This window comes from Talpa occidentalis, unplaced genomic scaffold (genome assembly GCF_014898055.3).
Source record: "Talpa occidentalis isolate TD23 unplaced genomic scaffold, MPIMG_talOcc4v2.1 talOcc4.6, whole genome shotgun sequence".
Classification (NCBI taxonomy): Eukaryota; Metazoa; Chordata; class Mammalia; order Eulipotyphla; family Talpidae; genus Talpa; species Talpa occidentalis.
The window spans coordinates 72,433,546-72,505,634 of record NW_023604972.1 but is presented as its reverse complement, the minus strand read 5'-3'; the positions used below and the strand labels follow the sequence as shown (position 1 = coordinate 72,505,634).

General features: G+C 35.0%; 1 long non-coding RNA gene and 1 pseudogene across 2 annotated transcripts; both read right to left on the bottom strand.

Annotated features, from left to right (window-relative positions):
* LOC129144683 (heterogeneous nuclear ribonucleoprotein A1-like) overlaps positions 1-6,461 on the bottom strand; it is an 8,816-nt pseudogene extending 2,355 nt beyond the window's left edge.
* A 26,875-nt stretch (positions 6,462-33,336) lies between these two features.
* Positions 33,337-63,317, bottom strand: LOC129144706 (uncharacterized). Of its 2 annotated transcripts, none has more exons than XR_008549150.1 (3): positions 63,178-63,317; positions 47,798-47,930; positions 33,337-33,548 (listed from the first exon to the last, which is right to left on the bottom strand). It is a non-coding gene; the product is annotated as an uncharacterized LOC129144706 (long non-coding RNA). The 2 variants fall into 2 exon arrangements; XR_008549149.1 differs by lacking the exon at positions 33,337-33,548 and adding an exon at positions 33,738-33,791.
* Positions 63,318-72,089: the final 8,772 nt, after the last annotated feature.

Sequence of the window (72,089 nt, the reverse complement as noted above, 5' to 3'; positions counted from 1 at the left end):
TCTTTATAGGAAGCTATTAATATTACAAAGGTAGGCAAGAATGTCTTGAAGTTTTTCCAGACAGTGGATGTATTGAAATAACAAAGCAGTTGCCCTAATATAACATAAAAGTGCTCCTAGCATAGTGCCCAACCAGTGGTAGGCATTCAACATATATTTGTTGAATAAATAACTGATGACAGTCTAACATGTGCATTGATGACACTAGGATAGAACACTAAAAGACAGAGGTAAATGATACAATTTCCACTGATGTAGGGAAGAAACACTGTATTTTTCTGCTGAAAAATAATTATCATGCGAGGACAAGGAACGTACTTCAAATTGGAGGAATAAATTTCCATGCCTTTTGGGAAACTTTTCCAGTGAGCTTTTGGATTAAAATTCCATCTGTTTCTTCTGAAAACCTTGCTTGATTTCTTTCTAAGGAGGCCTTATAGCCGTAAGCTGCTGTGGAGACCCAGTCTATAGGCCTACCTGCTCCTCAAATGCAAGTGGCAGGTAACTATCATGCACCCCTGACCACTCACTCAATAAATGATTGCAAAAAATGTTCTTCAATTTACCATCTTCTATTTTAATGAGTCTCGACTTCAGGTTTTCTTGAGGTTTATTCCTGCAGTATGAGTTTCAAAGGTGAAGTTTTAGCAAAGCTCCAGTATATGCTACTTCCTTTAAATACCCAAAGAAGTGAACAAATAAAAAAAATAAGTAGAAATAACTAAATATATGTGAAGAAGAACCTTCATGATGAAATTAAAATGGTAAAAGCATATTTTACCTGGCTTTATGATGTACATGATAATATGTATATTAAAACTTTTTTACTTTTTATACATTTCTTTCAAATTCTCTAAGAATTTACATTCATACATAAATGGGACATACATAAAGCTTTTTAAGTAAATCTTATTTCTTTTTTTTTAAAGATTTATTTATACAAGCACTGGGTACAGTCAGAAGCTCGGGAGGGTGAGAGAATTCACCAGAGCCAGAGCAGAGAAGGGAACAGGCAGAGCGACTAAGTACACTGCTGAGGGAGCAGCAGGCGCGACAGGAGAGGTCTGCTGCGCCATGTGGGTCCCTCGCTGGCCTGCTGGGATCGAACCGGTGCTGCAGAGGCTGCAGACAGCTTCACAGTGCTGTGCTCAACTCCTGTGCCACCAGGGGAGGCCCAGTAAATCTTATTTTTTGAGCTAATGTTGATGTATAACACTACATACATACATAAGGGTACATTAAGATACCTGTGAATTTTTTTAAATTAATTTTTATTGACATAAAATTTACACCTGTTTAAACCTCACACCTCTACAACAGCTTGCCTACCACCAGATTGCCCATAATATTCTGCTATAGTCTATCGAGTCCCTTTCTCTATTTAGTACCATTTCCCTCCCCTTACCCCTTCTTGTTGCCTCAGTTCCACAGCCAGATTTCAATGATATCTTTTGGGTTTTCTTGTCTGTTCCTTTATTTTGTTTTTTTCTATTTTACATATGAAAAAAGTCTGATATTTGTCTTTCTTCTGATGTATTTTGCTTAGCATAATCCCTTTGAGCTCCATTCATGTTGTCATAAATAGAAAGATTTCATCTTTTGTTATAGCTGAGTAGGATTCCGCTAGGTATATATTTCACAACTTCTTAATCTACTCAACTGATCAACTGTTGTTGGGCATGGAGTTTGCAAGTTATGCATATGCATAGCATAACTTGGCTATTATAAATTGTGTTACAATGGACATAAGAGTGCAACCTTGTTTGATTGGTGTTTAACACTCTTTTAGTAAAAAACTAGCAGTGGCATTGCTGAATCCTATGGTAAATTCCTTTCTAATATTTTGAAAAACTTCCATATTGATTTCCATAGAGGCTGGCCCAGTCTACATTCCTATCAACGGTGTATCAGTGTTTCTTTCCTTTAGATCCTTGCCAAAATTTGTTGTTTGGGCCTTTTTGATATGGGCCATTCTCACAGGTTTGAGGTATTATCTCATTATGGTTTTGATTTGCATTTCCTTGATGATAAGTGATGAAGAGTATTTATTCATGACTCTGTGGACCATATGTATGTCTTCTTTGGAGAAGTGTCTTGTGTCTTTTTAGATCTCATGCCCATTTATTGATTGGGTTATTTGATTTATTTTTGATTTCTTTTTTTTTTTTTATAGCTTAGTTATTTTCTTTCTTTCTTTTTTTTTTTTTTAAGATTTATTTATTTATTTATACAGGCACTGGGTACAGTCTGAAGCATGGGAGGGTGAGAGAATTCACCAGAGCCAGAGCCAGAGCCAGAGCGGGGAGCAGAGCAGTCAGAAGGACCTAAGCACACTGCTGAGGGGAGCAGCGGGTGGCAGGAGAGGTCTGCGTGCCATGTGGGACCCTCCTCCAGTGGCCGGGGAGCAGCCAGGGATCGAACCGGCGCTGCCGAGGCTGAGGGCAGCTTCGCAACCCAACGCTCAACCGCTGCGCCACCGGGGAGGCCCTATTTTTGTTGATTTCTATGAGAGCTTTGTAGATCTTGTTTTTAGCCCCTTCTCAGATGAATGATGTCCCAATATTTTCTTCCAATCAGGAGACTGTCTTTCATTTTAATGGTTGCTTCTTTTGTTTCCAGAAGCTATTTAGTTTGATGTAGTCCCTTTTGTTTGTTTTTACTTTTGTTTCCATCACCTTTGGAGTCAAGTCTCCAAAGACATCTCTCAATTAAATATCATGGAGTGTCTTGCCTATATTTTCTTCTGTGTGTTCTATGGCTTAAATTCTTACATCCACGTTTTTAATCTACTTTGAGTTAATTTTTGTGCATGATGTGAGATAATTATAGAATTTCAATCTTGTGTGTGTTGTTGTCCAATTTCTCAACAGCATTTAATGAAGAGATGTTCCTTTCTCCATTGCATACTCTTGGCTCTTTTTCTTATTATTAACTGATGAGATAAGTATGGATTTACATCTGGGCTCTCAATATTTTTCCATTGGTATATGTGTTCATTTTTATTCCAATATCATACTTTTTTAAAAAGATTTATTTATTTATACAAGAACTGGGGTACAGGCCAGAGGCGCGGGAGGGTGAGAGGATTCACCAGAAACAGAGCAGGGAACAGAACAGGTAGACTGACTGAAACACACTCCTGAGGGGAGCAGCGGGTGCAACAGGAGAGGTCTGCCAAGCCATGAGGGATGCTCGCTGGCCAGCCGGGATCAAACCGGCACTGCAGAGGCTGCGGACAGCTTCGCAGCACTGCACTCAACTTCCTGCGCCACCAGGGGAGGTCCAGCAATATCATACTGTTTCGATTAAAAGTTTTATAGCATAGTTTGAAGCCTAGTAGTGTGATACCTCCATTCTTATTTTTTGTTAGGATTCCATGGGCTATTAGGAATCACTTATGGTTCCATATAGATTTTAATAATATTGGCCCTATGTCTTTGAAGAATGTCATTGAAACATTGATAGAGGCTGCATTGATTCTCCACAGTATTTTGGATAAGATGGCCGTTTTTGCAGGGTATAATTCCAATCTATGAGCCCCAAATATCTTTACAATTCTATGTGTCTTCTATTTTTGTTTAACAATATATTATATTTTTCATTGTGTAGTTATTTTTTCTCCTTTTTAAGCTTTTTTAAAGAAGATATTAAATTGTTTATTGATTTCACATGATACGATATTCAATGATATACAAGTTTCATTCCCATCTGTGATTTTATCTGGGATCATAATTCAATTTAGATATATCACATAGGATGTGCCAACAAACATTAATAACCAAATAAACTTCGTGACTCTGCTTGGGTGACTCTTTTAATGGTCAACTCCAACTCACACACAGTAACTATCAGTTCAATTGCACTGAGATTTCTTAAAACAATGGCTCCTTGCCCAATCAGGTTATAAATAAATTTCAAATGGAACTTGGCACCACTCTGAAAGAATTCTAATATCACACTGTCAGCATAGTTTACCAAGATGGCTTCAGAGTAGACTAACTTCAAACAGCACATTAACACACACACACACACACACACACACACATTTATTCAGCCTCCTGATCAGACTATTACATTTAGCAATCAAGAGCATGGGTGCAAAAAAAAAAAATAACAAAAAAGAAAAGAAAATTACATGAAAACACTTTGTTGGACTTCTCTATACTTTCCAACACTTACAGGACAAAAACTAAAGTAACCTGTTATATAGTTAGTCAAAATACCATCCTTAATTTCTTTGCACATACACATGAGAATTATATAAAACATGTTGTCTTTTTAGCAGTGAGCCCTGCCACTCCTGTGTTTGGCTGAGTTCACAAATTTGTTGTAAACTTTAGCTTCCCTGTCTCTTCTCTGGCTTTCCTCTCTTGCTAAACTTTGCTCGCTGGAAGTTAATTAAAACCTTCTGCCATGGAAAAATGTGTGGTGTTTTCTTGACCTACTAAAGATAGAGCTTCCATATGATCCAGCATTTCCATTCCTAGGTATATACCCAAAGGACACAGAAACATCAATTCAAAAGGGCACCTGCACCCCTATGTTTATGGCAGCACTATTTATAATAGGTAAGCTTTGGAACCCAAATGCCCAAAAATAGATGATGGAATCAAGAAGTTGTGGTATATATGCATAATGGAATATTACTCAGTGTTCAAAAAAGATAAACTCATGCAATTTGCAGCAACATGGATGGAGTTGGAAGGGATCATGCTCAGTGAAATAAGCCAGCAAGGAAAAGAAAAATACTGGATGGTCTCACTCATAGCAGGAATTTAGAAAACCTAAATAAGAGACCATAGGGTCAGTAAAGGGGGTGGGAATTGTACGGGGAATATAACCAAAATGAAAATGCATACATTATGCAAAAATGAAAAATGATGTAAGAATTACATAAAATAAAATAATTCATAAAAAATAAAAGCAAGCCAAACTGAAAAAAAAAAAATACACACAGTTGTCATTGTAGAAATATAGTTTCCATTGGGTGGTTTGAATGAAATCCAAATCTTTATAAACTTCACAATACGTTACTACAAATAAAGGTTTTATGAGTCAAAAAAAAATTAAATAAAAAATAAAACCTTCTGCCAGTGCCACAGGTACTCTGCTGCTGATGCTGAAACCACCATAGCCACCTTGTTTTCATGATTTGGAGAAGTACTGACCAGAGCTTCTGCCTCCGAAGTCTCCTTCTTTCATAGGTCCAAAGTTTAAAGATAGGTTGTTGTAATTGTCAAAATCCTCAGAGCTTCCAGGACATTCAAAACTGCTTCCATCATTACCAAATCCATCAAAGTCATCGCCACTGCCCCCATATCCACCAACAACAATTTAGTTGCCATCAAGCCACCCCAACCATTGATGTTTCCTCCAAGACTAAAGTTGTCATTCCCACCAAAATCACTTCCAGGACTATCAACAAAGTTTCCAGAACAATTTTGATCACTTTGGCTGGATGAAGCACCGTCAATCTCTTGCTTAGCTAGAGCTTTCCTTACTTCACAGTTGTGGCCATTCACAGTGAGGTATTTCTAATTGGCAATCTTGTTTATAGAATCATGGTTATGAAAGGTTACAAATGCAAAGCCTCTCTGCCAGCCACTGCCTCAATCAGTCATGATTTTAATCACTTCAATTTTACTATACTGCTCAAAATAAACTCTGGTGATTTTCTTCAGTGTCTTCTTTAATATCACCAAGAAAAAACTTTTTCACCATTAGATTGGCACTGAGTCTTTGAGAATCTTTTCTTGACCAAGTCCTCTGTTGTTCCACAACTCTTCCAACTACCTGTGTGCACTTGCAATCATGATTGCATCTACCTATTCCACCATGGTATAATTGGCAACCCCAAAGCCACTGGATCAACTGGTGTTTGGCTCTCTCATCAACACACAGACTGTGAGCATTCCACGTTGCTCACATTTTTAAACAATATTTGTTTCCCCTTCCCCCACTCCTCAAGTGTAGTTCCCATAGAGTTTCTTTCACCAATGCACCGGTGCATATCACCTCAGTCCTCTGTGCTCCTCCCTCCCTCCCTCTAATCCCTCTCCCTCCTCCTCCCCTGCAGGATGTCTCTGATTTATAATTGTCCATTTTTTGCTTTGTTGTGTTTTGTACTGTTATTATTTTTTTACACTGATGTCTTATTTGGTTTCCCTGTATTCCTGCTATAAGTGAAATCATGTGATTTTTTTTTTTCCTCCCGGCTTATTTCACTGAGCATAATTCCTTCTAGTTCATCCATGTTGCTGTGAATGGCATGAGTTTATCTTTTTTTGATTGCTGAATAATATTTCATTGTGTGTATATGCCACAGCTTCTTGATCCAGTCATCTATTTTGGGGGCATTTTGGTTGTTTCCAGGTTTTACCTATTGTAGTTTCAAAGCATAAACTTCCAATGAAGGGCTTCTGCAGCTGTTCTGGTTCCTTGGGAGACTCTGACTTAGACATAATTGTAGTGGAAAGGGAGACTTTAGTGATGCTTTTAGGTGGCATCCACAAGCAGAAATACCATTGTTTTGGGCAACAAGTGGCTAATTTTCATATGCCCCCTGTTATTTTTAATTTTTCCTTTGATTTCCTCATTAAGCCAAGAGGTTTATTCTGCTTTCTTTTTGTAGTTGATTTCTAGTTGATATCATTGTGATCACAGAAGTTACTTGATATAATTTCATTCTTTGTGAATACAGTGTCATTGCTTTGTGACCACTTGGTCTTCTAAGGAATGTTCTATGTACACATGGAAGAAATGTGCATTCAGCTTTTTTTGTTGTGCAGCACCCTATAAATGTCTACTAACCCCTGTTGTCTAATCCCTCATTTAAAGTTATTGTTTTCTTGATTTTCTGTCTGGGTGATCTGCACATTGATGTAAATCAGTTTTTGAAGTCAATTGCCATAATTGTATTGTGACCCATGTCTTTTTATATTTGTATTTGTCTTATATATTTTGATCCTCTTTTGTTTATTGTATATATATAGATGAGTGATATGTTTTCTTGATGTATTGATAGATCCCTTCTTCATTTCATAGTGTTCATCCCTATCTCTTGTTGCCTTTTCTAGCTAGAAGATTATTTTACCTGATATAATTATGACCTTCCTGAGTCTTTAAGTGCAATATTTGCCTCTAGGATTGTATTCCAACCATTTAAATTGAGCCCATATTTATTTTGGGAGCATAGATATGTCTCCAGTAGAGAAAGAAAGTTGAATTTTGTCCTCTGATCTATTAATCGGTGCCTTTTGTTTGGCGTGTTCAGTCCATTTACATCAGAATAACCAACAATGTAAGATTTAATATTGCCATTTTGACTAGTTTTCTTGTTCATTTTTTTTGTGTATTTTCTTCTTCTAAATTTAGATAAGAGAGAAACTTCCAACACTTCCTGTAAAGGAGCTCTGGTATTTGCATAATTTTTACATTTTTGTTTGTCTGAAAAGGCCTTTATTTCCTCCTTATATCTGAAGTAGAGTCTTGCAGATATAGTATTCTTGGCTGACAGGTTTTGCGTTATAGCCATTCTTTCTCTATTTATATTTCAGTCCAACAAATTCTACCTTATCTGATAATACTATCATTTCTATATTTTCTTTTGTACATTTGCATGATTTTTAAATCTATCTTTTTATTTTCCACTTTTCTTTTAGTACTTTAAACATTTTTCAGAGCTTTGCATTTTAACCTAATAGTAGAATCAGTTTCTAATAGAATGTTTAATCCATTAATATTTGATGAAATAAGGAATGTACTTGATTTTATTCCTTTTATTTTAGTTTATGTATATATTTATGTTGTTTCTTATTTTCTCTTGATCAAATTAATGTTGATCTTTTCTCTTAGTTTGTTAGAAAGTTCCCTTTCAATACTTTGTCTTATATCCTTTCTAGTTACTTATGTTACGGTACATTTTGGTATAAGCATATTACAAATGGAGATATGAATTAACTTCCCTGTCCAGGCACTGTATGTCTACATACAAACACACCCAAAACACAAGAGGATGAAACATAAAATGCATTCATTCTTGCATAAATATAAATATTTGTCGTTGATTCTAAAAAGGGCTATTTTGGCCAGGTGTAATATTTTAGGGTTACAGTTTTTTGCTCTCAGTTTCAGGCATTTTTCTAGTTTTTAGTGATGCATATGAGAAGTGTGTTGTGTTTAGTGTTTTTATTTTTTTCCAGATCTTTTGGGGGAAAACTTAGAAATTTTTTTTTTTTTAATTTTTTTTTTTTTTTTTTTATAGAGGCATGCTTTTTATTTATGTATTTATTTGTTTGTTTGTTTGTTGCGTTTATACATGCACTGGGTACAGTCAGAAGCGCAGGAGGGTGAGAGAATTCACCAGAGCCAGAGCGGGGAGCAGAGCAGGCAGAAGGACCGAGGTACACTGCTGAGGGGAGCAGCGGGCGGCAGGAGAGGTCTGCGCGCCATGTGGGACCCTCCGCCGGTGGCCGGGGAGCAGCCAGGGATCGAACCGGCGCTGCAGAGGCTGCAGGCAGCTTCGCAACCCAGCGCTCAACCGCTGCGCCACTGGGGAGGCCCAGAAATTTTTTTTTTATTGTTGGATTTTGAAATTTTATCAGGATTCATACATTTATGTTTTTTTTCTTATTACATATGTCTGGAATCCAATGTGCCCTTTCAGTATGCAATCTCTCCTGTCCTTCCTTAGCCTCAGGGTATGTTTCATGTTATTTATTTATTATTGTCTCTCCATCTGTTGTATGAGTCCTATTTAAATTTCTAATATTATAGTGTTAAATATTTAACACTATCTTCCAAATCTATTTTTTGTGATTTTTTTATGATTTTAATTTATTTATAGTTCCGTGCTTTAAAACATTTCTTCAACTTATCATCTAGGTGATTAATACGGGTTTGCGCAGTGACTAAACATATCGTCAATTAATCTATAAACTTTCTGTTTTGAAAATGAGGGCTTTTATTTCCAGAAAGTATTTTTGTAGTCTATATAAGTCTTTATAAGTATTCTCAATTTTTGTAATGCAATATTTTCTGCCAGGTACTGGTTTTGCCTATCATCTCTGTGGCTTTGGGGAAAACTTTCATGACTCGCTGTGACTCAAATCTGACTATTATAGAGTCTTAAGTCATCAGAGAGATGGGAGGAAAGCATCTCTTCCACATAAGCAAGAAGGGTAACAGTAGATATGCTGTCATTCCCTCTTTAAGGCATTGGGATAAAGCCTCCATCATATCCAATCTTCTCACATATCCCTTACCTCAAGTATAGGTTGACAACAGACTAACTACTCAGCCACTCCTTAAGATTCTCATCGACCAACAAGACCAGGTCAACTCATATGGGTCTACTAACAATAACATATATGTCTTACAGATGCTAAAAGCCAACCATTAGCCAGAATGTACTATAAACCAATTTTTAAGTTTATTTTATTTTTTAAGGATTTATTTTTATTTACACAAGAACTTGGGTACACGCCAGAGGCATGGGAGGGTAAGAGGATTCACGAGAGACAGAGTGGGGAGCAGAACAGGCAGACAGACTGAAGACACTGCTGAGGGAGCAGTGGGCAAGAGAGGATAGGTCTGCCACGCCATGTGGGCATCTCCCTGGCTGGCCAGGAAGCAAACCTGTGCTGCAGAGGACAGAGGCTGTGGACAACTCCACAGCACTGCACTCAACCCACTGCACCACCAGGGAGGACCATATGGATACCAATTTTTGACTCAAGATTTTCTGACTGTAGTCTCAAGGCTATTGCCTCACCCATGATTTACCGCTTCTCCCAACTAAGTCTCCTTTGGGCAACATACTCACTTATCTTCAATCCCAGAATCCACATGTCCACACTGATTAAAGTTGGCTAATAAAATAGGCAAGAAATATTCTCGTAGCTATATTCTCATAATCCTTCTCAGTTTTCAAAGTAGTAAATAAGCCTACATTATTATCATTTCATCATGTAATATTAGAACCAAATCACTGGAAATGTTGTAATGTCTCTAATCTTTGTACTTTCTACATAATAAAATTATTTCAAATTCATCTGCTTCCCTCTCTCATTTCCCCTGGAATTCCTCATTTCTCAATTTTAAGCATACCTATGGCATCTGGTGACTGCCTCAAGTTTTATAGTATGTATCATGTATTATTATAATAAATAATGTACATGTCTGTCTATGAAGGAGAAAAAAGTATCATTTATCCCTAAACCCAAAGTAGTCACTGCATTATCTGCAGTAGAGATACAATAAAAGTTATTAACTAATAATTTAGTTAATTGCTATTTAATTAGCAGATTAGTTATTAAAGACTAATTCCTTAAAAATTTAGTTTCAAAAAATGTTTTAAATTTGAAATATCAACTTTTAAAAACTCTCTCTGCAGCATTAGCAAGTCATTTTTTGGTGGGAAGGCAGCATTTTCCAAAAGGAAAGAAGTTGGTATTAATACAAGATAATAATATTAACAATTCTAGTAGCAATATGTTATAGAGTACGTTACTTGAATTAGTTTTACTTCAATTCATTTATTTAAAATATTTATTCATTCATCCATTCATTCATTCATTCATTTATTTATTTTTATGCAAGAACCAGGGTAAGTTCAGAGGTGTGGGAGGGTGAGGATTCACGAGAGACAGAGCGGGAACTGAACAGGCAGACTGACGAAATACACTGCTGAGGGGAGCAGCAGGCGAGACAGGAGAGGCCTGGTTCGCCATGTGGGATTCTCGCCGGCTGGCCACTATCGAACCCAAGTTCCAGAGGCTACGAACAGCTTCACAGTGCAACACTCAACCACCTGCACCACCAGGGAGGCCCTGTTTTACTTCAATTTAAAGCAGTGACCTGGGGCGTCCCCGGTGGTGCAGTGGGTTGAGCACCGCGCTGTGATGCTATCCACAGCCTCTGCAGGTTCAATTCCTAGCCAGTCAGGGAGAAACCCACATGGCTCAGCAGACCTCTACTGTCTGGCCCACTGCTCCCCTTAGCAGTGTATTTCTGTCAGTCTGCCTGTTCTGCTCCCCGCTCTGTCTCTGGTGAATCCTCTCACCCTCCAGCGCCTCTGGCCTGTACCCCTGTGACCTGGATTAAACTATTAAAGAGATAGTAGATATACTAAATCATCATCTCAAATGTGTGATTGAAACTGTTTTCCCATAAACAGTGATCTTATATGCTCAACTTTATCAGAATCAGTATGAAAACATAAAACAAATGGATAATGTCAAAGTCTGCTCTGTAACCATGGGAAAGAGTTTCTCTCTGGTGAACTTTGCAGTCATGCAGAATAGAGTTCACCTTGTTAATCAAATGGGAGAAGCTTCTAGGGTGAATCTTTTCACTAATTTGGTCAAAAAAAAATGCTGACTGGTGGAAACAAAATTGTTACTTATGTATGTAGCTTCTGAATGGAAGAAAACAGTTCTGCGTTCTCATAGAAAGCCTTCCCTCTCAACCAGGGGGCTTGAAGAAAGAACTACAGTCCACAAGTGGGTGCTCCAGGAAAATTATTTCTGTAAGAGATTTGACACATCTTGCAATGGATTCACACTGCCTTGGCAAGCAAATGGATTAGCTTTGATGGTGTTGCCAATAAAGCCACAGTCTTTTGTTGCTGTGCAAACACATTTCTCTCTTTTTATATGGCCTCCAGCAAACTACACATGTTACTTTTGTTTGGGTAATTTACTGTCTTGGAAAAGGAAGTATGAAACTACTTTTCAGAGTAAACTATTGAAACTCTGGCTGGCAACATCAGAATCACCAACTTCAGAAATATCACCACAAAGCTTTCTCTGATCAAATGGAAATACTCAGAGGAGGGGGAAAAAATCTTCTTAAATCCAACCAACAAAATTCCAGCAAACCTTTGTTCATAAATCTTGATTTTTACAAGCCATCTGTTTTCCAAATAGACCATATTCTTGACTTTAAACATCCCTCTCCATGCTCCTTCCAACAATGTTCTCTATTATTTATCTACAAGATAAAGAAATAACTCTGAAATGAGAATACCAACTCATCTCACCATCTTCTTAAATTGCTATTGTGCTTTAAAGATGTCATAAAAAATTAAATTTAAACATTTTCACTTGGGCCTCCCCAGTGGCACAATGGAATGAGCGCAGCTCTGTGGAGCTGTCCACAGCCTCTGCAGCTCGGGTTCTATTCGGGCCGGCCCGGGAGATACCCACATGGTGCAGCAGACCTCTCCTGTCTCACCAGTTGCTCCCCTCAGCAGTGTATTTCAGTCAATCTGCCTGTTCTGTTCCCCGCTCTGTCTCTTATGACTCCTCTCACCCTCCAGTGCCTCTGGCCTGTACCCCAGCTTTTGTATAAATAAATTTAAAAAGCTTTAAAAAATTGTTTAAAAATAAATAAATTAAAAAAAATTAAATTAAAATTTTTCACTTCTTTGGCATTTCTTCTCAATCTTATTGCTGCTTTAGTCAATATCATAGTTTGCTTGTTTGATAGCTAGTCTATTTCTTTTGGTGTTCACATTTTTCTTTGTATTTTAGAATGCTTTTTTACCTAGTAAGAATATACTAGTCACATAAACTGGAAATGAGATAGTAAAGTAGCAATTTACAGGGTGCAGAAAATATTTTTTCATTGTTTTGGCCAAAGAGTATTTGGTGTTCTCTTATCTATAAAGTGAATTTAATTAAAATTTAAATTTAATATGCAGGGATTTTTAGGTTTTCATTAAACAAAAACATAATATTAGATTAACCCAGAAGATTTAAAAATAAATTTCCACTTTCTGATTCTAGAGTTGATTAGAATTAAATCAAACCTCAAAATTATTTTATTTTCTGATGTTCAACATCACCAATCATTAGGAAGTAAAACTCAAAATCCATAATGAAATATCTCTTCACAGTCAGTTAGATGGCTATTACCAAAAATACAAGATTGGCAAGGTGTGGAGAAATTGGAAAATTTCTGCTTGTTGGTGGTGTTATAAAATACTGCAAACTCTGTGGAAAATTTATGGTGGTTCTTCAGAAAATTAAACATAGAATTACTATATGATTCAGCAACTTCTCTTCTAAGTATATACACAAAAATATATTCCTAAAAACAGGAACTCAAACTGACACTTCTACCAATAATCAGAATTATTCACAGTAGTCAAAAGATAGAAACAACCTAAATATTTATTAATGAATGAATGGATAAACAAAATATGATACATATGATTCAATTTTAAAAGTCAGTAAAATTCTGACATATACTACAATACAGATGAACTTTGAACATATTATTCTAAGAGAAATAAACCAGACACAAAAATGGGCCTCCCCTGGTGGCGCAGGGGTCGAACGCTGGTTGCAAGGCTGCCTGCAACCTCTGCGGCACCATTTCGATCCCCGGCCACCAGCGTGGGTCCCACAAAATAAATAAATAAATAAATAAATAAATAAATAAATAAATAAACAAACCAGACACAAATGGACACCTATTGTATGATACTATTTATGTTAGATAACTAGAGCAATCAAATTCAGAGAAACAGAAAACAGAATGGTAGTTTCTAGAATCTGGAAGGAGTGGGGAAGTTTTTTTAAATAGCCATGTAATTTCAATTTGGGAAGATGAAATTGCCTGGAGATGGGTGGTGACAATGCTTGCATAGTAATGCACCACTGAACTGTCTGTAGAAAGATGGTCAATTTTTATATCATATATATTTTACCACAACAAAAATTATTTCTCTTAAAAACTAAATGGAAATGTTTTTAAAGGAGATTAAGTTAAATAAAATCAAATATTCCCATTATTCTAAAATCATTTTCATTTAGCCCAGAAAATAATTAATTTCATGCTCTAAAATATTAAAATTTCAATGCTTGGCTTCAAAGCAACAATGTATATTTGGACACTATTAAATTTAAATTTAACCTGATATCTGTGCCAAGGAAGCCATCTTAAAAAGTCTTTTAAAGTTACTCCAGGGGTAAATTCAGGAATCCTGATACTAAGTCCCTATTAGGACCTAGTGGAATTACCCCATCAAGGATAGAAATAATATGCTTGTTTTTGTATTAAGGAAAAAAACTAGGGATTATTCTTAATGTCCTGAAAGTCACTCATAGGAGCTCAAGACAAGAACTAACCTTCTATTGTACAATGAGATAAACAATCCGAAAACATTATTGTAGAAGCTCCTCCTGTATGTATACATTGCCTAATTTTGAATGCAGGTGTGTTATTGGTATGGATCACATGACTTTGATACCAGAATATTATTTCTAGTTTGCAATTGTCTCTAACCTACTTTTGATTCTTCTTTCATTTCTTTTTTATGCCCATTTTTTGGTGTTGATTTTGTTTTGGTTTGGTTAAGGAAGATATTAGGGAAACACAATGTTAAGTTGGTCTTAAACATAGTTCACAATAAAATTCTGCCACTTCAAACAATGTTTAAAATGAGCTTAAGTGTTCAGAAGTTTCAGTTATTTATAGTGAATTGATAGTCAAACCACAAAAATAAACAGTATCTAAGTCATTTTAAAATGATCAAATGTCCTGAGGTGTTTTTTGAGTGTGTTGGTTGTGGTTGTAAGTTGTTAGTGTTATTGTAGGAAAGAAAATCATTTTTACTTCCATTAAATATCCTTTACAATCACAATGTAAGAAAATGAAAGGGAACTATTACTTTTTCTCAATTCATATTCTTACAATAAAAATCAACTTTAAAACTGATCATTTATACTGTGTACATTCTTTCCAGAGAAAAAGTACAATAAAAAGGAGATGGCTAATAATGAAGTGACAAAGCATACATGTGGACACATTCTGTTGCTTTTCTGCCTCACAGACTTGCTTTGAGCAGCTTGGGTGTGTATGAGGTGAGCATTTATCTTATCCTTACTTTGAGCACTATGCATTTCTATTAATAAATTCACTCTTGACTTCTGAAGGTGTTGTTTTAGTGAGTCTAGAAAGTCGTTTTCCCAGTATTTTTTCTTCATACAATCATAGATGCTCACATGAACAGTTGAGAAAAATCCTTTTTTATAGTTCAGATAAATCAAATAAAGCATTTTCAAAATGAATTCTTTATCTCATACTTTTATAATTATGTGAATTTAGGTTTCTTTGTAACTAGGAACAAGTTATAATTTTATGTTATCTGAGTATTTTCAAGGACTGCCTATTTTATAACTCAGGCTATAAGGGACAACTTCATCAGTCATTCTAGGCAGATGTTGCCTTATTCTTTTTCAATCCATGTAATGATCCTTGTTCTCTGCTCTGCTTTATCCCTGTCTTGTAGATATAAAATACACTCTTCAGCAAGGTGTATTCACAACTTTTCCTTGAGTAACGCCTCCCAATGATAAGACTGCTTCAAACGCTTTACCCTATCAATAACCAGGCCAACCCCACTGATCACTATTACAACTAACATCTCTCTCTCTCTCTCTCTCTCTCTCTCTCTCTCTCTCTCTCTCTCTCTCTCAAGTATGTGGTATTCTAGATTTTTGTTCAGTGGGAGAGGTGAAAGTAAATTGTTTTGAGAGCCGCCTGTACAGGAAGGTGTGATTCTCAGATCACCTGATTTTCACTGTCAATGTGGAACTTAATGTGTTTTCTGCTGCTGCTGTTACTCCCATTGCATATCCGGGCTTTCTACAGATTCCTTATATTTGCATTATGGCTTCTATCAATTTCACAGTATTTAGGGAAAGAAGAAAGAAGGTACTTAATGATTTTAAATGTGTCTATATCATGTAGGGTCCCAGCAAGAAAGATCACCACCAAGCAGGCTTACTGAGGAAATTTACTGACAAATATGTGAGCCTGCCCACAAGGGATGACTAACATGTTTAGGCAAGTGAGAGTAGGAACTGTCACCTGCTAAATCTCAGGGGACAAGAGAGGGTGCAGCTGAATTGAGAGAGCCATCAAAAGAGCTTTTGCTTGCAAGAGGAACAAAGCCAACCAAAAATATTCCAACAGTGAGAAGCAGGGAAATAACTTGACCTCATTTTCATTACTTTTTCCAGTCTCCAGTGGGTGAATTCCTATAGATAAATCTTACTGGAAGCCAAAGAGTTCATGAGCCACTTTGTGTCATTTGTAGAGGTAAGTCACCTGGGACACAGAAAAGGCAGAAAATAATGAAGGGATTTGAGAGTTCTTGGGGACAAGTATAAACTACTCAGTCTTTGGAGCTTCTCTATTATCCTCCAAGTCCATTTTGAATAATTTTATTAATGAGTATGTTTGTTAGTATATATGTGTACGTGTGCTGTATATATATAGATGTATGTATATGTATATGTATATACATATATATATATAGATATAGATAGATGGGGGAAGATTTGGGAAGGAGATAGAGGGACAGAACAAATATGCCTAACAATATTTTGGTCATAAAATATAACAGCACTTGAGGTACTTGTTGATGGAGGAGAAACTGTAGCCTCCATCAAGTTATATTTAGCAAATAAGGTATCTAGGGGGAAACAAAACGTATGAGGCTCATTTGTCCATCCTTCCATCATATCAGGGTGTCTCTGGTCTCATATTTACATTCTTTCAAAGGACAGGCAAGTAAGGTAAATAATACTTAATACTTAATGCAAATAATAATAATTGCTATGTAAAAAAAAAAAAACTTCCATAGCTAATGATATGTGCCAAATACTGTTCAAAACAGTTAAGATGTATCAGCTTATTTGTTCCTCACAGCTATTCCATATGCAGGTACTGTTCTAACTCCCATTTTCCAACTGAGAACACGAAAACACGGAGAGTTTGAGGACTTTTTTTTTCCGTCAAATAGCAAATAAATGCAAGAAGTGAGACTTGTCACTTAATGTGGCCAATTGGTAGAGTCAGAAAGTTATTGTAGATTTCCTCTATTTTTTCATTAGAAATTCAGCACCAATTCCAAACAATCATTCCTTACCTTCCCTGCTTCACATATTTACATTACTTGCCTATCCTCTAAGGGAAGGCAAATCTGAGACCAGAGGTCAGACATTAGGATCAACAAGCAAGAGTCATATGTTTTGTTTCTCCCTAGACACTTTTTTGCTAGATAAAATTTCATGGAAGCCACAGGTTCTCCTCCATCAGCAAGTACCTCAGGCGCAGTTATTCTTTGTGACCAATTTTGAAGAAAGTTCCCATATTTGATAGCTAAGCTTATTCTTGAGCTTGCTAAAATCAAACCTTATTTTTTCACCCAAGTCAAGGGCAACTCAAGACAACCTGACAACTGAGTCTAGTTGAGGAGTTTTATCCACCTGTAGAAATTCTTCTTCCAAGGAAGCCAACTGTGCCTATAAAGCAGGCGCATTTTTTGCATAGAGTAAACAAACTCTCTAAACTGGTCCCACAGTGTAGTAAGTATTGAGATTTCCTTCAATGGTTTCTAAAAACAATAATGGTATCTCTCTTTCAAATATATTCATATATTGGAAATGATTTTAGACAAAATAAAAAAGATTTAGAAAATGTTTTAACCAAATTTCCTTTTCTATCAATTCCTGGAGGATTTGTAATTTAACCTATTATCTTCAAGTTTCTGTAAGCTATAAGGATGGCTTTATATTCCAATGATATTCAGAGTCAATGCAATAAAATATGTCCAATCATTTGGTCCATTCCTTCACTTAACTTTGTGTGGTATGTTTGGTTTTGTCTTTAATATGGACTCTGGGGAGCTAAATTCTGTATTATTGGGAATCATTATTTTTTTATTATTTTCACATGGAATAGTAAGCAATCCTTTAAAATTAAACAAAATGAATGGCATAATTGAAATAATAAATATTTCAATTTTTCATGGGAAATTCCATTTGAAAAATAAATTATGCAAAAGTTTAAAAAAAGTCCAAAGTGAAAAAAAATAAATAAATTATGTCTGCATTGTAATTTGTCTCAGCCATTTTATAAAGCAACCACTGTGCAATTAGGTTAGTTACATGCTAAAAAATTATTGAGCTAATTGCTGAGGAAGGTAAGACAATGACATTAGAATCATAGCTCTTTATGATTAATACTGCAACACTTTCTGCTTCATACTGTTGTTTTTCCATATGTGACTATTAGAAAATTGTAGATGTAGTCTTAAACTTATCAAAAAGAAAACTTTGCCAACATACAATCAAATTTTAAATATTCATCTATTCTCGTTGAAAGTATGTATTCTCTCCTATTACAGCCTATCATTACAGAGACTTAAAGAAAGCAATTGACAGCACAATCATAAGAAAACTATCTCCCATAGGGCTTCTACAAATGCACATAGGAAATCAATTTCTTTATTCACAGGAGAGGAAAACACAGAAGTCCCAACTGGGACACTTTCCTGCTGTGGTTTTCCCTAAACTTCTCAAGAACCATGTAAATATTAAAAGGATAAATTCATTTTATAAACATCATCCCAATGACATATATCCACTTCAAGGTAATAAGGAAATTGATTTCAATCCCTTTGGGGGGAAATTAAGAACAGTTAAGTAATAAGGAACAAGATTTTGTATTTGAAAAAATATATATAGGATTAAATTTGGAAGTTGCAATGACAGTGTTTGATTGGGGGAGATTAGAAGTAAATGTGGTAAGAGTTAAAGAGTTCATTCCTTTTTTTAATGCCAAGGACTATGGTTTTTAACCCATGATTTTTTTGTTTCTGCACCACTCTGTACAACATTGGGCCTCAAGGGTAATTGCGTAGGCACAGATATTGATTTTCTACCTTTAAAAGAAAGGATGATGTTTTTTCTAGCATTCAGTCAAAAAGAGAAGGGAGATTATTGTAAATGTATTCTGTTCTACTCTAACATTTTTTAATTAAGCTACTTTTCCTTTTTGGTTACAGTACTTAGATTAATCAAGACCAAAACAGCTGCAGCAAAGAATCTATGGGTTCCTTATTCTAGCATAGAAAAATAAGACTCCAAAAATAGGAGACTATGTAACACATTCTTTTACAAAAAAGCTTCAGTAATTACTCCCAATAGTTAAACATTTCTTTCAACCTTTTACTCTGTTAATCAGGATGTCATAGTTCTACCTTTAATAATAATTTCAGTTACTCATTTGCAAGTGTATCTCCTCAGATTCAGATAATTCTTCATCCTTATTTGACTTATTACCGCCTGCTCCTTCTACTAAAGATAGACCATGTTTAATGACAATATTATGTAAAATACTACCCTTCAGGAATTTTTTTGCCTGCTTTATGAGGGCAGAGGGCTAATGTTTCACCAGATATGCCTAAACATCAAAACCTCAATTTCAGTATAATCTCCAGTTACCTCAACAACCACTCTGATAAAAAAATTGATGTTTTGTATTATTTTTTCGGTGGCATAGATATGCACAGTAGAAACAGAAAGAGCAGCTATCCTCAAAACAAACAAGCTGAAGTCTGTAATTGTGTTTCAAGAAAAAAATTAAAGTTATAAAGAGCATTTTATAGAATTACTCAAAAGTCAAAGTCTCCCGATTTATAAAAAGCCATGCATTTCTGAAGCAGATTGTCTTAAGATGAATGAATCATGACATGATCCTGGGTACTTAACTATGACATCTGTTAGTTGGTAAATTGCATTGCACGCCACATGCATAATGAAGAAGAGAACAGTTTTTAGTTCCTAGAGTGTTCCTCATGTGAAGATGTGCAAATAGAGGCAGCAAAATTCAAGCCAGATGGAAGAGCTACGATGCTGGAGACTGCCGATAACTTATTGATAGTGTTATGTATCTCTTAAAAAAAATGCATAACCTGATGAGATCACCAAAAAAAGTACCTTTATAAACTGTTCAATATTCCAGGTGATGGCAGACCTAGGCCTTTTGTGACATCTGCTGTTACGCTGAAGAATCAGTGTGAAAAGTTAGACTATCCATTGTTAATACATTAAATTTTCTTTTATTTTTCATAATGATACTGTAGAAAACACATCAACAATTAGTGTAAGAATAACTATGTTCCTGCATTTCAGAATAAATTAATTAACACAGCAAACTACTCTAAGGATTAAAGACTGACTTCAGATTTTCTAAATGAGCAAATACTGGGTTTCCTAATTACTTTAATTAGATAACAATTGAGAGATTTGACATATTGGGGCTGAAAATAACCTACCACATTCCACAATCTAGCAATGTAAGTAAAATCTTTAAACTTAGTAGAAGTAGTGCATAGCCTGTCTTAACATATGAGCACAAATATGTGTTTTATGGCAATTTACATATATATGCACATGCAAACTTAGTTTATTGATGAATCTCTGTACCTATTCATGATTCAGGACTAATATAGTCTATTAAAAAATACTACAACTTTAATCTTTAGGGAGCTTGGTGGAGGTAAGGGATATTGGAAATTCCTCATCTTTATAATGCACAAAGACTCCTACCCTCAGGTGCCTTCAAAGGAAACTTCGCTGTTAGTCACGCTGTCATTCACATTCCTGTTTTAATTCCGCTAACTCAGTGGTTATAAGACAGAACAATTTTAAACATTTCAATGTATCCCAGTAATTTGAAAAAAATTTTTAAAGTGTGAGATCACGGTGGGTGGAAATTTTTAAATAGTAATTTCTTTTCAACTACTCTGGTGAGCAACTTATTTAACCCTTCAATTTTCTCTGCTCCCTTCACAAGAGTACAGTATTGGGTTTGCTTGGCTAGCCCGGGTGATAATATTCTGAAAATTTTAAGCAATGAAAACAATTTACACTCCTGAAAAATTTTAGATGGGTGCACATGCACAGGTTCAGGTGGAGGAGGGAGTGTCACTGCCCAATCCTAAAATTGGCATCTACAAAAAAAAAAAAGTGTACACAATACAGAATTTGTCTTTCTCAAATAGGATGAAGGGGTATGCTTCAAAGAGTGGAAAGCACTGAAAAGTCTTTAGCAAGATATAATTAGGACACAAAGATTGCTTCTTTCAGAAATTTAATTCTTTGCATAAATCTTGTTTTCCTATTACATGGAATTTAATGAAAAGTCTCAGAATCCATAAATTGAAATTTAATATTTTTAAGCTGAAAAGGAAGTGTCAGAGACTGAATTTTTATCAGAACAAAGCAAAAATGGGTCATTTTATGAAATTATACTTTTAAAACTTTTGTTTCACCATAAAAAATATGTACATTTAACTAAAGAGGCTTTCAAATACATATGGGTAAATAGTTAGAAAATACTTACCAAGAGAGTCATCATCCAAACACAATCACTACAAATGCTTAGGTGTATTTATATTTTTCAATCAGTGAGTGTTTCTCTTCAGAGCTACAATGTTAAGGTTCCTTAAATTTTGCGTCTTTTTTTCACTTTTTATATAGCAGCCATGCCCTTATTTCATTTAAGCAATGTTAAATCTGAATAATAATCCATCATATGATATACTCATAAGTGTCTATATACTTATAATTGAATTTATAGGTAAATAAAAGTTTTTACTTTCATGAATACTGTTGCTATTAAAATTTTAGTGATTAAGTTTTATTTCAGTTATGCATTGTTTTCTCAGGAGACAGAAAATAATCTACATGTGCATCAAAAGATAACATAGGTACCTGTGGTCTATATGTTATTGCTCTTTAAATACCACTAATAATTTAGAAAAATGTTCATTTCACTTTGCATTTGTTAGTCACATGGCTTTCTTAGTATATTTTTAAGTGTTTTCGTAATTGATAAGTTTAATGAGTATACCATTTTAATTTGTGTTTACTTGTTTTCTTGTGAAATTGAACATTATAATTCCATTATATATGTGCTTGAGTCTGATTTCTCTTTAACATAGCTTTTTCTATGCTTTAGCCCATTTTCTTAAATCGTGTTACTCTTGATTAGTTTAATAATATCATTTCTTCTTATTATTAGTTTAATAATATCATTTCTTTAATAATATCATATCTTCATATGTATATACATAATTTGATATCTGTTATAAACAGTACTAACCTTTACTTTTTACATTTTCTCATAAGCTTTTACTGAAACACTGGGCCTCTCAGATTGGTCATTTCATTAAAAATTATTCACTTTTTGCGAAAGCGTATTCGATTTTTCTACCTTTTGAAGGTTTTGAAAATCCTTTCTTCTTAAGATTGTAATAAAGTGTTCTTTACTAAATCAGTCCTATATCTGGCACTGCTGTGTTGGTGTTTAGGGTGGTAGATATTCAGCTTTTTATTATTTGATTTTAATAATTAACACTTCAATTCTTTGAAGTTATTTTAAGTAATAAAGCATGAATATATAAATTGACTTTTGTCCAAATGGTTAAACAGTTATCACAAGTACATAATGCAATTAATTTCTAAATGTTTATATGTGAGTTTGACTTCTATTTACTGCAATAAATGTAAGAGACATCAACACATCAAATATAAAACTCTGCCCTCTTGTGGACTTATTTTATCCTTTGAGTCAGATGTCATTATCATGTAGGTTTCCCAGTGCTTTGTGACAGTGAAAGACCCCGTTCTTCCCAACACCAACCAAAATTTTAGTCTGTGGCCTGTGCCAGTTACTATTTTAATTTTATTCAATAAGCTGACACAACAATCACTCAACTTATAAATAACCTTTTAAAAAACCACACATATTCCTAATGAGAGAGCTACCATTTGGCAACGCATTTTGACAGCATCTATCAAACTTAAAATGCATATAATTTGAATCATAAATTCATCTATTAGGACACATCCTAAATAGACACAATTAAAGATATGCAATACAGTCAAAAAAGAAATGTTTCCTGAATGCTGTTAATAATGTGAAAGAATTTAAAAAGAAGTAAACCAAATGGCAGTCAGTGGGAAATTATTTACTCAAACTACTGAGTTTCAAAACAATGTGACATTATGAAGCTACTACAAGAGAATGAGGAAGAACTAAATATGAGATCATGGAAAGATCTCAAGCAGTATAGTTTGGGTATAGTAAAATCCCTCTTAGATACAACATCATAACCTATGTTTATATGTGTGTGTATACACACACACACACATATCTTTACAGATATAGAAATGAAAGTGAATATAATTATGGTTACCAATGTAGATATCGTCATACATGATATAGCTATATAATAGATCTCTAGATATGGATAAGAATGTGGCTATAGAGAGGTACATACAGATAGAGAGATAGAGTAGAGATAGATAAGGAGCTAGAAACAGAGAGACATAGAGACAGAGATGGAGATAGATTCTCTTCATTTTGCAGAATTTAGCTTCCCACTACTCAAGCTATTGACTTCTTCACATCTCTCTGTAATGGTCTTACCCTCAGTGATCTCACCCAGACACTTGAATTTAAGTAAAATTTAATGCTGAAAATGGCAAAAATTTTGCCTCAACCTGGTCCTTTACACTGAGCCTTGTTCAGCCATTTATTTAAGAAATATTAGGTCAAGATAATGAAGATTCCACAGAAAATAAGGCAACTGTTTAGGCTTTTATGAAGCTGAACATCACATAGCCACTAAACAGCAGTAAAAATTAAAGTCCCCAACACTATGCTCCTGATTTTTTTCTCACCCCAACCTCTCCTCCTCCGTATTTACCTATTTCATTAAGTGAATATATCTTTCTTTCAGTTGCTCAGGGAAATAAATATACCATTTTTCATCATGGACTCAGTTTTTTATCAAAATCCACATTCTATACTATATAGAACAATATTGTAATTAACAAGACATAAATATGTTATCTTCTTTCATTACATACGTTGAGATTATTTACATTATTTTCACTTCTACAATATTAGTGATGTGCATTTAGCAAGATTACTAATCACACGTCAAAAATCTCTAGGTACTCTAAAATTTTAGGAAACATAATTTTCATCCACATCAAAGTTTAAGACCTTACTGTAATAGTGGTACTAACTAACTAAACAATTGTGCATGTCATATACAAATCTGGAGGAGCTTTTCTAAGGAACAGGAATGACCCTTAGATGGTATGTGAATGCTTTGATATTTATAGCAATAAACCCTGTTTCCTTATCTCATGTGTAAAGAAAAATGCATTTAAAAATGGTACAGTCTATATTCAACTGAGTCTAATTCCATTAAGGTCTACTATTCATTCATTTTCTAAGTCAGACCCTCTGGAAATAGTATTAGTCTTTCCAGGCCAAAAGCAATGCATAAAACTGAACATGAAGCTGTAAAGTAAAATACAATTAAATATCATCAGAATACTCAGGTGGTTGATCAGTTAGTCCATTATCTCAAACAAGGACTGAGTGGAAAATGCCATGCTTTTTTTCTTCCCCCACTACTCCACCCTACCCTTCCTCTCTCTCTCTCTCTCTCTCTCTTTCTCTTTCTCTCTGTGCCTTCCACCTTTCTTCCACAAACATACCCATGCATTCATTCTTCCTTCATGTTTGATAGCTAGAAGCAAATGAACATATTCTTGAGAAATTATTGCACTTTCACATAAAGATCTACTAATAACTAAAAGCCCCCAATACCAATTAAAATATGAAACTACCAATTTGGACCATTTGAAACATAAAAAGCAATATGGTTCTACCTAAGTAAGTATAAAGGCAGCTGAATAAAGAAGTCACAAGTAGAAAGGATGGAAGCGGTATTTCTAGAATTCAATCAAATTCAATAGAAGCTTCCAAATATAACAAATGACCAGCTGAGGAACCCAGTGGCTACAAAATAGCCATTCTATGTAAATTATGAATCCATGGAAGCAAATCAAAAATGGTGACAAACACTTTAAGTTAAAGTTATAATCACTAATCAATGGTTTGCCCACACTTGTATTCAGTAGTCACTGTGCTTTATACATGTATCAGCCTTTACTGTCAAGCTAACAGAATACAATTAACCAAGTTAAGGCATTTTCAGTTAATCAAGAAAAGGCATCAAACAATAAGTAATTTAGGAAAATGCCATGTCAATGTGATTCATTCTTGGATCCCTCTACAGCAAAAATTTTATACTCATTTACTAAGAAAAATAGGGATATACAGCACTCCAAGCTCCTCCTCTCCCCTCCCACGCCTCTCCTCATGCCTCTCCAAATCTCCCTTGAATTCCTTTGTTGATTCTGCCCCTCTGATAACCAATTAAATGGATACAATTCAAGTTTCTATCTTTGGCTCTGTCTTTCCCTACTCTTTCTTGTGGTGAATATCAACACTCGAGTTTTTCAGCTTTCATCTTTTAAAATCATATGCATATCTGTATATTGTCTAGGAGAATTACTCTCACAGATCCTCAAAAATTGTCTCATGTACCTCAAGATTAAGATGCTTAAAATTTACTTCTAAATTCACCCTGTTGAATTTAGAAGTAAATTTCTAAAACACCCTGTTCCCCATCTCTCCTTTAAGGTCCCCACTGTCCTCAACATTCTCCAAGGCCACAATCACAAATCTGCCTTCCGCTTACCCTGCTTAAATTAAGGCTATTGTCTGACTCTAAATGCCCCCCCTCAATCATTATCTCCCTGCTCCTGATTACTTCTCAGTCAAAATATAAAGATTATAAACTTCCAACTCCTTCCTACCACAAAGGTGTTGAAGGTAGGAGAATAATTTAAGTGGAAGAGGTTCTATGTGGTGGACAGCCTTCTAGGAATTGGAAAGGTCAAGTACCTTGGAGGAAAAGAATGATCCAAAGGTCTGGAAATTAGCATATAGACTCTCCCAAGGCAAGACATAGGAATTAAGAATTTAAATTTGGGTTGAGCCAGTATATAAGGAGCAAGAAGTTCCTAATCAAATACAGTGAATAGCCTGGAGGCAATTGTGGTCTGCTTTGTTAGACAGTCAGTTAATTTGTGAGTACAGTTAGCTGACGTAGAAGAATGCCAGTTAAAATCTCTGTGTTCATTCTCTCTGAATTCCTTCTTCTTAGGTCTGCCTCATGTTTTCAAAAGCCCCACTGTGATCCTGCCACTCCTTTGCTGGACAGGTCCCCTGTGGATGATAATAAAATACAGACTATTCCTCCTAGAATTCAAAGTCCTCAAATCAGTCTTGATGGGTCTCTTTACTAATTTGCCATCATTATCGATGGCAACATGATGATGAAATATCCTTTAGAGGAAGAGGACAGACAAAGAGTGCTCTGTGTGAATGGTGGGGCAAGGTTTTTCATGCTTTCTAAATTCACCAAAACCAGAATGATGGTTCAAGCCAATACCTGGGTATTAAAACCCTGCATTTTGTTTGCCAAAGTTTATCTAAAACACTATTGAGAGGGCCTCCCCGGTGGCGCAGCGGTTGAGCGCTGGGTTGCGAAGCTGCCCGCGGCCTCTGCGGCGCCGGTTCGATCCCCGGCTGCTCCCCGGCCACCAGAGGAGGGTCCCACATGGCGTGCAGACCTCTCCTGCTGCCCGCTGCTCCCCTCAGCAGTGTACCTCGGTCCTTCTGCCTGCTCTGCTCCCCGCTCTGCCTCTGGTGAATTCTCTCACCCTCCCGCTCTTCTGACTGTACCCAGTGCATGTATAAACAAAACAAACAAACCAGCAAACAAATAAATAAAGCATGCCTCTATTAAAAAAAATAAATAAATAAATAAAAAAATAAAAATAAAACACTATTGAGAAAGACCCTAGATGTACCCATCTCTTAGGCCTTCAGAAAGCTGTTCTATCTCTTGCTCACCAGTGTGACATGTGTTCTAAAGAGAATGTGTCGAAATCAAAAGCTGGTCTTTATTCACCCTCTATTTGATTTAGAACATATCCTTCACCCAAGTACTCAAGTTTAATTCTTAATCTCCATCACTTTAAAAATAGCAGATACCATCTTTTTCATCTGTAACATTAATTTTATCTATATTCTTGTCATGCTTCCCTGAGATGTCTTGAATTTCTTTTATTAAGACCCTCCAGACCTTTCTGTAACATGTAATAAGGGTATATTTACATCACACTCCCACTGAACAAATCAGTGCAACATAAGTAAATTATTCCAAAAACTTTCTCAGAGTCTGGTTCCTTGGCTAAAAACCATGTGTATCACAGTTTTTACAAAAACACATACCACTTCCTCAATAGAATAGGGTGGCTCCATCTGTGTGGTTCTATTCAACTATTGTACAGCATGGGAACACATTTTTATGAATCATTTGTCCAACAGACCTTATTGGATCCTTAACACCTGCTGTGTAAAACATATCTTCAGGCATTTGATGAAAATATTTTAAAACTCATGAGAAACCAAAACAAAGCAGTTCTTTTCAAGTTTGACATGGAAAAAAATAATTATGTTAAAAAATATTCCAGAGCTAGATTTGAAAAAAAAGCAAATACCACTTTTAAAAGATAATAGTGAAGAGATTCTAAGAAGACTAAAGGGGTGACTTTTAGTGATAGACAGGCCTCAAAAGATCACAAGGGTCTGTCTACTTCAGAGTAACCATCCCCTTCAAGCTCCTTCTTTCTTCTGACATCTGTCTCCACGTTAATTTTTAAAACCATGTTTGTACTTTTAAAGAAGCTTTGTCCCTTTTAACTATTGTCTTGTCTCTCCTTTCAACTCACTGTTTATTCTAAAAGTCATGCAAAACGTGCATAATATTGAAAGGTAGACTGATAAATCAAAAATGTTAAAAATCATGATTTCACACTATTTTTGCTATGAGCTAATGATTGGTTTCAATGCCATCTATCCACACAACTGTCTTGTGACCTGCATTGTTTTGGTTCATTGAGATCTCCTGCTTTTCTCACGATAGCATTACCCACTCAACACCGAAACAGCTAATCATTTCACAGACAGCGATCTGACTGATTTGTAGATAGAGTACTAAACAACTGGGTTGCCTGCTATTTCCCCCTGCATTTTCTCCCGCATTGATCAAATAATCCTGAATCACTGTGTAGCCGCCTTCTTTCTCACCTATTGACTTCGTGCTCATTTTCTTCTCTACAGACTCTCTTTCATTTCCTCTTTATCTGACTCAGCCTCATTTTCACTTTATCATAGGTAGCAAGTCAATTTCCAGTCACGGGGTTATCAGTAAAGATTATCAGGGTGGACATCTGTCTTCCACACCAAAGCAACAGCAACCACCAAAAATCACTGAATGATTAGATGTATGGGGACTTATCATACAGAAGTGCAGACACACGCACACGTACACATGTGGTTGTGCACTACCACCCAAACAAATCTGTCAGCTCTCATTCTGGTTTCTGCCAGTTACTTCACTTTGAATACCAGTGCTCTCCAGGTTAAAGGGCATATGAATTGGAACCGGGAAAAGTAGTAAATAAGTTCTGCTGACAGATACGTTTTTATCACCAAGAGCAGAGTGACCACTAACTACACACAATAATAAAATTTAATTCCTATTCTCTACAGAGAAGACAGGTTATATTTATTTTAAAGGAAGACAAAGAAAAAGATCATTAGCTCACTCTTGTTCTATGAGATTTAAAGTAGTTTGATAGTGCTAAAATTCTATAAACCTTTACTGTCAATGCCAGAAATGGAGTGACATACTTCAGTGTTTAAAACTGTGAATGTGTGTAGTTCATGACTACATCCCTCCAATGATGAAAATTTTAGTGGTAATTGAAATGAAAAATTATGTTACTATTTCCTGTACTCAGAATTAACATTAATATCTCTGTCTAAAAGAGGCATTACAGAGTGAAATTCTCAGAAGACACAGCCCTTTTGAAAAATAAAATCCTACATAAATGGAGATATTAATGCACTGATTTCCACATGAAGTAATTTTGCCCCCAGGGGATGTTTAGTCATATCTATAGACAAATTGGTCATCACTACTTGAGAGTGCTACTGGCACCTAGTGGGTAGGGGGCCAGAAATATTGAAAATGATGAAAAAGCAGGCTAAAGATTATTTTCTGAAAATAGCCCAAAACCATGCTTAAGAACTGAATCAAGTTACTAAACTAAATACTGGGCCTCCCCTGGTGGCGCAGGCGGTTGAGCGCCACACTGTGAAGCTGTCAGCAGTCTCTGCAGCGCCGGTTCAATCTCTGCCGGCCAGCGAGGGTCCCACATGGCACTTGAAGACCTCTCCTGTCACGCCTGCTGCTCCCCTCAGTAGTGTGTTTCAGTCAGTCTGCCTGTTCTGTTCCCTGCTCTGTCTCTGGTGAATTCTTTCACCCCCCTGCGCATCTGGCCTGTACCCCCGTTCTTGTATAAATAAATAAATAAATCTTAAAAAAAATTTTAACTAAATACTGATCAACTCCGCTGCTCCTTACACGTAAGTCCACTTGCTGGAACAGTTGCTGTGGTGGCCACTATATCAGTGTGATGCACAAGATTACACTCTCGCTTAAAACAACAAAACCTTTCTCACTCATACTACTTGCCCATCACTGGTTGCAAGTGATTCTGCTCCACCTTGTACCCTCTCTCGAACCAAGGTTGATAAAAGCCATTATTGAGAACTTTGCTATTCAGAGAGAAACAGCTCCAAAGAGTCTTAGGCCAGCTATTAATCACTGGACCAGAGGAAATATCTGCACTTCCACTTAGAACTCAAAAGTTGGAACTAGGCACCTACCTCTATAAGGGCAAGGAGGCCAGCAAATGTAACCTGCTGCAGTGGGCCTTGTTGCCCCTGCCAGATCAGAAAGACACTGGCAAGCAGCTAATTTAAAGGGCCTCACACCGTGGGACTGAAGATTCCTTGTGCCTCACACCATGGGGCTGAAGATCTAACATTCCTTTATTTTTTGTTCTTGGTCATAAAAAGAGAAAAATTTCCCAAAAAAGTACATTAGGCAATAAATTATATGCATCAGTACACTGCAAATAAACGGCACGGAAAATAATATGTTTAGAAAATTAGTTATTAAACAATTTGGCCCACTTGACAATGGGAGACAATTTATTGTACATATCTGACAAGCAATCCAGCACAACTATTATAGTAAGTCCTTCTTTTGCTTTTTTAAGAAGTTTCTTAGGAAAGTTTTTAAATGAAGTTAACTGTGTTAAGAAGTTTCTAGGTAGAAATAGTTCTGATAGCTGAGAAGCAGCTGGTCTCCAGCTGAAGGCCATATGAATAGAAGAGTCTTTTGATGCTTAGGCTTTAGCTGATAGGGATGTACTGGCGGCTATCAACTGTCTTAGGTAATTGTCTAGCTGAAATAATAAGTTTTAGTGTTAGGTTTGTTTTTTTTATCTATTAACCTTGAAGGCTACCGTCTAGCTGAGACCTGTAGAAGCCAGTAGTCCATGGGAATAAAATACACTAATTGTTTCTGCTTTGCACATGATGATGTAATGTTTCTGATTACCAAAAATGAATAAATAAAGACCTGCTGAGTCTCTCGGCAGAAGAGATTTGCACCCCATCCAGTGTCAGTGTCTCCTCAATCCCCTTCCCTTCAGCCCCTTACAGGTCGCCTAGGCCATCTAGGCGACACAAAAAAAAGAACACAAAAAATCCATAAACAATCATATGCAGGATATCCCCAAAATGGAATAAATCCACAGGAATGTGCCTTTTGAAGAATTTGTGTTCTTACCACATATGTCCTTTTGAGTTTCTGCTGTGCATTACCCTAAATGGTCAGATCAATAAGCCCTAGACTAATTCCCTGGATTTCTAATCAAAGTTAATCAGCGCAGCAATGACATGGAGAAAATAAGTTGGATTAGGAGGAAGAATTGGCTTTAAGACACCAAAAGGAACACAGGGAAAGCGTGCCTAAAGTGACTGTGTCAACTTGATATTGGGTCTCCTAAGAGCAGAACACAAGAGAGAGCTCAGAGCAGAGATGAGAAAATTGTAAAAGACTAGTTTATATTTGTGGAAATGATCTCTGCAATAGCCAGAGGCAATCTGCAATTGGCACCTTGGTGCTGGTCAGGAATATTTTTTTTTTTTTTTTTTTTTTTTTTTTTATAGAGGCATGCTTTATTTATTTGTTTGCTGGTTTGTTTGTTTTGTTTATACATGCACTGGGTACAGTCAGAAGCGCGGGAGGGTGAGAGAATTCACCAGAGCCAGAGCGGGGAGCAGAGCAGGCAGAAGGACCGAAGTACACTGCTGAGGGGAGCAGCGGGCGGCAGGAGAAGTCTGCACGCCATGTGGGACCCTCCTCCGGTGGCCGGGGAGCAGCCGGGGATCGAACCGGCGCCGCAGAGGCCGCGGGCAGCTTCGCAACCCAGCGCTCAACCGCTGCGCCACCGGGGAGGCCCCTGGTCAGGAATATTAAAAGCTGCCCAGAGGCTGCAATAAACTGTACTCTTGACACACCCAGAGGGAGCCATTTCCATCCTCAATCTAGATGATTTTATCTTCCTCTCTGACTACAGGTTCCTTTTATTCCTTTTCATTTCCTGACACTCCTACTTTTCAATGGAAAAGAATATGCAAAAAAAAAAAAAGAAGAAATAAAAAGTTGAAATTATTAAAGTCTATTAGAATAACTCAAGAAGTGAATTACATATGGTCAAATATTTCATATTACCTAACTGTGCATGGATTTTGTCTTTGAAGTTTTTGGCTGAAAGGGATTACTCTAATTACAGAACTTCCCAACAGTAATAAGAAAGTTATATTTTATTATATGAAACTTTCATAAGTACACATATTATGAAACCCGGCATATGACTCTAGTTATCCCTTTTATTCAAATGGAATTAATAGTCTTTCTTAAACCTTTCTTGCCATTGATATAACTTTTGTTTTACATACTTCAATATGTGCATTAGAAAAATCTTACACACTTGGAATTTTTTCAATTCATCTGGCTGAAGGAAGTTTTGAAAGTAACTTTTATTTTAAAATAAAGTGTTTGTACTTATATAAAAAAAGGCCATTTAGATTAGACAAAAAGAATCATCTGTTTCCTAGCATGAAAGCATATTCTTTTTACATTTTAATTACGTGTGTTGGGGTGAGTGTGTGTGTGTGTCTATGTGAGAGTACATAGGACATCTATATAGGTAAAATATATAAATACACATGCATGAATAAATATTTGTATTTTACCCTATTGGATTAACAATGACTGATTACTGAATGTGCAATAGAGCTGTGTACAACATCTACATTATCCTTAAAAAATGAGGCACTAGTCTTCTCAGATGCTAAGAGGGTTAACTGCTTCAGTAATCAGCTGACACTTTGTCAAAGAAGCACCTCTCCCCTCCCCAGACAGAGAGAGAACTGGTTCATCAAAATCAGGGTCCTTCCACTGCTCTCACACACAACTACCAATTGTTCATTGTAGGGACTTTAAATTCCAATCACCTTGCTTTTCAATTCAGGACATTTCCCCCAGCTTCAGAGCTCCTGGTAGGGTAAGCTGAGATCTTTGTATGACCACATCACATCTGCATCACGTTTTAACTCTTCTCTCAGCCAAATCTATTTCCTCTGCTTCCTCTCTGGTGCTAATCTCAGGGGTACCCTCTCTTCTTGAATGAATTCAAAACCTCTTCCCTGGGGAACCTAACCTAAAACAACATAAGTGTTTTTACATATCATTACAAACATTTCCTTGGGTAGTTCATAACTTTTCTATGCTTCAGTTTTCTCATCTATAAATTGAAGAAACAAAAGTACCTATTTCAAAGACTTATTCTTACAATGAAAAGCGATAACACAGTAAAGATTTTAGACTAGTACTTGGTGTCTAATAATAGTATTTAATAAAATATTACCCAGTATTATCATTTTGAGAGTTACTTAAATATTTTTCAAATGAATGAGTCATAATGTACATAGTCAACAAATTTAGAGTTTAATTAGAATCCTTATTTTAATATTTATTCAGCTATGAACTTATTTATGCATAATATTTTTACTCAAGGTTCAAGGATACACATATTTAAAAATAAAGTATATTTTACAATTACAAACCAATAAATGTCCATTATAGAATTTTTAATTATGAAAAAGTAGACAGTGGTTTTTAAAAGAAAACTACAATTTATAATTTTATGATGTGACAATTATAAAATGATTGGTTGCATAATATCCTCACATATTGATAAGATGCAATCATCAAGATGTTATGTTAATGAAAAACACAAGCTGGAGAACACTGTTTATTGACTATTCAAGTGTCTGTATTTTTTAAACAAAGCTATTATTATGCACACTCAAGCTTGGACATACATAAAATATTTCTGGATGTACATAAAATATATCTTCTCCAGGTAGAAGATGTAAGAACCTGGTAGAAGACTTCTTTTTTATTATATATGCTATTAAATTATTTTTGGATGTTACAATATGCCCATACTAAAAGGTTCTTTTTAAGTATAAACAACAAACTTAAAACATTTTATAAATTTAGGTTGAAGGAGATATAAATAAAGGAGAAAACAGATAAATGCTCTTGATACTACATTTTAATAGGAAACACATGGGAATATCTATATTCCTGAGTTCTCGCCAGCATTCAGTATTCACAAGTTTTCATTTCTTGTTAATTTTTTAGGCAAAACATGTCTCACTATCATTTTATCTTTCTTAGTAGAGTTAAACTATTAAATTATATTTGAAGCAGAACTTCAGGCTATGGAAACATGGAATAGTCAATAAATCTTCCCAACCTAAAAAAAAAACAAAAACAAAACTATATAACTGAGCAATGTCTGTGAAGTGAGTAAATAACAGAAAGATGCTTATGCATGAAGACTTGCTAGAATACCAAGTAAGAATGGCAGGAATCTGAGTTCTTCTAGGCTAAAGCGGCCCCCTTCCCCTGCCCACAGTCTAGAAAGGCTCAAAAGGATATGGTATGACAAAAGAAAAATTCAATGAACTGGAAGATAAATCAGTAGAGATGATCCAATCTAAAGAACAGGAAGAAAAAGAAAAGAAAAATGAGCAGTACTTCAGTGCACTGTGAAACAACATCATATTTACAACTTCCATATTTACAATGGAGATTTCAAGAGATGAGAGAAAGAGCAGAAAAATAATCAAAGAAATAATGAAGCAAATACCCTAAATGTGACAAAAAGCATTAATGAAAATAATCAAGAACTTCAAATATTCCAAATAATAAACATAGAGTATAAACAGAGCCATAACTAGGTGCATTTGTCTAGTTACTAAAAGCCAAAAAATGTCATCAATATTTGTAATAATTATATTACATGTCTTAGGAATAAATATGATTGAAATGCAGAAATTGTTAAAATGAATAAAAAGGCAAGACAAATATATTCAAAAGACATACTTTTATATTGAAGGCACAAACAGGATAAAAGTAAAAGGATGGAAAGAGATAACATCAGGCAAACAGATTCAAAAGTGACTGGGGTAGCTATAATAATGTCATACAAAATGAACATTAAGTTGAAAAAAATTATTAGGAAAAAAGGGAGATATTTCCCTTTCTTTGATAAGGGGGCATCAAAAAAAAAATGACATGAATGTATATGTAGCTAGCAGCAGGAACCCCAAAGTACAGAAACAAAATTGACATATTTGAAAGCCTCCCTGGTGGCGCAGCAGTTAAGTGCTGGATTACAAAGCAGCCCACAGCCTCTGCAGCACCAGTTTGATCCCCGGCCATCAGGAGGGTCCCACATGGTGCGCAGACCTCTTCTGCCACCCGCTGCTCCCCTCAGCAGTGTACTTCATCCGTCTGCCTGTTCTGCTCTCTGCTCTGGCTCTGGTAAATTCTCTCACCCTCCCACGCTTCTGACTGTACCCAGTGCTTGCATAAATAAATAAATAAATCTTTAAAAAAAATTGACATATTTGAAAGCAAAAATAAGAAATTCAAATTTTTTTCTGGAAATTTCAATGTTGCCTTCAATAGTTGATAAAACTACTAAACATAAAAGCAGCAAATATTAAACAACAAAGTGAACATCCTAACCTGTACTTTAGAGCACTCTATGTAACACCACAAGAACATCTCTTCTTTGATATAGAATATTAAGAGAACGAAAAAATACAAAGTGGGAAGGCAGCAAATAAAGTATGGGTGCTTTGGCGGTGGGAGTGCTATGGTAACATCACCAAAAAGTTGGGGAGGGGTGTTTCTATCCTTCAAAATACAACAACAATGTAAACCAACATTATCTCAATAAAAAAATAAGTAATTTTCAAAAACAAACAAAAAAATATATTCTTTTCATACACAAATGAATCATTACCCACATTAGACTATATTCTAGTTGATAAAATAACTCTAATATATATCATTAATTATCTTTTCATATATTGAATCCATTTATCAATTTGAATAAATTTCTTATACAATAATTATACTAAACTCTGTCTTTTGATATTTACTGCATATATTTTCCAATCTGTCTTTGTTATTTTACTAATTGTATTTAATATTTATTTTTGGTTTTTTTCTTGCTTCCCCACCCTCACCCCTTTCTTACACATATCCCCTAAGTAATACTTATTTTTTTTTTTTGTTTCTTAGAAGTACTGACACTTTCCTTCAAACTTCTAACATTTATCTTCTTAGAAATTCTCACTTCAGAGGATTTATAAAATTAACTTCTATTTTTTTGAAAGACAATTAACTTTTTTTTGAAAGACATGTTTTCATTATTTAAGTCTTCTTTTCTACTGCTTTCACCTTTGTTTTTTAATTGAGTTAACATAGATATGTTTAACAAAGGTAACAACACCACATATGCCTGAGAGGTAGAGGATCTCATATTTCAGATATATGTTACCACAACACAACCACCAACGTACCTATATATTCCTCAACCATAATCCAGTGGATTTCTTCCATGCTTTGCTCTCCGCCCTCCCCCTCAACTGCTAGAAGCCTCAATCTTGCATTCATATTTCTAGGGTTTGTTTATTGTTTCACTTTGGCTTATCCTTTGTTCTGTTTCTCTAGATTTCACATATGAGTGAAACCATCCAGTATTTGACTTTCTTCTTCTGATTTATTTCATTTGGCATTATCCACTCTAGTTTCATCCATGTTGTTGCAATGGCAAGATTTCACTCTTTTTATAGTTGCATTGTATCCCAATATGTATATGTACCATATCCTTAATCCACTTATCTGTGCTTGGACACTTAGTTTGAAAACATAAATTTGCATTATAAATAGTGCCACAGTGAACATTGGAGTAATGTATCCTTATGATTTAGAGTTTTTACATTCTCTAGGTAGATACACAGAGGTGAAATTTCTGGGTCATGTGGTAGATCTTATGATAAATCTATCCATGTTTTTAGAAACATCCATACTACTTTCCTAGGTACTAGAACCATTCTGTATCCCCACCAACAGTGTAAAGTTCCTTTTCCTCCACATACTTGCCAACACCTGTTATTTCTGGTCTCACCAGTAAGAGACACTGACTTATTGTGGTTTTCGCTTGCATATCCTTGATAATAAGCGATGATGATCATTTTATTTATGTTCCTGTTGGCCATATGTATGTGTTCTTTGGAAAGTGTCTATTTAGCTCTTCTGACCATTTTTTATTGGGTTTTTTTGGCTTAGTTGTGTTTTGTTTTAGTTTTTGCTTTATTAAGTTGTATGACTTATTTGTAGATCTTGTATATTAACCCATTATCAGATTCATGTGTAAGTATTTTCCCCATTCAGTAAGTGTCAATTATTTTTAATAATAGTCTATTTACTTTGTAAAAGTTTAGTTTGAAGTAATCCCATTTGTTTATTTTTTGTTTTGTTTCCCTTAATGTTGGAGTTGAGTTCCCAAATACAACAAAGAAGGCAATGTTGTGGAATATTTTGCCTGTGTTTTCTTCCAAGTATTTTATGGATTTCAGTTTTAAATCAAGTCTTTAATCCATTTTGAGTCAAAAATTTTATATGGTATGAGATAATTACCTATTTTTTGTGCTTTAGCATCGGTTTTTCCAAAACCATTTGTAAAAGAAATTTCTCCATTGCATAAGTAATGCTTTTATGGTTAGCATTTTTAAAGTAACTGTCAATATAAGTGTTAGTATATATCTGGGCTGTCAGTAGCATATGATTGACCATGTGTCTGGTTTTAGTTCAATACCATAAGTTTTGATTACAACAGTTCTGTAGAATAGTTTAAAGTCTTGGAGTCATGTACTCCCATTGTTCATTTTTGTCAGGATTGCTTTGGCTAGTCACAGACTTTTGTGGTTCCATATGAGTTTCTGTAATGTTTGTTCTATTTCTTTGAACAATACCATTAAAATTTGATAAGAATTGCACTGAATCTTCATATTCATTAATGAAATAGTAAGAGTTTTCATTATGTGGGTCCTTTACCTCCTTTGTGCTGTTTATAAGTAGGTATTTAATTATTTTGATGTGATAGTAAATGGCATTGATTTGTTAATTTCTTTGTCTTGTATTTCATCATTTGTACACAGTAATACAACTGACTTTTGTAAATAGATTTCGTATCCTATGAATTTACTGTACTGATTGATAGGTTTTAATAACCTTTTAATGGAGTCTTGAGGGTTTTCTCTATAAATTATTGTGTCATCTGCAAATAGTGATAGTTTTAGTTCTTCTTTCCCAGTTTGGATTTCTTTTATAGCTTTTGTTTTCTAATTACTCTATCTGGAACAACCAATATTATGTTAAATAGTAGTGGTGGGAGTGGACATCCTTGTCTTTTACATGATTTTAAAGAAAAACATCATTTTTTCACCATTGTGTATGATATTAGTTGTGGTTCTGCCCTATAAGGCCTATAATATATTGAAGTATGCTGCATCTGTCCCATTTTATATGAATTTTTATCACAAATCAATCTTGAATCTTGTCATAGTCTTTCTGCATCTAATGATATACTATGATTTCTATGGTTTCCAGTTGTTGATGTGTTGAATTACATTGATTGATTTTCAGATGTTGAGCTATTCATGCATTTTTGTAGTAAATCACTCTTGGTCAAGATACACAATATTTTTAATGATTTTTTTAAAGAATTTCTGTACCTATGTTCAACAGGGATATATAAATTTTTTTGTGACTTACTTGTCTGCTTTTGTTATCCAATTAATGTTGACCTCATAAACTGTGATTGAAAGCATTCCTTCTTCCTCAGTTTTTTGGAAGAATTTGAGAAGAGTAAGAGTTATTTCATCTTTGAAGTTTATGTAGAATTCACAAAGGAATACTTCTGGTCCTCAGCTTTTGTTTTCTGGGGTAATTTTGTTTATAGTTTTAATTTCCTTGCTTTTAATTTGTCTGTTTAAGTTTTGTATTTTTTCCTCATTCATTCTTAGAAAGTTGTATAATTCTAGGAATTTATCCATTTCTTATAGGTTGTTTAATTTATTGGTAGATAGATGTTCATAATAGTCTCATGATCCTCTCTATTTCTCAGATGTCTATTGTAACTTCTTCTATTTCATTTCTTAATCTATTCTTAGATTTTTTTTCCCTTTTTTATCTTTAAGGACATATCTAGAGATATGTCTACTTTAGTTTTTCAAAGGCTCCTTTAATTCTTTGGGTGTTATTATTTATATTTTGTTTATTTCTGCTCAAATATGTATTGCTTCACTCCTTCTATTGGCTTTGTTTTTTTTTTTTAATTGGAGAAAGTGCATTTTTATTTTTTTTATTTTTTATTCTTTTAAAATATTTTATTTTATATAATTCATATATCTTTTTTCATCTTTGCACAATGTATGTATTTTCATTTTGGTTATGTTCCCCATACAATTGCACTTCCCCCCTTATTTTGACTCTAGTCCTTCCTTTCCCCACCGCTCCTTCCCCCCCACCCCTGTAGTGTGTCTCTGGTTTATAGTTGTTTGTTGCTTTTGATTTTTATTTGTACTGATTAGTCTTTTTCCTGGTCTCTTATTTAGGTTTTCTAAATTTCTGCTATGAGTGAGATTATCCAGTATTTTTCTTTTCCTTTCTGACTTATTTCATTGAGCATGATCCCTTCTAGCTCCATCCATGTTGCTGCAAACTGCATGTGTTTATCTTTTTTGACTGCTGAGTAATATTCCATTGTGTATATATACCATATCTTCTTGATCCAGTCATCTATTTTTGGGCATTTGGGTTGTTTCCATAGCTTAGCTATTGTGAATAGTGCTGCTATAATAATAGGGGTACAGGTGCCCTTTGGAATTACTGTTTCTATGTCATTTGGGTAAATACCTAGGAGTGGAATTACTGGATCATATGGAAGCTCTATGTTTAATAGTTCAAGAAATCTGCATAGTGGTTGGAACAGTTTGCACTCCCACCAGCAGTGCAGGAGAGTTCCTTTTTCTCCACAACCTCGCCAACATTTGTTGTTGCTAGGTTTTTTAATATGTACCATTCTCAGTGGTGTGAGATGGTATCTCATTGTAGTTTTAATTTACATTTCCGTGATTACAAGTGATCTTGAACATTTTTTCATATGCCTGTTGGCCATTTGCATTTCTTCTACAGAGAAATTTCTTTTTAACTCTTCTGCCCATTTTTTGACTGGATTATTTTCTTTGTTTTTGTTGAGTCTCATCAGCTCTTTGTAGATTTTTGTGATCAGTCCTTTATCATTAGTGTTGTGTGCAAAAGTGTTCTCCCAGTCACTGGGGTTTCTCTTTGTTTTTGTTATTGTCTCTTTTGCTGTGCAGAAGCTCTTTAATTTGATGTAGTCCCAGCTATTTATCTTTGCCTTCACTATCACTGCTTTGGGTGATGTGTCTGTAAAGATGTCTTTGATGTGCATATCATGTAGTGTTTCACCTATATTTTCTTCTATGTATTTTATAGTTTCAGTTTATGTCTAGTTCTTTAATCCATTTTGAGTTGGTTTTTGTGCATGGTGTGAGGTAGTAGTCAAGCTTCATTCTTTTGCATGTAGCGACCCAGTTTTCCCAGCACCATTTATTGAACAAACTTTCTTTGCTCCAGTGCATAGTCTTTGCTCCTTTGTCAAATATTAGTTGACCATAAATCTGTGGGCTTATTTCTGGATTTTCTATTCAATTCCATTGGTCCATGTGTCTGTTCTTGTTCCAATACCATGCAGTTTTGATGTTATGGCTTTGTAGTATAGTTTGAAGTCTGAGAGTGTAATGCCTCCATTCCCTTCTTTTTTTATTTTTTCAGAAGAGCTTTGGCTAGTCAGGGTTTTTGGTGATTCCATATGAATTTCATCAATAATTGTTCTATTTCTTTGAAGAATGTCATTGAAATTTTTATTGGAATAGCATTGAATCTGTATATTGCTTTTGGAAGGATGGCCATTTTGATAATGTTAATTCTTCTAATCCATGAGCAGGGGATGTCTTTCCATTTCTTTGTGTCTTCTTCTATTTCTTTTAAGAATGTTTTATAGTTTTCTTTGTATAGGTCCTTTACCTCTTTTGCTAGATTTATTCCCAAATATTTGATTTTTTTTTGTTTCAATAATAAAAGGGATGGTTTTTTCGATTTCTTCTTCTTCATATTTATTGTGTGTGTATAGGAAGGCTGCTGATTTTTGCGTGTTGATTTTGTATCCTGCCACTTTACTGAACTGATCGATTAGTAGAATTAGTTTTTCTGTGGAGTTTTGGGGGTTTTCTATGTATATTATCATATCATCTGCAAATAGTGATAGTTTATCTTCTTCTTTTCCTATTTGGATTCCTTGTATGTCTTTCTCTTGTCTTATTGCTCTGGCTAGGACTTCCATTATTATATTGAAAAGCAGTGGTGAGAGTGGACATCCTTGTCTTATTCCAGATCCTAGTGGAAATGCTTTCAGCTTTTCACCATTGAGAATGATACTGGCTGTTGGCTTGACATACAGGGCCTTTATGATGTTGAGGTATGTTCCTTGTATCCCAAGAATTTCAAGGGCTTTTATCATGAATGGGTGTCGTACTTTGTCAAAAGCTTGCTCAGCATCTATTGATATTATCATATGGTTTTTATATTTCTTTTTGTTGATGTGTTGGATGACGTTGATTGATTTTCGGATGTTGAACCCTCCTTGTGTCCCTGGAATGAATCTTACTTGGTCGAGGTGAATTATCTTATGGATACATTGTTGGATTCTGATAGCTAAAATTTTATTGAGGATTTTTGCATCAGTGTTCATTAGAGAGACTGGCCTGTAGTTTTCTTTTTGTGTGTTGTCCTTGTTTGGTTTTGGTATTAGTTAATGTTGGCTTCATAGAACGTGTTTGGTATTATCCCTTCCTTCTCAATTTTTTGGAAGTTTTTGAAGGATAGGCATTAATTCATCTCTGAATGTTTGGTAGAATTCAATTGTAAATCCATCAGGTCCTGGGCTTTTATTTATGGGGAGGTTTTTGATTACCATTTCAATTTTGCTGCTTGTAATTGGTCTGTTTAGGTGTTCCATTTCTTCTTTATCTAGCTTTGGGTGATTGTAGAGTTGTAGGAATTTGTCCATCTCTTCTAGATTGTTGAACTTGTTTCATAGCAGTTTCTGATTATTATTTTGATTTCTGCTGTGTCCGTTGTGATTTCTCCTCTCTCATTTGTGATCCTGTTTATTTGTGCTTTCTCCCGTTTTTCCTTTGTGAACCTGGCTATGGGTTTGTGTATTTTATTTATTTTTTCAAAGAACCAGCTTTTGGTTTCATTGATTTTTTGGGTTTTTTTGTTTGTTTGTTTGTTTTGTTTTTATTTATACAAGCACTAGGTACAGTCAGAAGCACAGGAGGGTGAGAGAATTCACAAGAGCCAGAGCGGGGAACAGAACAGGCAGACCAATGAAATACACTGCTGAGGGGAGCAGCAGGCAGCAGGAGAGGTCTCCTCACAATGTGGGACCCTCGCTTGTGGCCAGGGATCGAACCAGTGCTGCAGAGGCTGCGGGCAGCTTCACAGCCCAGCACTCAACCACTGTACCACCAGGGGAGGCCCTGATTCAATGATCTTTTAGATTGTTTTTTTAGTTTCGATTTCATTTATTTCTGCTTTGGTTTTCATTATTTCTTTTCTTCTACCAGTTTTGGAATTTTTTTGTTGTTCTTTTTCTAGTTCTTTGAGATTTGAGATTAGGTTGTTTCTTTTGAGTTCTTTCTTGTTTCTTGATGTGATCCTCTTGCTATATATTTTCCTCTTATTACTGTTTTTGCTGCATCCCATACATTTAGGAAATTGGTATCCTTCTTGTCATTCAACTCAAAGAATTTTTTAATTTCTTCTTTGATCTCCTCATTAGTCTAGTGGTCTTCCAGTTGTATGGGTTTCAATCTCTGTGAAGTAGGAGTGTTCCTTGCCTTCTTTTTTGTGATTTATTTCTAGTTTGATGCCTTCATGGTCAGAGAAGATGGTTGGTATGATTTCGATCTTGGTGTTACTGTTGATGTTTGTCTTGTGTCTCGGTATGCGATTGATCCTGGAGAATGATCTGTGTGCACTTGATAAAATTGTGTACTCAGATTTTTTTGGGATTAGTGTTCTGTAGATAATAATTGTTAAGCCCAAGTGTTCTAGATCTGTATTTAGAACTTTAGTGTCTTTACTTATTTTTTGTCTCGTTGATCTATCCATTTTTGATAGTGGTATGTTGAAGTCTCCTACTAAATATGTGTTTTCTCTGATGTCTGTTTTCAAAGATGATAATCTTTGTCTGATATATTTTGGTGCTCCTTCATTTGGTAAGTATATGTTAATGAGTGTTATTTCTTCTTGAAGTATTGTCCCCTTGATCATAATGTAGTGACCATTGGGGTATCTTTTTACCTTTTTGAGTTTGAAATCTGTTTTATCTGATATAAGTATAGCTGTTCCTGCTTTCTTTTTTGCCTGTAGGATTGTTTTCCATCCTTTAACTTTGAGTCTATTTTTATCTTTTGTAGTTAAATATGTTTCCTGGAGACAGCAAAAGTTTGGGATGTATTTCTTAATCCAGCCTGAGACTCTGTGTCTTTTTATTGAAGAGTTTAGTCCATTTACATTTATAATTAATATTGATATGTTTGCATCTGTATTTGCCATTGTGTTTGTCTTTCCTCTGGTTTTATTTATTTATTCTTTTAATAACATTTTTTTTTTTTTGGCCTTCTTTCGTTGTTATTCATCCCTCTGTTGGTTCTGGCTTTAGGACTCCTTGCAGTATTTTTTGAAGTGGGGGTTTAGTCGTAATGAAATTCCAGAGTTTCTGTTTATCCGGGAAGGTCCTTATTCTTTCTTCATAGAGGAAGGAAAGCTTTGCAGGATAGAGTATTCTTGGTTGGCATTTGTTGTCTTGGAGCCTGTTGACCCTGTCCCTCCATTCTCTCCTTGCCCGTAGTGTTTCTTCGGAAAAGTCTGATGTCAGCCTGATTGGTTTTCCTTTGAATGTTATCTGTTTCTTCCCTCTTGTCAGCTTCATTATTTTTTCCTTTTCTTGGATTCTTGGGAGCTTTACTATATGTGTCTTGCTGTATTTTTCCTTTTGTCATGGAAGTTTGGTGTTCTTCTTGTTTCTTGTATGTCTATTTTCAGCTCCTTCATGTTTAGGAAGTTCTTTTCAATTATTTCCTTGAACATTTTCTCTGTTCCTAGGTCTCTCTCCTCTCCTTCTGGGATCCTTATAACTCTTATATTTCCTTTCCTCATGGAGTCAGATTGTTCCCAAAGTCTTTCTTTGGTCTTTTTCCTTCATACTTCTCTTTCCTTTTCTGTTTTGGTTCTTTTTATTTCTGTGTCTTCAAGAGTACTTATTCGTTCTTCCATTTCATCTTCTGCTTTCATTGCTTTTCCCAGAATTCTTTAGCACCTCCATTAATTCTTTGATCTCCTGCATTTCTTTTACTTCCCTCTTTAGGGACTCAATTTCATTCTTCTGATCATTGATTCTTTTCCCCTTATCATTGTTTGCCTTTATGACTTCTGTCAGTTTTTCAATCACAGCAATTTTAAATTCTCTTTCTGGAAGGCTCAGAAGTTCTTCCAAGTCACTGTCATTGCAATATGGTGGGTGGTTTTCTTTTTGTGGTGTGTCTTTTTCCTGAGGAGTTGCTAGGTTGCATGTAGTTTTTCTTCTCCCTGCTGCCTGTTTTCTAATTTGCCATATGCATTGGGACACTGTGCCGCTGGTATTGGCTGGCATCTTTTTGGTGTGCTCTTTGTGGATTTTTGGAAACTGGTGGTCCAAATTAGTCAAATACTGTTATGCCAGAAGTATAGTGAGGCAGTTGTACTTTGAGTATGTTAATTGTCGCTTTCACAGAATATTTCCTCCTTCAGTGTATAATTACAAAGGTGTGACTTGAAGTCCCACAAACTTCCCTGGAGGTGGGGCAGCTGGATTGCACTCTGGGTTCCAAAAAAACTGGATGCCCCTCTGGGCTCCAACTTCCTGCCAGGTGGGACCAGGCTTGTGGGGGCCTTCAGCTCACCTCTGCCTGCGCAAGGAACCTTCTCCCTCTGATTCCACGATGAGCCTTCTGCCAATTTCAAGCAGTCTTTATTGAACAAAGGTCCCTGTTCTAAAATCTGGCTTTGATTTTGTTTGGTATTCTTTACTGTATTAACATGCATGGTTAGATTATTTATTTGAACTCTCTCTAATTTCTTGATGATGCCCAGATTGCTATATACATTCCTCTGAGTACTGTTTTTTCTGTGTCCCATAGGTTCTGATTGTTCATGTCTTCACTTTCATTTGTTTTTTAATGTCTTCTTTGATTTGTCATTAACCCAATAGTGATTTAGTAGTTTGTTATTCATTGTCCATATATTAAAGGGTTATTGCTTTCTTGTTCTGGTGGATATAGTTCAATACCATTGTGATCAACAAAGACACTTGATAAGATCTCAATCTTTTTTAATTAATTGATACTTTCTATGACCCATCATATAGTCTATTCTGTACAATGTTTTATGTGAACTTGAGAAGAATATGTTCTCAGATTTTTGGAGTGCAGTGCACTACAAATATCCATTAATCTCTTGTGACCTAATTCCTCATTTAATGTCATTGCTTCCTTGTTTATTTTCTGATTGAGATGATTTAATTGATTTATTCATTGATGAAATGAAGTGTTTACATATCCTACGACTTTTGTGTGTACTGCCAATGCCTATTTTCTGATTTGATATTAGCTGCCTTATCTATTTTGATGTTCTTTCATTGGTGAATATGCATTGATAATTTTTTTGTCTTCTTGATGTGTTGGTCCATTAATCACTATACAATCTTCATTTCTATAGTTTGCTACCCTTTTTCACTATGTATCTATTTTATCTTATATAAATATGGCTGTCCTTACATTTTCCAACCATTTACATTGAACCTCTGTTTCTTTGTAGAGTTCAAATATGACTCCTGGAGATAGCAGAAAGTTGTGTTGTTCTTTTCTGATTCAACTCCTAGTTCTGTGTCTCTTGATTAATGAGCTCAGATCATTTACATCAAGGGCAATTACTGATATATAAGGATTTACGACTACCATTATACTTTCAGTTTTCTGGTTTTATTTCCTGTTCAATTATTTGTGAACTTTCTTCTTTTTAATGTAGTTATGAGATTTTCCTAAAATGTATCTTATATGAGAGTTGTTCAAAAACTCCTTCATATTTTGTTTGTTGGGGTGGTATTTATTTCTTCCTCCTACCTGAAGGAATGTCTTGCAGGATATATTACTAGCTGACAGTTTTTATGTTTAAGTATTTTGAATATTATCTATTAATACTTAATATTAAATATTAAGTATTTTGTATATTTTGAATACATTCCATTGTCTCCTTACCTATAGCTTTTCCTTAGCAAGTCTGATGTGTAAGCCTAATGGAAGCAACTTTATAAGTTACAAGCTTTTTTTACTCTTAGCCATTTTCAATATATCTTTCTATGTCTTGACATTTTTGTCATTTCACTATTATGTGTCTTGATGTAGGTCTCATTATATTTTGATAACCAGATGATCTTTTAGCTTTGTAGACTTATTAATTTGTTCCCTGGGTTTGGGAAATTTTCCTATATTATTTCTTTGAATAAGTTCTCTGCTCCCTTCTATTACTCTTCCCCTTCTGGATTACACACTATCCTTATGTTGCCTTCCCTAGTGGAGTTGGATAGTTCTTTATGTCATTCTTCATTTTTCTTCTACATATGGAACTTATTGTGTCTAAGTTCTTTGTATATTATTATTTTTAAGGTCACTGATTTAGTTCTCCATTTAGTTTATTCTTCTCCCATAGCTTCTCCAGATTTTTTAATCTCAACTCTTGATCATTTACACACTACAATTCTCTTATTTTCTTATTTAAATATTCAGTTTATGTTTTCTATCCCTTTTTTATTTCACAGCTCACTTTTTTTTCCCTATAAACCATTATAGGAAAAGATAAACCATTATCTCTTTGACTAAATTTTCAGAGTTCTCATTTATCACTTTGACTGGCTTTTCTATGTTTTCTTCTAGTACTTTGAATTTAATTGTGATGATAATTTTTAACTATATCACAAAGGAAGATAAAATATTCCATGTTTTTGTGATTGGATTCCAGAAAATTGATTTCTTCTTATAATAACTCATTCTCTTAAAGATCAATGTGCATTGTATTTTTGGCTCCCCATTTTGCTACTTTATATTTACCTATTTTTTCCAAAGTATCTATAGCAGTCACTTATATATTTGCAGTATTCTACTTTTCCAGCAGGTAATGGTGTGCTTTTACTTCATTTTAGTTGTTGTTGTTGTTGTTGTTGTTGTCATTTGTTTTTCTGAACTAAGTTTGGAGAACTGATCTTAAGCTGGTGAGTCAGTGGGTAGAACCGAGGGTTGGAGGGGTCCAGTCACTAGTGGAAATGTTATGTGAGATAGAAATTGGTTAATGTGCATTTTACCACCAATATCCTTCCTCTCTGGGTTTTCAGTCCTGATTCTCTGCAATCTGTCAATATGTTTCACAAGGTTAGTAACAGTCAAAGAGGTGGAGTAGAGTGACTGTAGTCCAGCATATTGTCTTTGTTCATTTCATGGTGACAAGCCCCACTGGGAATTCCTCAGCTTCTTATGTGTTTGTCCTCAGTCAAAGTCTGTGACACCACTCTGCTCAATTCTCCCCTCCCCTTAGCCAGAAATCAAACAGAGTGCAACAATTTGTATGGCAGCCTCACTGCCCTAGACCACATCCTCCAGGTATTCCTCTATACCCACTTCTATTTTCCATCAGTTATGAATCTCTTCAATGTCCATTTGATATGATACATGTTGGTCTCTTATGTTCAAGAAATGCTTCAGCTTTGTCCCAAGTCACAGGACAGTCTGGATATAGTACTGGCCTGATTGACTTTCAAATTATTCTCCAAGGAGTGAAGCAAGGAACCTCCTCTGACAATATCTTGATTTGATCACTGGCATTTCTAATTATTTAAATCACTAAGTCATCTGGAATATGTGACTATTTTAATTTAAAATCTAAGTTTTTCTGATAGTTAACTGATTTTTTTTCTTTTTAAATATTTTTTTTTATTTTTTACATCATTGTTCATGTTTAAACAATATTTGCTTCCCCCACCCCCTCAGGTATAGTCCCCATAGAATTTCCTTCACCAATGCACCTGTGCACCATAGCAACAGTCCCCTGTGCTCCTCCCTCCCTCCCTCTGATCCTTCTCCCTCCTCCTCCCCTGTAGGATGTCTCTGATTTATAATTGTCTATTTTTGTTTTATTGTGCTTTGTATTGTTATTATTTTTTACACTGATGTCTTAAATTGTTCCCCTATATTCCTCCCATAAGTGAAACATCCAATATTTTTCTTTTTCCTTCTGATTTATTTCACTGATCATAATTCCTTCTAGCTCCATCCACCTTGCTGTGAATGGCATGAGTTTATCTTTTTTTATTGCTGAATAATATTCCATTGTGTATATATACCACATCTTCTTGATGTAGTCATCTATTTTGGGACATTTGAGTTGTGTTCAGGTTGTACTTACTGTAAATAGTGCTGCAATACGCATAGTTAACTGATTTTTTCCAAACTTTTTTCCAGCTTTTCTAGTTCATTTGATTCCAACAATCCTTTATTTGTTCATTTGTTGTGAGATTTTCTTCATAAGATGTTATATTCTAAAAAAATTCCAAATTCTAAGACTAATTACTATGAAATATATTTTTCAATTCATTTATAAGCTTAACATAGTCAATTCATAATCTCCTTGTGATATTTTAAAATAAACAACAGAATAATTACATATTTTCACTAGAGAAAAAAATTAAAAATATTAAACAAAATTTTTAAAAGTATATTCAAGGGAAATATACTCACATAATTAAACAATATATCTCTGATAAATAAATAATAGAATAAATTTTAACCATTTTAGGATTTTTATATTACATATATAAAAAATGACACAGAGCATTTATGAGGTTTTCTTTTTTGGTAAATTAAACTATGACAACTACAAATAGGTCAAACCAATGAAAGAGCACATAGTGGAGGATAAAACATAATGCAGATAAATTTTAAGTAGAAAAGAAGAATTTTTTGTTCTGGAGAGTAGGAAGAGTAATAATCAAGAATAACAGCCTATCAACTAGTAAAAATGATATATCCTTGGGTGTTCTTAGAGACTCAAAAAAAAATTATAGACTATCTTTAAAGTATGGCCATGTCTTTTAGACATGAAATAAACAAATTCAATAGTGGCACAAATTATTTACAGATTTGATTTTTGATTATATACATTTGTAAGAAATACTAAAACAGTACTAATATTTATATATTTGTTGGTTAAAAACTACATTAATGCTAAGAAAATAATGAGAGAAAATGTTGTATATTGAGTGGAGATCACTCATTAGACATGATATTTAGTTCAATGCAATCAATCAATAGATTAATCATGCTGTGTTTAGTGTCTAAAACTGTAAGTTTAAGTTTAGAATGAAAAATCTTTCTAAATTGACAATCTAAAAATCACATTTTTCCAATAGTGCCCAGTCAGATATTGTGGAGCATAATAAAAGAAACCATTTGTTGAAAACCTTCTGAATCACTTGCCTGATGTCTTAGATAGTCACATACACACTCTTGAATTGAAACATAAAATAACAAATTAGAATTGCTTCAATGCATAAAGATTAGTGTTTTAAATTTATAATTTCCCAAGAGGTATTAAGGTGAGGATCCTGGCTTACCTTCCAGTTCCTCTGCAAGCTTTATCACAGCCCTCACATTGATCAATACCATTGAAATCAAAATCCACATAATAAACACTTTTATAACTAATTTTCAAAATTCTACTTCACTTGTTTCTGTCAAATTGGAATTATTGGTTCTTTGGTTGCAGGCATGATATGGTAACATACATCTTAAGTAGTATGACTCATATCCCTAAATTATATAGAGGTATAAACTACTATTACCTCAGTAAATAATGATATAATTTCTTAAGTGAATACTTAATAAATAGATCCTAAATGTAGCTTTAGAATGATTTTTGGACAAAATGCTTTGCTAAAGGAATGATAACCAAATTTTGTTGGGGCTATGTCACCTTCACAAGCAGAATGATGTCTCACAGCTACTGACTGGTACTTTCTTTCCTATCACTCCTCTGCTCCTACCATAGACCTACCCAAAGTCTTCTCTAGAGATCCATCCTACTGTTTGTACTCTGAGTCTACAAGGACATTACTTCAAAAGCTCTGACTATTGAATAATATATTTATTTTTTCTGTTCAACAAATTTAAGAATGCATTTTAAAATAACGGAAAAACTGTTGGTGGAGGAAAAGTATGTTTCAATGACATCAACTTATAAAAATACAACTTGGGCCTCCCCAGTGGCCCAGCAGGTTGAGCACCACACTGTAAAGCTGTCTGCAGCCTCTGCAGCACGAGGTTGATTCCTGACCAGCCAGGGAGATTCCCACATGGTGTGGCAGAACTCTCCTGCCTCACCCGCTGCTCCCCTCAGCAGTGTCTTCAGTTCGTCTGCCTGTTCTTCTCCCCACTCTGTCTCTGGTGAATTCTCTCACCCTCCTGTGCCACTGATCTGAACCCCAGTTCTTGCATAAATAAATAAATCTTTAAAAAAATAAATAAAAGCTTCCCATGTTTAAAAAACACACTCCACTGAATTCACACATACCAAACAAAATCTTAAATAAATAAATAAATAAATAAATAAATAAATAAATAAAATTACAACTAAACACAATAAATCTGAAAATTCCTAAAATAGTTTATTCATATTACTAGGTACTGGGAGCTGTGTCTTCTCACCTGCCATTCCTAAGATCCACATAATGAACATTTTCACTGAATACATTAAAATCTACCCAAAGAACAGAATTTATCTTAATTTGAAGTTAACTGTTTTTCACAAAAACTATAAAGTGAAATTAATATATTACAGAATGCATTATTATTAACAGAGAAAATAGTTCAGTTCTTAAAGTCATTATTTCAGAAATGCAAATTTTCTTACCACCTTCAGTTAGTTTTCAGGTCCTGGTTTGGGTAATTTTGCCTAACAACCCAGTTGAGTATAAAGGATCTAACCAAGTTTATAAAACTTGTACAAAAACAGCACAAATACAGAAGATGTGAAAAACATTATCAACTATTCTAATCTAATTTACATTAACATTATACTGTAAAAAAATGTCATGCAAATAGAACATGCATCAAGATAAATATGTACCTAGACAACAATATATCTCAATAGATTGCAAATGATTGACTCTTACAGAGTATGTACTTAGGCTATGAGGATTTATACCAGAAATTAATAGAAATAAACTATGAAGAAAATTCTCAAATATTAGAACTTAAACAACATGTTTTTAAATAAATAGTAGACAGGGAAAAATCACAAGACTTTTGAGTGAATAATATAAAATTGAAACATAAAGACTTGTAAGCTTCAACTAAAATCAGTTCTTTTTTTTTTTTTTTATTTATACAAACACTGGGTACAGTTAGAAGCGCGGGAGGGTGAGAGAATTCACCAGAGCCAGAGCGGGGAACAGAACAGGCAGACTGACGAAATACACTGCTGAGGGGAGCAGTGGGAGCGGCAGGAGAGGTCTGCACGCCATGTGGGACCTCGCCCTTGGCTGGGGATTGAACCGACGACGCTGCAGAGGATGCGGGCAGCTTCGCAGCCCAGCGCTCAACTGCTGCACCGCCAGGGGAGGCCCTTCAACTAAATCAGTTCTTTAAGGGAAACATATCTTTAAGTACCAATATCAAAAAAAAGAAAAACATAAAATAAATTATTTTAACTCTCCACCTTAAGAAGTTCCAAAATGGAGCAAATTATACCCAAAGCAAATAAAACAAATGGAAGAAATTAAGGACTAAAATCTAAGACTGTCAATCTTATATAAAAATAACAAATTGAAAAGTTGGTTCCTTAAAATATTAATACAAGTTAGGACCTCCTTGGTGGCAAAAGGAGGTAACACATAACCTATGAAGCAATCCATAGTCACTCAGCACGAGTTTGATCCCTGGCCAGGGAGCTGCCCACATGGTGCAGCAGACCTCTCCTGACTTGCCAGCTGCTCTCCTCAGCAGTGTATTTCAGTCAGTCTTCCTGTTCTGTTTCCCACTCTGTCTCTGGTGGATCCTCTCACCCCCACACCTCTGGCCAATACCCAGTTCTTGTATGCATAAATAAATAAATCTTTAAAAATATTAATATAAGTTATAACCCTCTGTGAACACTGATGAGGAAAAAGAGAGCTAAGATTAACAATAGCAGGATTAAAACATTGATTATTATTACAGAACACTCAGGCCATAAAGATATATGATAAGCAACTTCAAATCAATAAGTTAAGCAACAAAATAGAAATAGTCTTTGGAAAAATGCAGAATTACCAAGTTTGGAACTTAGAAAACTGACAAGAGAAATAGAAAAATCTTACAAACCTTAAATCTATTAAATAAACTGAATATGTAATTAAGCACCTTGCCTATTTAGCTTTGATAATTTGGTAATTTTTATCAAGTATTTAGGAAAGAAAAATATTGTTCTTACACAAAAATATTTCAAAAAATGTATGAGGAAGGAATTATTACAAATATTTTTTGAGGACAGTATAGCCCTGATACCAAAGAGTGGCAAAGTTATCATACTAGAACGTTATGACTACTATTTTCAATTCAATCATGAAAGATCTTAGCTGTCATCACTCTCATCCTGAAATCATGACAATATGATCAAGTTGAAAATCAATATATTTTCTTGGGCCCCTGGAAGATCTGAAGTAACAGGACAAATTGTTACCTAAAAATATGGACAGACAGGCAAATTCAGAGAACCACAGCTGAAGTCAGCATTCCTGGAGCTATAAAATGTCAATAACACTAAATGGCAAATTTGATGAATTATACTGGATATTGAGTTTAAAGTAACTTGAGAAACTCTGTGGGACTGCAGTCTCGGGCATGAGGGGAGATTGCACTTTCTCTAGGAACCTCACCAGTTTCTCATAGCAAAGAGCCAAGAAAAATTTCTTCTTGACAATGGCAGGAGGGAGTGCAGAGTAGCAGTTATGAAATATATCCAGAGTGTGCTCTGTTACAAATGCCTGCTCTCCAATTAAAAGGATGTCACCAATGTGGATGGAGCTAGAAGGAATCATGCTCAGTGAAATAAGCCAGAAGGAAAAGAAAAATATTGGATGGTTTCACTTATAAAAGGAATATAGGGAAACCAAATAAGACATCAGTGTAAAAAAAATAATAACAGTACAAAACACAATAAAACAAAAACAGACAAATATAAGTCAGAGACATACTGCAAAGGAGGAGGAGGGAGAGGGATCAGAGTGAGGGAGGGAGGAGCACAGGGGACTGAGGTGATGGTGCACAGGTGCATTGGTGAAGGAAACTCTATGGGGACTACACCTGAGGGGGTGGGGGGAAGCAAATATTGTTTAAAAATAAACAATGATGTAAAAAATTAAAAATTAAAAAAGGGATGTCACCAGAGACTTATTGCGCTTGGGGAAGAGCATTTCTCCTGACTCTAACATAAGGAAGAAAATGCTAGATCAAAAACCCTGTAACATAAAAAAAAAAAAGATGTCTACTGTGAATAGTGTACTGGTCACAGCCAAGGAAAGAATCAGTAAGCTTCAATATAGCCTAATATAATTTTCCAAACTAATATGCAAACAGAAAAAATTAATGCAAAAAAAGAAAATCTGAAAATAATATCCAAGAACTGTGGGAGAATTTAAAATCATGCAATATGTGTGCAACTGCAATTAAAAAAAGATAAGAAATAACAGAGCAAAAGAAATATTTTCATAATAACTAAAAATTTTAGGGCCTCCCTGGTGGCACAGGTGGTTGAGCGTCGCACTGTAAAGCTGTTGGCAGCCTCTGTAGCCAGGTTCAATTCTGGCCCACCGGCAAGAATCCCACATGGCGAAGCAGATCTCTCCTGTTTCACCCACTGCTCCCCTCAGCAATGTGTTTCTTCAGTATGCCTGTTCTGTTCCCTGCTCTGTCTCTCATGAATCCTCTCACCCTCCCACGCATCTGGCCGTACCCTGGTTCTTGTATAAAAATAAATAAAACTTAAAAAAAAACTAAAAATTTTAGAAAATTGGATCCAAATGATGGATCCAAGTTGTTCAGATATAGCTAAGTAAAATTAAAAAAAAAAATCTACATTTTGGAAAACTGTATCCTAATTACAGAAAATCAAGAACAAAAAGAAGATCTTGAAGAAGCCAAAACGGGGAGGAGAAAAGAAAATCTTGAAGAAGCAGAGTGGGAGGAAAAATGAAAACCTTGAAGATGTTAGAGGAGGGAAATTTCCTAAAGAAAATAAAAAATAAGAATGACAGCAGACTTCTCATTAGAAATCATACATGCAGGAAGGGAATAGAGTGGAAGTATTAGAAGAGAAGTATACCAATTATTCCTTAAAATTATCTTTCAAATATGAAGGAAAGATGGACTTCTCAGATGAATAAAAACTGAGGAAATTCATCATAAATAGACCTACTCTGCAAGAAATGCTATTATTTTCAATTAATATAATATAGTTATAATATATTTAAATTACTGCAATGCATTACACAATTATAGCATGTGAATAAGTGAAAGGAATGAAAGTAAAAGCGGGTTAGAGGAATTAGCAATACTCTATTATAATATGCTTACACCACCTGTGAAGTGATATGTTTTTGTTGATGGTTGACTTAGATTGGTTAATACATTACATTACAGCTTTTAGGTCAGCCACTAACATTTTTAAAAATAATATAGCTGATATGCAAAGAGGAGAGATGAAATTGAATCAAATAAAATGATCAATTTAAACCAGAAAAGATAAAAAAGGCAAAATATAAATTATGATAATAAATCATAAAAATAATCTCAGTAACAAAATCATAACAAGTAGAATCCAACAATCTATAAAAAGTATAATACATCATGACTATGTGGTGTTTACTCAATAAATAGAGATGAAAATTACGCAGCATAATTCACCATATTTATAAAAGAGAAAACCATATAATCTCTCAATAATCCAGAATTAGGTATTAGACAAATTTCAGAAGCTATACATAGTAAGAATTCATAGAAATTTGAGAATAAACAGTAACATCTTTACTAGATGAATTGCACCTACAAAACAAATTTTGACTAGCCTCATAATAAGTTATAATAATAAATACTTTTTACCTAAGACTATAAAGATGCAAAGACTTCTGATGTCATCAGTTCTATTAAATGTTGTATCAGAGGTTTTAACCAGAACAATAAGGAAAGAAAAATACATAAAAGACATACATAAGGAATTAAAATCTTTATATTTACAAGCAACACAATAGCATTAATAAGAAATTCTTTTAAATTTTACCAAATTAGTAAGTGAATTTACAAATTTGCAAGAAACAGTTAAAAATATAATGTATTTATATATACAAACAAGTCACTAAAAATTTAAATGAATACTGCATCTATGCCTCCACAAAATGTAAAATAAAATGGAGCATACTCTTAAATTCAAAAGCTATAATATTTCTAGGAGAAAACAGCTCTCCTGCCCACCTGAGATTATGCAGGTGGCTTGATTTCCTTTCTCCTTTTCCTAATAAACCTGTCCTTTAAATGTAAAAAAAAAAAAATCTAAAAAAGAGCAAGGAGAGAACTTTAATAAACTTAAGTTAGGCAACATGTATATATACAAAGAAAATAGGAACCATAAAATAAAATATTGATAAACTGTATTTCATCAACGTTAAAGTTTTGTGTTCTTCAATGTCCATCCCCTTTAAGAAACTGTCAAATTAAGCCACAGAATAGGGCAAAACATTTGTGATACATCTATCTTCTAAAGAACTGGTATTCAAAATATAAAAAAGAATTCTTAGGAGTAAAAAAACATAAAGCAAAATTTCAGTGGGTTTTGGGTCACAAAGAAAATCATCCCACAATTCTCTGTATTCTCTTACATTAGAAAGTAATCAATAAGCACCAGGCAGATTGATAATTGGAAATGGAATGGCTAAAAAGATGTTTAACTATAACATGTGTGCCTACTATATACATATGAGAGACCCAGCATACCTAGCTTTCTAACACGTCTTTGAGATGCGATCTTAAATAGCTTAGCCATGACAAGGGAGGTTGCAGGGTGAAAAAAAGGGAGGGTAAATTAGAGAGTTTACCAAAGAAGACACAGTAAATAAAGGCATGCAGATTTAGGTTCTGCCTTCTCCACTGAAAAAGAGATAAAGTAGGTCTTCTAGAACACTGTCTGTACAACGAAGTTCACATGTAAAAGTCTTTTTCAAAAGTAGCTTTTACCTAATCTTCGGAACCCCTTCAGTGAAATCAAACTTTTTCCAGTAAGACATATTTTTGGGTAGCAAATTTGTGCTTCCTTTCAGTGCCATCTTTGGAAATTCTAAGGAAATTCTACAATTCAGAAGTTGAGGAGTTTATTTCAAATAACAGCCCTTCAGACCTGAGAATAGGATCAGTCCATTTAAAGAGTTGTGTTCAATTTCTGGAAGCAGTTTTGTAGGTGGCATCAAAGTTAAATGTTGATCATGCAAGCCATGATAAAAGGCATTTTTATGGGGAAAAAGAAAAGAAAATCAAGCATTAAAAATTGAAGCAAATCATAAGTCCAGCATAAATTCCTGTGGCAAGCAAGTCAAGAAGATGCCTATATGTCAGCAATGAAGCATCCTCAGATGGGTTGAGGCAGGCAGTGCTTCCCCCATTTGCAGCTGGATGCAATCAAGTGTTTAGAAAAATAGCAAGTCAAAAAGATTGCCAATGCACAACTATTGTTAGGCTCTCTCTGAAATTGATAACAAGTTCTCTATTTCCAGTATGCATGTTTTCATAAAAAGGAAAGTTTCAGATCTATCATTCCAAGTCAAGGAGAAAAGCTGGAAATATTGTTTGGAAAGTCATAGGCAGATATTAGAAAAAGTTAGGATCCAGTCCATTATATCAATAAACTAAAAAGTTCAAAAATGAAGACTGGACTATGATGTCCACAAAAAATGTATGCTACTGAAAAACATTTTTCTCTCCACTTGCACCACAATCTTGCCAAATCATTACAGTAAAACTAATTCATTTGAAAATTAACTCTACATCCAATAACGCTGGTCTGTTTTTGCTTTTATTTTTTTTTTTTTTAATAAGTGCAGCAAAAAGAAATAAGCATATAAACTCTTAATTTGCTTTGCTGGAAATTTCATAAGAAATCTGAGATTGAGCTCTTAAAATGGCCAGTCTCTCAAGGCTCAGGAGTCCTACTGACGTTAAGTTTCTGCCCAGACTACCTGTATCTTTATTAAGTTTTTCTTATCAAGCTACAAAAGATGCCCTGAGACTTTAGGGCCTGGCAAGGCATGACCTTCTTTGCCTTTTCATTATAGACCTCCTGGAAGCCTGTAAGCAGGGAATCAAGCTGTTTTCTCTTTGTTGGCTCTGAGAGATCAATCTAGTACCTAAAAGTGGTCTGGTCTCAAATACAGTGTTCCAATCAAAGCCTTGGCAATACACCATTATTTCCAATACTTCATTAAAGAGAAAAAGAGGGTTTTATAGAATTTATGCAAATAAACACAATACCATGAGGTATAAGAATACTCACTAAAAGTTTTCACAGTCTGAGGTTGTAAGAGAGAAAGAAAAGGAAACATTTCAGTTCTGTCACAAAAAAAGATATAATTTACCATTGCTGTAGGGCATCATCAACTTAAACAAAAAGAAAGTTTTGTAAATCTAGAAAAAGCAAAACATGAAAAAGCAATTTTTCAAACAGAAGTCATTAAAAATCATATTAGTTCTCCATAGTTCATTCAGTCCCATGTAGAAAAATCTGTCTTCTTAGCAATTTTTATTAGTCTAGATTTTTTCATCATATCTGCAATTTCTATCCTCTTCCAACTTCATGACAAATTTGTATTTTAGAATATTTATCAAAATCCTTTCCTGTGGGGGCCTCCCCGGTGGCGCAGTGGTTGAGCACTGGGTTGCGAAGCTGCCCGCAGCCTCTGCAGCGCCGGTTGGATCCCCGGCTGCTCCCCGGCCACCAGAGGAGGGTCCCACATGGCGCGCAGACCTCTCCTGCCACCTCTCCACCCGCTGCTCCCCTCAGCAGTGTACTTCGGTCCTTCTGCCTGCTCTGCTCCCCGCTCTGGCTCTGGTGAATTCTCTCACCCTCCCGCACTTCTGACTGTACCCAGTGCTTGTATAAATAAATAAATAAATCTTTAAAAAAAAAAAAATCCTTTCCTGTGAATTTCTCTGAATATAAAGTAATAGAACCTCTGTAAATGGCAAAAGACTTTTAAATGACCACAGTTAAAGATTTGATTACAATGCACTTGAAAAGAAAGTTTGTTCAACTTTGTGGCATACAATATTTTAGTATAATAACCGGAATTGACAAGTAATAATATTATATCAAAACATATCAGATTTTAAGAAATTTCACATTATTTTAGAATAGGCATATTAATTTCCACATAAATGTTAAGAAGATCAAACATTTCTTATGTGAAAATGCTTTCCATGAATTTTCAATACATCAAAAAGGTCTAATTCATTTAATGTATCTATTACCACAAGAAAAGGGGAATGGAGTCTCCCTGGTGGCACAGGGGTTAAAGTCTCAGCACTATCAAGCTATTGCCAGCTACTGTGACATGAGTTTGATCTGGCCAGCAAGTTAACCCACATGGCACAGCAGACCTCTCCTGTCTTGCCCGCTGCTCCCCTCAGTGGTGTATTTCAGTAGATAAGCCTGTTCTGCTCCCCACTCTGTCTCTGGTAAATCCTCACACCCCCTGTCCCTCTGGCCTACACCCCAGTTGTTGTATGCATAAATAAATACAAATAATTTTTTAAAAGGGTGAAAAATACAGAGTTACTTAGGAGCTCTTCTAAGATTTCCCATTATTTCTTCACTTTTAATCAATTGAAAGACAGAATTTTTATTTCAGCTTAGTTTTAACACAAGTATTAGAAGTTTTAAAATATTGTAGGGTAAACGATTGTCAGGCATTTCTGCCCGGCCTCCATTAGGATTAATGATGGATCCCTGTGGTCCTAAGTGCATGCATTGTGATATTCAGTTATATTGTTTACTTTTGTGGGCCTTGGCTGCTGTATATATATTCGCCAAGAGAACAGAGGCACAGAGAAGGCCAGAGAGCCCAGTAAAGAGTGAAGATTCCCCACCGGCTGGGAGACCTGCAGGCCTCCCGCCCAGTACCGGCATCCCTGCCTGCCATGTGCCTGCTTGTGGCAATACATGTAAAAGCTCAATAAAAGCCTAAAGAAGCCACTGAGGGCTCCAAGAATCTCCTTTTCCCATCTGCTCGGATGATAGAGAACCAGGTCTGTGCCTTCCTAGCACTACAAAAACACAGATTATTATGAAATAATATTTAATTTCCCATTTAACCAAAGTGACAATGATCGCAAAAACAAATATAAAAGCTTCCAATGTGGCAAACAGAATTAAACTTTTTATTAAAATCAAGACCACATTTACTTACAGTAATTAAGGACCTGATAGTAAAAATGACAGGACACTCATGAAGTTATTTTGATAAGACAAATGTCTTTGTTTTCTAAGGAGACTACTCAAACAGTTTATAATCTGTTATTAAAAGCTGACAACAGTGAAATAACACATTTGTTCTTTTAGCAGATGAAAGAAATTAAAATTTGCTTTTGGATAAGTATAATAGTAATAGTGATATTAAAATTTAATTTTGAAAGTCCTTATAAAAATTCATTTGATCTTACATATAACATACTCCCTCTTCTTTATTTGATATTTCTTCCATTCCATTCTAGTAAAGTCAGTCTCTCACTGAAAGCAGGTTTTTCTAACAAAAATAGTTTCCTATATCCATTAGCTTTAATCTAATATATTAATTAAAACTCTTAACCCATTAAACATTAATATCTTAGTTTCTAAATTTTAACTTATAGTAAAAATAGTGTTCTATTAGATTACTATATATTGGAAGATTTTAAAAATACTTTTTATAATTTTTAAAATATGTGCTTCAATTTTTTGTGCATATAGAAATAAATCTTTAATTCCCTTTCAATGAGAAGTTAAAAATAAACCTAAATTCAGTAATTTCAGTGGGATGATCTAGATATTCAGTGAATCTTCATTATTAAAATTAATAAAATTTTAATTTTTCAAAAGAGATTTGGGAAATTAACTAAGTTGTGTTAAAAGATTTAAAATAGAATTGCCTGCATTAAACTCCTATCAAGGGCCTCCCTGGTGGCACAAGGGGTTAAGCACAGCACTGTGAAGCTCTCTGCAGCCTCTGCAGCATGAATTCAATCCCCGACTGGCCAGGCAGCTACCCGCATGGTGCAAAGGACCTCTCCTGTCTTGCCCACTGCACCCCTCAGCAGTGTATTTCAGTCAATCTGCCTGTTCTGTCCCCCACTCTGTCTCTGGTGAATCCTCTCACCCCCACACCTCTGGCCCATACCCCAGTTCTTGGATGCATAAATAAATAAATCTTTAAAAAATAAATAAATAAACTTCCATCAAAACTCATATTCAACAGATTTCCATTTTTAGGTGGAATATCCAATACAATCTATTCTTGGAATTAAGTGAGTATGATCATTATGTCTGAAAAAATCATTTTTTTACTTTATCCTGTTTGTGTGCAGACTGAGGGGTACCTGGACACCCACATTTGCACAATTTAAAGAATTTCTCTCTTCTGCCATATAGAGACAAAGTTTACTCTAAGTGTGAAAGAAGTTTAATAAGAAGTGTGCATTAAAAGAGAAGAAGGGATAATAGTTTCCCCATAAAACATCTGAAGTTACCCATCCCCTTGTGGGTAAATGCCTAGTTGAACAAAGTTGACTTACAGCAGGGTTGCTGATGTCTGAGTGGGCCACAAGCCTACTGAGGTACTTTCTGGTGGGGAACCACAGCAAAGAATCAGATGGAGTCAGTTCAAACCAAGGTAATGGTTTCCATTATCTTCCTCCCCGTGTCTTTCCCAAGTATCTCTGCATGTCTCAACTCCATGTGTCTCCTTCCATGTCTCTCCTCTGTGTGTCTTCCAAGTCCTAGCGCAAGCTTAAACAAGCACGCCCTCCTTCTTATGTCTCTCTGCTCCATGTGTCTCCTCTTGTGTCTCTCTTCTGTGTTCCCTCTAAGTGTTCTTTCGAAGACTTTTCTAGCTTCCCCTTGCCTCTCAGCTCCATCCTTCACTAGGCAGGTGGGGAACGTCCCCTTCTTGTGGAGATTCTTCTCTGTAACTATCGCATAATTTAACTTAGGCTAGCTTGAAAGTTTCCAGCTACCAAAAACATGTGAAAGACTAATTATTGCTAGAGATTCCCATTTTATCTGTTTCAACCTTTATCACTAAAGCAAGTTCACTGGACCAAGAAACTCATTCTGACTTTTCTGAGTGACAAGGGCTTATAACAACTCCATCTTGGGCTTGCCTGCTCTATCTTGATACCAGTGACAAAAGTCTCTTGACACTAGTGAGTTACTTTTCTCTTCAGATAAAATAGTTAATTCTGATTAATAAACATCAGTAGAATGAAAGTATTACTTGCCACATTATAGCTCTAAAGAAATGCATGTTTCAAATTAAACCATTGCACTTTAAATTTGCTCTCATTGACAGTTTACCTCAGATCACAGTTTCTAGAAGAATACTGGGTCAGTTTTTACTATATTCCTTAGCTTAGAATTTATATAGTTACCTTTTTTAAGTCAATTATGTGTGAATTAATTCTCACATTACCAAAAGAAGGTAAAATAATAATATACAGGGGTAAGACACAAAAACACACATAGACATATAAACAAAGATCTTAGTTTTTATTCAAAAGTTTAGTCATATATACTAGTTTTAAAGAACAGTTGGACTGCCTTTATTTGAAAAAACACAGAATTTTCAGTAATCCATTTTTTAAATAGTCTTTTCTCCTTAACTTTCCCTTCAGATAAGAAACATTTGCGTGTCTAAGAATGACTCTTTTGTTCTAAAGAAGGTGGGGGCAGAAAATTTGCACCACAAAGATATGCATTTGCTTCCTAAATTCAGATTTTTTTTTCATTTTTCTCTAAATACCTAGATGAGATTTGACATGAGTAGACTGAAGTGTTTCTGGAGCTGATCTGCTGGATACTTTATTTATAAGCAAAGATCTTCTAATTTCTTCAAAGAATTTGAGCTGTAACTTACCTTATATGATCAGTAGTTTGATACACCCATTTAACTATACTTTTCTCTAATATTATTTTTTTTTATCAAGGAGAAGTTTTCCCATGTAATATGGAAATTAATATTATTATAACATAAACTGTGTCCACTTAACTACAATTATAACTTCATGGGCTTCAAGACTAGAAATATTTCAAAGATAACCAAGGAAACAACTTACGACAAATTTCCTGAGGATTAGAAAATCCTGCTGCTATTTAGGTATAATTTGAGATCAAGCCCAGTTCTCCAAAATTAACAAACTAAAAATATTTGGTTTTACTTATGGAGGGAAAAAAGAAAAAAAGAAAGGGGCCATACCAACATCTCTTACTCTACATTCTATGGCTCATTGACCTTACTCAGCTCATTCAAAAACTCTTTCCTTAAAAACAAAGTTTTTGAATTTAGCTCACATAGTTTTATACAAGTTTCAAAGAAAGGCAAAAATAATCCATGGCAATTGAAATAAAATTTTGTTTGTCTGGGGTAGGAAGCAATATGAAGTTTTCTGCAAAGAGGCAGAAGGAAAGTTTCAAAGGTGATGGGCAAATTATATATTTTCACTGGAGTAGGAAGTTAATAATTATATTCCTGTGAACTTTCATTTGAATTTTTTAATCTGTTTATTTCATTGTATAAAATTATATTTTTGTGAGATTGATTTTATGATACTGAGAGTAAACTCAAGATTTGTTGATTCACAAGTACAAGACAAATGAATCAGAACTTCATTCAAAGATTTTTAATCATATTTACATACTAATAAGCAATAAAAATATATACTTAGAGAAAACTAAAAGGGAATTCACATTTCAATAAGGTAATTGAAAACTTCTTTGTTATAGACTACAAATTGTAAGATAACTAAGAAACAAAACAGAGAAGAAATGACAGGCTTAAAATTTCTTATTCTTATCCAAGTTAATTTCAGAAAAATTTAAGTTGCTCAACATCCCAATACAATTAGATTAAATTTATAACTTAGTTATATTTTCTCATTAGGTAAGATCTCCTTTATAAAATTGTCATAAAAAATTTTTTTAGAAATTACTGTCACATTTTTTAAAAGTAAAAATGTAGTACAGAAGCTATCAGAAAAGATGATATAACTATACAACTATGGTGGTAAAGAAAATATTTTCCATTTATCCATTAATGTAAAATAAATTATTATTGGTAATTGCAATGAGATCAGGGAATGGAGTAGAATCACAATATTTACTCTTACATTTATACCAACTCATTTCATTTATGTGAGTAAATTATGTAACTTCTAAGTTTTTTTCTAATTCATGTAATAAATATTACTAATCATATGTACTTAACAGAAAATATCTAATTATTAACCATTTTGAGACATACATTTAAAGCTTATATTCTAAAACAAAAAAAATTGATTGTGGAATTGATTATCTAGGATACATAATGACAGCTTCGTAGAATATAAACTGAGAGGGACTCAAGGATATTCTGAAAGATTATAAAAGGCAGAACTCTAGTTTTCAAACTGGTTAAAAATCAAAAGATACTTTTGACATATTTTATGCCATGTGGCACTTCATGATATTTCAAAATTCCTCACCTTTAAGTTTCAGAAGATTTCAACATGAAAGCTTTCTAGAAAGCTAGGCTTTATAAAAGTAATTCTCAGCATATTGATTTGAAATCAACAAAAACAGTTTACAAATAACTGTTATTTCAAGGCCATACCAGTTCATAGAATCTTCCTTTCTGAGAACTGCTGAAGTAAAAATAAATTCTGAACTATGACATCATGAAAGTGCATATAAAATCTGATCAGGACATCCTTTCCCCCTAACATGATCAGTGATCTCTATTCTACAACTAGTATTTAGAAACTATTTTAACAACTGTACAATACTTTGTGTTGTAAGGTAAAATCAAAAATTCATTAAATCTATCTATTTACTACTCTGGTTAAGCTAATGTTCTCTTCCAAAGCTAATTAGCAAATCTCAACTGACTAACTCAACTCAGGTTATGTAAATGCATGCTTTGGTATAGTTTGCATATATTAAGCAGTGGGAGATTGTTTCTTCACTGAATTTAGAAAACTTAAATTTTAATCTATGTAAAATAAGGGTGGATAATCTGATTTGACATATCTTGAGAAGCCTGGAGGCTACAGAAACCCCGCTGGGCCAGTAGATGATTAGTTAATAAAGGGAAAGCATCTTGACACCAAGGTGAACAATAATTAAACCTGTAGTGAAATTCTCTAATAGAATTCAATAAAGTGGCACATTGTTAGCAGAACAATGCTTCTTCGAATGGCATTGATGAGTAAACCTGAAAGTGAGCAGAAATTCTGTTCAAAGAAAAATGCAGACACTCATCTTAGGAATCTACTGCTTCCTGGATCATAGTCTGTGCAGGCAAAGTAAGGGATAGTCAACATATTAGATTTCTGCTGCTTTTCCAAAATGATGCAAAGATAAAGCAATAGGTAAAGTGTTAGGAGTTACATCTTCAATTCATGCTTTTCTCCATTTTAACAGTATGTTTTGTTTTGTTAATACAGTACAAAAAACTAGAAGGCCAAAGATGAATAAAACAAAGTCTCTGTCATGAAGGGCCTTGTAAGATCACTAGCAAGCCAGAGATAGAAAACAATAAAGACATATCACAGAATCAAGTTCTGCATGAAGGAAACACAGTCTGAGAGGCAGGAAAGAATTGAGATGGCATTTAGAAACGGTCTTGAAGAATGATTAAATATTTGTCAGATAGAAAAAGGCATTTCAAGCAGAGGGAACTAAATGTGAAAAAAAATGTGGAGTTATGAAAATGAATGACAATTCATGAATCCATAATAGCCAGGTTGGCCTGTGGGCGGTAGAACACAGGGGAAATTACGAATAAATCCAAGAGGTAAGGAAAGACTAAACTGTGAATAGCTTTCACTGTTGATGTAGAATTCTTTCCATGGACAACAGAAATAGAGACAGCACCTGAGCTGAACGGAAGAAGAAAAGGTCATTATTGCAGGTTTTCGTGGCTCTCAGGAGACAGTGGCCTACTTTTCATCAGATACACATAACTGTAACATGCCTGAGTTTTAGTAAAGAAGCAATGAAAATGCATTCACATTTTACAATCAGACATTTTAGTAGCTGTTTTTGTGATGTACAGTAAATGTAATCATTTTTCTACTCAATAGAGAAGAAGAAAATAACCAAAAATATCTATGTAGACAGTGAACATGGAGAAGTGGGGTGAGAGAGGAGGATAAGAGAACAGTTAAATCTCAACTGTCCAATCTAGTTGAGATAAATAACAGAACAGAACAAAAAGAAACAGTGGGGAGAGAGCAAGAAGAAATGGTACTTGCAATAAAACCAATATGTTTTGTTGATAAGCTGTACAGACAAGATGAAACTGGCAAAAGTGGCGCTGAGGTTTTTGTCTCAGGACAAGTTTAATGTCTTTATTAAGCATCTCTGAGAATGTTAAGTGGAAAAGCAGAATTACATTGATGGGGTGCACAGAGGTTTCCCAGAAGTCTTTCTTAAAGGAAAAAGAGATGAGACCCTTGGCCCCTATTTTGCTTCCTCTTTTTCACTAATCATCTGTTTCCAGACTACACCTTTCTCTTCAAAAGATCTCTTGGGTGTCTGTCTCCAAATCTTTCAAATATCATTCATCTGTTTTCTCAGATTCCATAATTTTCTAAACTGAACAGTGAATTTTCTAGAATAAATAACACAAAAGTTTAAACAAGCTTGTTTCTCATGATAGCTCTTTACCCCCTACAAGAAAGTATGAAAATTAGCAGAAAAGTGCTGAGATACTTTATCTTGCTCCCTCCTCCCAAAATAAAGTATGACACTTTGCTTCATGCTTATGAAAAGTCTGGGTTCAATGGATTGCATTGATGTGGAGATAGACCTTTGAGATTTTCTCTGCTAACTAGAGATAAAACCAGAGACAGTTTCTGCCTCCCTAGGAGGCAAAAGCAGTTAGTACAGGATGGCATGACCAATAGGAGTACTCAGTTTTCCTCTGGAAAAAATTCTGCCATGCACTTTACACCATCTTCCGTGCCTGTCAGGACCCAACAGAGGTTCAGAATCTATTAAGAAAGATTTCTTATATCTACTGAATTAAAAGACTCAGCCTTAATTGAAATATAAGAGTTAAGGCATATACTTAGTCCTGTGAATTTTTTTTTTCACATGCTGATATAATGATAATGATGTAAGACCATCTGGAATAAAGACAAAAGTTACATCAAGCTTGAAAATTATATTCCTAAGCCTTACTTATGATAACAGGTTCAAGCAAGTTCTTAATTCTCATTAGCAGTTCTTGATCTAACGAGGATTCTTTGGCTCCGTCAGCAAATGCCAGGCTTCTTTCAAGTAGCTCACTCCCATTTCTCTGCTCAGGCCCCAGGCTCTCACACAGAGGGTTCCTAATGGCCTGCAGCCCAATCTTAAACTCACCACATCGCTGCAGTATGTCATATTCCATCAGGAGCTGCTGTGCAAATAACATATTTCCATTTTTAAAGTCTGAAAAATGTCACAAAAAGCTTTTGGCATTTACATGACTCAGACTTACACCCTCTAATTCTCTCTGCAACTAATTTCTTATGTTCGATACATATCCACCACAGGAAACCAGGAATAACGATTACAGGAAAAGCTGAAGTTCGACAGCCCAGCTATTAGCATTCACAAGTCTTAAGAGTAGGGATTTAAATGGCACTATCGACAGTTATTTCTTATATAACGAAAATCAGGACTGTCAACATGTGAAACATTAAAAAATATTCAGTAATTTTGGTTATAGCCTGTAGGGTTTTTTAATGCATTCCTGAAAACTAGCAAAAATCTACAAAGATGTGCACCAAGAGGGCCTAATAGATCAGAGGAGTGAAATTATATTCAATGTGGGTAAAACAGCTTGCTGTATATTCTCCAACTACTGATCTTATCTCTCATAATCATGCCCCATGCTTCATTTAATGTTGGACCACACTCACTATGAGAGGAAATTCATGTTTGCATTTTATGAGGCTCAGCATGCAAAATCCACATGCTATGTTTCCATTTCTTCGGTCTCACTTTACATAGATTGGACTTTTATCTTTTCCACTGAATAACATTTGTTGTTTTATTTTCCACTGCTTAATATATGAGGACTTACCAAAGGAAATGGATAGACCAGTGGCAGGTCTATCTAAGCCCCAGGACGAGATTCAAATATATTTTGAAAATCTGCTCATTTGAATCTGGTTGCATTTCATGTATTTCCCTCATGGGGAAAATGTACACACTCATAACTGCTCATTCTTGAGGTGTACTATGTCAGGTGAAATGGCGCAAGATCCCAAATAGAATCATGATATGTCACACATCCAGCATGCTGACACAAACTAAAAAACAAACAACTTTTATTTTCATTGTAAAATAACAACTGCAGAGTCACAGTTCTCTTCAAACCTAGATCTTTAATTCTGTGTTGACTCTAGCACACTTGATCAGCTAACTTTTCTCGAACTGTACAAGTGACTAAGCAACTGGCCTTACTATTTGTTGTTGTTTTTTCAGATTTATTTTTTTATTTATACAATAGCTGGGGTACAGGCCAGAGGTGCAGGAGGGTGAGAAGATTCACCAGAGACAGATTGGGGAGCAGAGCAGGCAGACAGACCGAAAGCACTGATGAAGGGAGCAGTGGGCGAGACAGGAGAGGTCTGCCATGTCATGTGGGCATCTCCCTGGCCAGCAGGGAATCAAACCCGTGCTTCAGAGGCTGTGGACAGCTTCACAGCACTGCACCTAATCCGCTGTGCCACCGGGGAGGCCCTACACTATTTGTTTTTATTCCCAAAATTATTCAAATAAGGCAAATTTCCAAGAAGACTCAACAAATATATTTTAAAGAACTGTGTATATCTATAATAAATAACAATTACATGGAATATATATTTGTTTATATCAAACAGATCTAGCTTGTTCATTATATTAGTGAAAATCTGCTTGAGTTTTGTCCTTGTCTTTTGCTTGAGTCTTCTTGGAAATTTGCCTTACTTGAGTATGATATTAAACAGGAAATCTGGGCTAATTTGAAAATAAATTAATGATTGACAATCTGGTGTTAAAGTAGAAGGAATAAACTCTAGCCTACTCACTGACCAGAGAATATATATAAAGGTGAAAGAAATGGCCCTTCTTCCATAATATAGACATCTGCCATGGTCATGATCAGCTCTTTGCTTTTTCAGCAATGCCATCAGTAGAAGACAATTACTTTATAGATGTGTCTAGCTCCCTGAATAGGGCGTTGACTCAACAGTTATCTCCTCAGTTGTGAAAGTAAAGTATTTACATACTTGCCTAAATTAGAAGATACACTAAAAGGTTAAAAGGTCATCATGAGAAGCAATGAATACATATTCATCTACAAAAAATACATGTGTATTTTTACTATATGTATACATATATGATAATTTGTATTAAATTTTAAATGAATTTTAGGGTCTGAGAGAATGTAAGAAACTATTTTTTTCTGGTAGAAAGTTATTTAAGGGTTATAAGCACTGGGAAGCTCTTTATGGTTACTTCCTAAATCCTCAAAGAATTACCCTCCCCCATTTGTTAACATTCATTTCTTATTTTTCTTATTTACTAAATATAAATTGTATGTCTTCCACATTTATGCCCCCTGCTAAAAAGGAGAGATGTTTGCAAGAACACTTAAGTCCATAAGTAGGTTTTTAATATTCACTCACTGCCCTACTCATTCATTTAGCAAACATTTGCTTATTATGAGGCAGATACATGTGATGTTGATAAAGCTATAAAAAAAGAAATCTCCTCACGTGGACTTTACATTGTTCCTGGGGAGAACAATACACCTGTAGATATTTAGTATATATCATGCTAAATGTTAATTATAGTATTATGTTAAATTCTAATTATGGTATATAACAGATGGCCTAATAACATAATGAGAGAATGGATTCATTCCACATGGAAGGGAGATGGTGCAGAGATGGTTTGGAAGGAGAGAAGGGGCTTAAGAAACTTTGTGAAGATGGTAACATGTAACCAAAGTCACCACATGTGAGTAGGTTCCTAAGGTGGAGAAGGCAGCAGGGACACCCAGAGCAAACACAACAGGGTGAGGAAGGGCAGAGGGCTGGGCTGTGAGTGATTTAGAGGAGTGCTGGTCCTCCAGTATCTTGAATCAGGGAATGGAAATGTCTGGGTTATATTCACTATAACTTCTGTTCTTCAGTATAAGGCAAAAAATATAAATTTTTACCCTTAGGAACATTTTCATACTTGAATATTTTGCATTTGGTCTATGCAGTACTTGAATTTGTGAACATTATTTCAACATTGAAAGAATGCACAGAAATCCATATTTCAAGCTTCTTTTGAAAAAGTAAATTTTTAGAAAATTTGAACCAAAATGTTACATGGAAACAATCATTTAGAGATATGCAATGACTTCCCCCCTTCTAGAAACTGCACTTCAGTTTCATTACAAACCTCACTTGGCTAACTTCACTCATTAATGTTACCTGACAGGCCCTAGCTGGCATTTGATTTGAGATACCTGGTTTAAGGTTTTAATACTTCTGAAAAGGCAATTAACCATGGGAAGAAAAAAAGTGGAATGTAGCTCTGAACTGTTAATCAGTCATTTGCCATTAATTCTTCAAGTGTAAATGAAGGTTTGGAGAGCAACCTAGAATAAAATAATGGAAAACAGAACAAAAGTTCTTTAAGCGTGAGATTGTTTGGTTTTGTGCACAATTGGATGGACTTGGAAAAAAGAAAAGAAGCAGGACTTCACAATTTCATACTTTTACGATGATTAATTAAAAAAAATCACTTTAAAATAGGAATTCGCTATGAGAATTTGACTTGAAACACTGACCTTTTCTTTTTTTTTTTTTTTTTTAAATATTAAATTTTATTTTTATATTCCCCCATACAATTGCAAACGCCCCATTCTGACCCCAATCCTTCCCCTCCCGCCCCCCACCCCCCAAAAAGTGTCTCTGGTTCATAGTTTTTTGTTGATTTTGATTTTCACTTTCTTATATTCATTTTCCTGGTCCCTTATTTAAGTTTTCTAGATTCCTGCTATGAGTGAGATCATCCGGTATTTTTCTTTTTCTTTTTGGCTTATTTCGCTGAGCATGATCCCTTCCAGTGCCATCCATGTTGCTGCAAATTGCATGTGTTTATCTTTTTTGAATGCTGAGTAATATTCCATGGTATATATGTACCACATCTTCTTGATCCAGTCATCTATTTTTGGGCATTTGGGTTGTTTCCAAAGCTTAGCTATTGTAAACAGTGCTGCTATAAACATAGGAGTGCAGGTGCTCTTTGGAATTGATGTTTCTGTGTCCTTTGGGTAAATACCTAGGAGTGGAATTGCTGGATCATATGGAAGCTCTATGTTTAGTAGGTCCAGAAATCTCCACACAGCTCTCCATAGTGGTTGGACCAGTTTGCACTCCCACCAACAGTGCACAAGAGTTCCTTTTTCTCCACATCCTCGCCAACATTTGTTGTTGCTAGTTTTTTTAATATGTGCCATTCTCACTGGTGTGAGATGGTATCTCATGGTAGTTTTGATTTGCATTTCCCTGATTACAAGTGATGTTGAACATTTTTTCATATGTCTGTTGGCCATTTGCATTTCCTCTTCAGAGAAGTTTCTTTTTAGCTCTTCTGCCCATTTTTTGACTGGATTATTTTCTTTGTTGTTGCTGAGTCTCATCAGCTCTTTGCAGATTTTTGTGATCAGTCCTTTATCATTAGGAAACACTGACCTTTTCTTAATTCTTGACTACGCTTATTTATTTTCAGTTAGTGTCCTTATTTGTAAGCCTATACTTTTTAATGGTTAAAATCGTTTCTCTCAGAGATATCTTAAAATGTTATCGTCCCTATACTAACTCACTGAATTCTACCCACGGACACTATCTCCAAGTAATTAAAATGTTCACTTAGAAAAAATAAGCCAAGTATCACATAGCATTGTTAACCTTCTTTTCAGATAGTGTACACAATGTCAGAATTATCTGTACTGCCTTGGGGCTTTTTTGAAGAGTGAACATCTTTGCACACACTGTCAGCATACACCATGTAGGAATAATTATCATCATTAACCTGAGTTTTATTAAGCTGACTGCTTATTAATATGCATTGTCATTCACTCCAAGTGCTCAGTTGTTGCAGAAAAAAAAGAGACAGCTGTTAAAGATGGCATTGGACTTCAGTAACATTATAAAATATTTATAAAATAAAGCTAATAAGTTTACATTTCCTCTCAAAACACATATCTCAAATGCTCCTAAACTTTCAAAGAACATGTCAGCTAAATATGATTATATAATATATAAGAGGAAGGGAAAAGGATGCTTGAAAAGAGCCAGACATCATGTACCATGCATTCACAGAAGACAATGGTAAAAATCAATAATTTAATTGAAATACTTGCAAATTACTGATTCCATATTCCAAATGTGGCATTTTAAAACCATGTGCTTAGAACTCACAAACCAAAAGCAGATGAAACATTTGCACTAGCTTTATATCAGACCTTTAAGAGTTCCCAAACTCTAAAGGGCAATTCCTATAGAGAAAAGTACTGGCTTTAAAAAGTTTTGGGAATTACTGCCACAAAGTCAGGGTGAACCATGGAGCTGGACAATGAAATGAATGGATGGTGTCATCCCTGGATAAAACAGTATGGCAGGGGATCATTGGTGTCATGGTATTTTGAGGCACAAAAGAATCAGGAGTATATCAAAGACAATATGTGGAGCCTCCCTAGTTGTGCAAGGGCTTAAGCACAACACTGTGAAGCTGTCCACAGCCTCTGCAGCACAAGTGTGAGCCCTGGCCAGCCAGGGAGCTACCCACATGGCACAGCAGATCTCTCCTGTCTCTCCCCCTGCTTGCCTGAGCAGTGCATTTCAGTCAGTCTGCCTGCTCTGTTCCCCACTCTGTCTCTGGTGAATTGTCTCACCAACCCCCCCCCCAACACACACACACCTCTAGCCTGTACTCCAGTTCTTGTATGCATAAATAAATAAATCTTTAAAAAAATATGTGAGAAGAAACATAGACCTGCTCCAACGAAGAATATGGAAAATTAATGAAAAGATTGCAAAAATAAAAATGTTTCAAAGCAAAGGAGGCATATTTCAGACAGATTTTAAAGAAAAATTTGCACTTTGCTTCCATGTGCTGCCCTGTCTTCCCATTTATTAGAGACATGTGAGGTAACAATTCTCATCTAAAAATTGTGCATGAACTTCATTTTTCCATAATATCTGTTGAGAATGAGCAACTAAGGACAGCTGAGTAAACTGAACCTATAAAGTTGTGGCTTCCTCTCCTCATGAAATGACTATTCTTTATACATACCCCCACCCTTTCAAATACTCCTTAGTCACATCCCTATCTTTCTCCAGCTCCACTCCCTGCCTCTACT